The sequence below is a fragment of the Scatophagus argus genome, chromosome 15, assembly GCF_020382885.2.
Source record: "Scatophagus argus isolate fScaArg1 chromosome 15, fScaArg1.pri, whole genome shotgun sequence".
NCBI lineage: Eukaryota > Metazoa > Chordata > Actinopteri > Scatophagidae > Scatophagus > Scatophagus argus.
The window spans coordinates 6,404,680-6,473,984 of record NC_058507.1 but is presented as its reverse complement, the minus strand read 5'-3'; the positions used below and the strand labels follow the sequence as shown (position 1 = coordinate 6,473,984).

At 41.1% G+C, this 69,305-nt stretch overlaps 2 protein-coding genes across 4 annotated transcripts; one reads left to right on the top strand and one right to left on the bottom strand.

Annotated features, from left to right (window-relative positions):
• The first annotated feature begins 24,019 nt into the window (after positions 1-24,019).
• Positions 24,020-45,024, top strand: slc7a14a (solute carrier family 7 member 14a). 3 transcript variants are annotated; one of them, XM_046413071.1, is made up of 10 exons: positions 24,020-24,250; positions 36,874-37,466; positions 37,844-38,080; positions 39,783-40,000; positions 40,117-40,263; positions 41,052-41,260; positions 41,346-41,493; positions 41,856-42,351; positions 42,453-42,689; positions 43,849-45,024. In XM_046413071.1, the coding sequence occupies exons 2-10, from the start codon at positions 37,160-37,162 to the stop codon at positions 44,136-44,138; spliced, it is 2,289 nt and encodes a 762-aa protein (XP_046269027.1). In that variant the 5' UTR covers positions 24,020-24,250; positions 36,874-37,159; the 3' UTR covers positions 44,139-45,024. The 3 variants fall into 3 exon arrangements, with proteins under 3 accessions (XP_046269027.1, XP_046269029.1, XP_046269028.1); XM_046413073.1 differs by lacking the exon at positions 24,020-24,250 and adding an exon at positions 24,303-24,700; XM_046413072.1 differs by lacking the exon at positions 24,020-24,250 and adding an exon at positions 36,106-36,714.
• Positions 45,025-50,033: 5,009 nt separating this feature from the next.
• cldn11a (claudin 11a) lies at positions 50,034-54,463 on the bottom strand. The gene is made up of 3 exons (XM_046413075.1): positions 54,014-54,463; positions 53,658-53,822; positions 50,034-51,530 (listed from the first exon to the last, which is right to left on the bottom strand). Exons 1-3 carry the CDS (start codon positions 54,237-54,239, stop codon positions 51,265-51,267), a joined length of 657 nt encoding a protein of 218 aa, XP_046269031.1. The 5' UTR covers positions 54,240-54,463; the 3' UTR covers positions 50,034-51,264.
• Between the last annotated feature and the right edge of the window lie 14,842 nt (positions 54,464-69,305).

Here is a 69,305-nt window from a genome sequence, read left to right as displayed (position 1 = left end):
AGGTTGGATACATTTGGGTTCCTCACTGGCTTGGTGCTGGGCATGGCTGGCACCTGCTCGTGTCTTGAGTGGACAGTAACAGGAGCTGTGGTGCACAGTGGGAAATGGGCTATTAAACAGGAGTGAATTTAAAGATTGTATACATAATGGAAAGTAAAATCCATGGCAATAACACCACAAAATGTTTGTGGAGGTTTTTGCTTGTCAGAACTGGCATGAGATCTTGAACCTGTTTTGGATTGTTCTTATGGTCACTGACAGTGGTTACTGTGTATTCCTCCATACTCATCTGCATCACAATTCCCTGCAGGTGTTGCACTGTCATGTTTCCCCATCTGTGTTTTTTTGTTTTGTGTGTGCATATACAATGATGAGTGTGCCTAATATGTTTTAGTCTGTGTGTATAAGGGAGTCTTGGCTGTAGTCTGTGTGATAGCCTGGATTAGCCATAGAGCTGCTCTGAATCATTGTTTCCAAAGCCCGTTGCTGTGGCAGCGAGAGGACTGAGGGGTCTGACCAAAATACAAGCCCATAAATCTGCACTTAAAAGGAAACTGATCCATGCCCCATCTTTGTGTGTGAGTGTGTGCATGTGCACTGCACAAACCCGTCATAAAATGTAACATCTATCCTACCTGACTTTTAATTGGATTACTGATGCATTATTGATGAAGTGGAGATGGTTTGAGCATTGGTTGAAAGCATTATGAGAGATGTTTGACGCTCATATTTGGAGCACCGATTGACACCACAGAGGGGAAGGCTTGTTTATTGATCAGTACTGAAAATCAATACGAGCAATATCCTTTGTCTCTCCTCACCTCTCTTCTCCGTTAAATCATTTCCTCATGTCCTCGCCAGAGAACATAAACTTGACAACCATGAAAACAGAGAGGGAGAGAGACACAGGGAGGGGTAGGTACAGTCACTTGTCTTTAGGCCAGGGCATTGTTCTGTGGAAGGAAAGATTATTGATGACCAAGACCTGCTGCCTCTTTTGCTCCCTGTGTATGTGTGTATGTGTTTGCACACGACCGCAGTATGCTAATGCACAAAATTTCATAAGTCGGCATTTGCAATGGAAAAGGTGGAAGTAACACACTGAGTGGAACGCTGCTCTCTGCCCCCTTCTATTGTTGAGCTGCCAATCTCACTGCATCCAATAATAAACATCAGTTAGAGTGTGTGTCTCAGGGTGAACTGGAGGTCACGGCACAGCCTCTCCTTCTTTGTGCTCAACAACAAACACTAAGGAGGTTGTTTTAAGAATCGAAGACACTCACACAGTCACACATTCACGGGTCAGGCTTCTGATGAGGTCTTTACTGCTCGTGCCTTTTTCCCACAGTTCTGGAGGACTACAGATGTGGGAACCAGGCTGGAATCTCTAAACGAGATACACACACACACACACAAACACATCTAAAAACCAATGTATCTTAACAATTTGATACTGTATCTCCAGTGTCAGCGGTGTTGTTCCAGAACAGGTTGTCAAACAGTGATTTCAGACAGAGGTACAGTTAAAAGCAGATTTCTCATTTCTCTTTGCTTCTCAGCTTTGCTTGGAATGACGACTATCAGATATTATCAGCTGTAGTCAGCTAGCTCATTAACGTAATGTTGGCTTCATGAGGTGACTGAGAAAAAGAATCTTAGATATTCACGAGATGGTATATACGTAATATGATATCCTACTGAGGTTAAATCTGTTTATCCCAGTGCCCAAAAAGTCAGCATGAAGAAGGCATAGATTGTTCGCACTGCAGTGTAGAGATTTAGAGTTATTAGTCGTCAGCTTATATCCTTGGACTTAGATGAAATTTATGCTTTAGTGATTGCACTTGGGGTGCAGCCGTGGCCTAGAGGTTGGAGAAGCGGCTTGTGATTGGAAGGTCGCTGGTTCGATTCTCCCAAAAGAAAGAAACTGCCATTACAAAACTCATTATACTGTGTCCACAGCATTGCTCTTATTATGTCACATTTTATGCTGCTCTAACATGTGGGGAAATACAAAGCTTAACAGGCCTTTTGTGCCCAGTTAATTAAATGAGGGTTGATGCAATAACAATACTGTAAATCAAAATCAACCAAAAGCTTTGTCCTGGGCTACCTTTTCCGTTTTGTGTAGGAAGTAGTAGGAAAGGTCATTTTTTGAAAAATAAAATGCGTAAAATGAAAAAGACTGGCAATTCAGTGAGATAGAACAAGAAGTTCCCAGGAAAGTTAGTTAGCTGCAAAATTTCTCAATTCAAATTTGGAACAGTGCTGAAAGATGAATAACAGTTACTTTGTGATTACCCTATAGCTGCAGTTAATTTTATTATCTTCTGCTTCAATGGTGTTAAGTTCTCATGTCGCCCGAACAAAGGAAGCACTGAACTGAACTGAGAGATTGAGTGTGAGAGAAGACAGTGTTGGAGACAATGTAAGGGATTTATCAAAAGCAAGATAGTGTGAGTGTGAGGATGAAAAGGAGCACTGAGATGTGAGAGCGCAGCTGAAAAAGATGTCGAGGGGTTTTCTGGTGTGTGAGAGACCTAATTGAGTTATCAGACATGTCACAGCGGGACAGTTTTATACTGCTTACATCCTCCAAAGAAATATGGTTGTCCTCTTGGAATGCACCGCTTAATTATTTTTATTGGAATGTTGTATGTATGTTTTCATCTAACTGGAAAAGCAAAGTGTAAAAGTACAAAAGGGTACAAAATGGTTGCAAAATATGCTTCAGGGGAGGTTGTGCTTCACTGGAAAAGGATTTTCACCGTTTCTCAGATGACTACACTCCATCTGCTGTGGTTAAACTAGAGTCCAAGCCGTAACACAAACCGTATAACTCCATCTGGATCTGCCAAAAGAAGATGTGAAAAGGAAGTTAACTTTATAACATTCTGCTGATTGATAAGATGAGAACACACACACTTTGTCCCCTTGGGAATTTTGCCTTGGACATAATCGTGTCTGTCATGTAAAATCCTAACAAAACAGCAGTTAAAAATAGAAAGCATGTCTATCTTCATCAGAAAAAGTATAACATGTAACCCTGATCAACCCTGATAAGGAAGGCAGCTACAGGATGTATATTTCAGCCTAGGTGGTGTTAGGGGGTTTGGACATGGGGGCAAAGGAATGTTTTCAGTGGTGGTGTCTGATCGGAAAACCCTGTGCCGTGTGCCTGAGGGGAGGAGCTGATACTCAGGGTGGAGAACATGAGCTTCGGTCTGAGATGATTTTTTTGGGTGTAGTTTGTTGAAAAATAGCCTGTGGTCTGGGATGTTGAAATAAACCATAAAACACATTTCTACAGTCAGTACACGAGCAAACAGAAAAGTTACTCCATATTATGTCAGCGTGAACCACGTCTCAGTCTGTGAGGACTGAAAGGCCCTGTGGGAGAACAGCCGACTGGACTGCAACCGTGTGGGCACTGAGTGTAGATGGCCATATTAATATTAGTGCATGTTTCATTCGGTTGATTAAGTTTGATTCTAGTTTTGTTACTGTGGTGATAAATTTAGAAAGAGCTCAGTTATGGTTTGAGATCGGGGAACATCGATTTGAAAGACTGTTGACACTGGACTGTGTTGGATGCTGTTCTCTCCCTCTCTTCCAGTCATCTCTCTGCTGTCATTGTTCATTTAAAGGCATAAAACATAAATATGGTAATCTGCTTTTATGACTGGCTGCTATGAGACACAGAGTGGGCAGTGGTGTTAGGTTTATAGAGGGCAGTTCAACTTTGAGAGTGGCAGCAGTGCGGCAAAGAAATGATGGTTCAGAGGTCTTATTTTATGGATGGAGAGTGAAACACACACTCACACACACACATATATATTCCTCTAGCATTCTAAAGGTGTAATATGCACCTCTCTGGGATCACTCCAAACAAATAGAGGGCAGTATATCACCAAGGTAACCTTAAAGTATGCTTTAAGGCAGTTAAAATTGCTTTGGTTCTTGCTGGGGAAACTCCTGTATTCGTTGTTTGACCACTTAGAGACAGTGTAAAATGCTATCTAGTCCCTACCTTTGTTTGAGATTTATTTGCTGAAAACAGTTGCCCGTTATGTCTGACAAAAAAGGTGGTGACAGAGCACCAACATAGTAAAGGTTTGGGGCAAAACACCAAAACAATGAGCTAAAAGCTTCTAAAATGTTAAACAGAGCTGAGTGGAAGTAATTCTCTGTGAGTTTCAAGCAACACATGTAATCATTTGATGCTTTTTTTTTAAACATAAATATATGAATTAATGCAGAAATAAAAAAAAAGAATAATAGGCCAGAAGAGTGATTGATTATAGATCACCACGAAAATGGAAAACAGTTTGAAGAACATGATGTTGCACTGAGTCAGGGTTTGGACCTGAGAGATCATTCCATACAGAACGTCCACTGCAAGGATTTGTTTGTGGAGCAGGACTACCTCTCTTTGTCTGTGTGTGTTTGTGGAACAGGGTGTGCGTGTGTGTGTGTGTGTGTGTGTGTGTGTGTGTGTGCATGCCAGTGCTCTCTGTCCCACTCTCTCCCTTGTGCACCCAGTACACAGTAGTGAAAAACATGTTTTGGATTTGAGTGTTATGTTCAAAGTGAGCACATTGAGATAAGTGAGCACACACACACACACACACACACACACATGGTTGCTGGTTAGTTCAGAGAATCCACCAGTGGTCTTGCTTACTTTGGCCCCAGTGTCTCTGTCTTTGTTATCCTTCTCTCTATCCCTTCACTTTGTTAACCATCTCTCTGCCTATCCTCTCCCCTGACCCAACGGCTGGCCATCTTTTATACACGATCAAAGGCTGAACCCCTCCTTGTGAACACTCATCGTCATCATAGCATACAACAACAGAAGTACGTGCAGCATTCCCAACATCCCACCCTGCCTGTCCTGCACACACTGTATCCTGTATCCCACGCAGGCATGCAAACGCAGTTCTTTGGAAATATTTTTTAGGCTGATTTGCCGTGTTATTCAGGCGTTCACACAACACATATTTGCAGATGAACATATTCACAAACCATTTGTATGGTGAGTATGTTCTGAGGTGGATGGGTGGTGGATGGGTTTGGTCCAGATCAATATCTTGTTTTTAACCATCAGACTGAGTAATGGCTCACTGGAGACTGTGAAGACGGTCTACCATAATTTTCTTCAAATTCTTTCTCTCTTTCCTTCTTTTTTCGCTTCCTCACTTTCTCCTCTCAGTAGTTGGCTGTGCACTTAAACTCCTGGCTTGCTCTATGAAAACAAAACCTTTTGGCTTATCAAATCTTCACCATCTGTTCTGCAATCCCTTCAAACTTTCCAAACTTGCCATCTCTTGAAATCCCTGTTGCTCTCACTCAGTTATATAAGAACATATTGATTTTAAAACGTAGCTTACTACCCAAGCCCATGGCGGCTGTATTCATTTTAATTTGATATCTTGCAGTAGTGATAATGCTGATAAATATCTTTGCTGTGCTTCATGCCCATATGGAAAAATATATCAAGAAAATAACAACAAGGTCTAATTCAGAAAATCTGAGCAATTTTGGTCACATTTCCAAATTATGTAAGGTAATTGGGCGGCAGTTCTCCCTAATTTCTCGTGTTTACAGAAGGCTGCATACATAGGTTCCATTGTGTTATTTTGTACTGAGTTTTTCATTGTGACAAATGTATGCTGGCTTATTGTCCAGCTCTGCAGTTCCCATCACCACCTCTCAGCTTTTGTAGCCTCTTTCCACCTATTGCTTTGCCTGTTGTTTGTTTTCGTTCTGCATGCCATCTGCTCGGCACTAAATGGCAAACAGACAATGTTAGCAACTAACTGGTGAACACAGTGGAGCATTTATTTATTTATTGCGTATTGTTCATCAGTTTTCTATATTGAGTTCTTAGGGACCAAAAAAAAATGTAAAAGGAATGTCAATATTTGACTTTCATTCATCAGGTGCCCAGAAACATAAGTCAAAAGGAATGCTAATGTTGCTCTATACCTGCTGGATGTGTAAACAGGTAACTTTTTGTTAACACTTTTACATTCACTTCGCCTCAACTTAAAAGGTAATACAGCTGCTTTCTGCTGGCTCCAAAGGGCCAGTAAACGATTCCTTATATATATTAATAATGAATGATTGCAGGCTTAATGGTTTGAGGATCAAATTAATAGATCAAGAGTTAAATACAACTTATATTGGTCATTACTGCCCAAAAAATATTCTTGTTCCACTCTACTATAACTCCTGCAAAGATTAGTAGCTATGCTCTCATGAAAGTTCTCTTGTAGGATGCTGACTGTCACATTTGTCTCTCAAAAAAAGTGTTAACAAAAGCATCTTAATGAAAATAGCGTAATGTGTCATATGAATATAATGTTAAAATATTAAGAAAAAGGAGAAAATCTACTCTACAGTCATTAGGGAGGGTTTTTAGAAATGCACAGGAACGCTAAGCCACTTTGTGTGTGATTTTAACTCTAGCGCCCCCCACTGGTTATGCACACTGATACACTCCTCCTTAATCCAACTCAGGAATACTCAGATGACTTGGCTGAAAACTTTTTTTCTATTTTTCTTTCAAAGAACTTTTTTTTCTTTCCACAAATTTCCTTTCCCTGAAATGGGACACATTTACTGGCCAATAAATTTCCCACATACAGTATGTGTTATATATTATATATATTATGCATAACACTGTGTATATCCCTCTATGGTCCGGTATTCATCATGAGTATTTTTGGTAACTGCAGAAGTGTATTTTCTTCTTGGAGGAATACTACACTTCCTTCCCCAGTTTAAACAAACCAGCCACTTTCTAATCAGACAAGCAATCACAGTGCTGAGGCAGGCAGGTATGTGCACACTCAGCACTGAGTCTGAGAATACACGTGCACTCTCACAGAGAACGAACGTGTTCACATTTATGATCACTGCACACATGAATCTAATGCATTCACACACCTATGAAGATGAAAACAACTATACACACATGCCCTTTTTCCACCTGTAAAGACACTGTATTTATTGGTGTTAATTCCCTGGAGTCTAACCACAACCACCAGATGTCTAACCCCCTCCCTTATTCTAACTTTAATTATTCTAACCTTAACCCTAAACCGCCTGTCAACTTAAAAATCGATGGTTAACCTTATGGGGACACATTTTTACACATTTTTGTCCCTATAGCTGGACCACATCAATCACCTAAACATAAACTGTACATAAGACCACAGCTCTGACCTCCATCATCCAGTACGTGTCAGTGGTGTGGCTTTGTTCTGCAAGTTTCCTTTAAGGTTGCTTTTTGTGAAACCTGCTCCGAGTGAAAACAGAAATAGACCGTGCTTGATTCCCTTAGAAGGTCTAACAACAAAGGGAATAATTGAGTCAACAATTTTAACTTAATACAGTAAATTATACAGTGATCTTGATAAGTAATCTTGAGTTCCTGGCCTTTGCTGCAGTATTATAATGCTCCTTTGTCTGAGGAGTGTGTGTGTGTGAGGAATCTAGCACTCGGCAGCGGTGATAGCATCTGAAGTTGGCAGGCTTTACCCTATGCTTGCCCTCTGTGTGTGTGTGTTTATGTGTATCACTGGCATGCAAGTGTATGTTAATGTTAATGTTAATTTACATGAAGAAGAGTGAGTGAATGTGCATATCTTGAAAATACATTTTTTGGAGGGCCTATGGGTGTTAGTGTGCATTTGTTGGGTTTTTCTGTCATTTGTGTGCTCTTACAGTAAGGTTGTATGGTTCTAAGTGCATATGAAGTGTGTGTGGTTATATTGGCAGGATGTGTGTTGTGTCTAGTCCCAGTGGTTTTACGATTATATCAGGCAGCTGCTTGGTCCTGCGTCCAAAAGATCAGAATTGTGGCTGTTATTGTAGCAAAACGGTAACTGTGAGATACAGTTACACACATGTACACCCGCATACACACGTACAGCATATACACAAGTGCACTGTGCAAACTCACAGACAGACACACACACACACACACACACACACAGACAGTTGATTCTGTTCCCGGCTCTCTCGCTCTCCTAATGCATTCCTTTGTTTGTGTTGACCTTTCAACTGAAAAGTAAGATAACATCTTAAGGGATGTACTCTAACTTTTCCTTGAATTGTTTACTCAGAAACAGTAATTGGTCTGAATTAAACTTCAAGGAGGAATTTCACGGAAAGGTATTTCAAGGTATGTCAGATATTTCTGACTTGGAGGCTTGGGGGATTTCGCTCCTCAATATTTTTATTCGCCGTCTCAAGCTGCTCAAAGCAGGAATGTACATGCATGTATGAGCGCACACAATTATATTCCTGAAAATGTCCATGTGTTATGTGTGTGGACTGTGTTAGAAGTGTTAGGACCTAAGTCCTTTTGTTTGCTTTTACAGATAAATGTCAATCATAAAATAACCTTTCTTGCCTTCATTCCTGCAGGGGGATAAACTCCACAGATACTGCACTTTTCATCCAAAAACAGCAATATTTGTGTGCACAGAGAGAGAGAGAGAGAGAGAGATACACACATACAAGAACATGTACACACTCTGGGCTGCAAGTCATGTCTCAATCAATGTAAGCTGATCCTTGTCATCTGGTTTTGGTTTAGATAGAGCCCATTTCAAGACTGATTTGATCTAAGTTCACCGTGTGGTGTTTCTGTTCTTCTAAGGCCTTCATGACTCACTCACATACTGCTTTTCTAGCTGTATGTTACACACACAAACTCACATAGTCGTGCCGGTAGTGAGATAAAAAGAGATATTTCCTGCACACTCCTGTCACTTGACCCCTTGTTCCAATATGTTAATCATTTCCTGCTGTATAATCCAATGAAACGGTTGAAATCACCGACTTATTAGATTAGTTAGGCTGCAGCCCATTATGGGGAAGCAACAGCAGAAGTGGATCTGGAGTCAGTTCCTCCCTTACAAATTCGTACTCCTCATTTTTTTTTCAATTTATGAAACATAAGTAAATTATTTTCCAGAAAAGTTTGAATTTGGACTTTTAAAATTTTTTTTTAGCATGAGAGACTATTTTGTCGCATTTGGCCACTTGAGAAACTCAATGAGATGTCTCTAACAGGATTTGTCATAGAACATGACTGATCTAAAATAACATTAACCTCTCATGATCCCCATTGAAACAAGGCTCAGTAATGTTAGGCTCTGTGAGGCTGTGGTGCTTTTAGCTAAATGCTTCTGTTAGCAAGCTCATATGAAAATGCCAACATTCTGATCTTTAGCAGGTATAACATTTTTCATGTTCAGCTTCCTATAGCGTGTTAGCATGCTAACATTTGCTAATTTGTTAGAAGAAAAAAGTTCATGCAGCTAAGGCTGATGGGAATGTTATTAGTTTTGCAGGCATTTGGTCATAAACCAGAATATTGAGCAAATTTCAATTTTACCTGATGAAAGTGCTAGGGAAAAGGTTAAGGGATAACCAGTTTTATTACATACCTTTATGGGCACATAAATGTCTTGTGTCATCCCATGCTAAGTCTTTTGTTTTGTTTTTATTGAGACACCCCTACTGTTTCACGTTTTCAGGAGTAAGCAGAGAAATGTTCATCCATGCTGAGGAAGATCTTTGTCTCCCATGTTAATTTGTTTCTCATTTAACCTTTGACCCCCACAGTGCATTCTCTTGACCTGAGGGAGGTCCTGAATGTCTTCTTCCTGTCTACTTGGACTAAACAGTAATTGTGGCTCAAGTTCCTATGATGCCCTGAGGCTAAAGTTGAAAAAATGGATATGTGCTTCACAACATTAGGTGACACAGCTGTGGTGAGGAGCAGCTACCATGTTAGCATGCAGAGCCGAAACTTGGACACCCTGCTCAATATGAATGGACTAGTGGTAACAATAACTGGTAACAATGACTCAACAACGTTGGGTCAGTGAACACACACAATTCTTGTTTTCTCTGCAGTAAAGACTCCTTCTTTATTTTTCCCTCCAAGTTATATCGTTTCCCTTCAACTCCTCTCCTATTCCGGTTACACAACTCCACAGCATCTTTTATTAATGGCCTTTTTGCATCATTGAGATCCAATTGCGCCAGCTTTTCCTTTTTGGGCTGGATCGTCAAAGCTCCATTGGGTCTTCAAGGGTTGTGTGCATTAGCGCATTTAAGTGTTTCTATGTGTTGCTGTGTATTAGTGTCTATTTCTGTGTGTGTAAAGACAAATAGAGTTGAAATGGGTGAAACAGACATAAAATGTAAGATGAAAAAGAAACTGGAGGAAGAGATACTCAAGAATAGATGAAACAGAAAAGGAGAAAAAAATGGGTGTTTGGTATCTGTCTCTATTCTTTGTAATGTGATCCGATCAGCTCTTTGTTTGTCCTTCTGCACCTGGCTGGGGGTGGATGTAGGCCTGAGAGGCAAATGTTGAATGAGCTCTTCTCTTTGTGTCAAGGTGTGTCTGAGTGTGTTTGAATATATGTGCCTATGTGTATGCCTGTGTGTGTGCGAACCCATCTAACAGTGGATTTTCCTGTCCTTACATATTCACCATCAGTGGAGGACGAATCCAAGAGGGGACATTTTAGGTCTCCTCCTGAGGGGTCAATAAAGTTCTTTTCTTATCTTATCTCAACATACTTTAAATCATGATAAAATCATATTTAAAACCCTCTGTTGAACTTCTTGCCCTTTTGCCAGGAGGCTACTTGAAATTGTGTAAGTGTTTCAGTCCATACTCTGTCAGGCAGAGCAGTGATTTTAACCAGCCATTCACACGCATGACCAGTGGATTGTAAAATAGGTTGCATGGTCAAATCTGTCCCTGACTTTACACGTTTGATAAGAACCCCAGCCTGAAGAAATCTTCATGCCAATCCGGAGTCACAGTTGCTGAACCACCTACTTGCAACAGGAAATAAGCCTAGTGTATTTTTTTTGCACAAATTAAAACATTCACAATACATCACAATGCTTTTTATTTCAGAACATCCACTGAGCTATGACAAAGTTTACTTTAATTCAACATATGGTTAATTCAGGAGCGTGTTTCTCTATAATGAATCAAAATATGCAATCATCAATAAAACATCTACGTACACACATCTCATGCAAATGTTATGAATCTTGACAGACATTTTCAAATAGCGTTCAGCAGAGGATAGGAAAAGAAGAGATCTGAACTTCAGTTTATCAAATATATCAAATATGAATAGTTTTGTCAAAAAGTATAGCCGTTGCCTCTCTATGAGGCCTGTTAAATTACCAAGCAGAGTTTTGGTGCATATATAGATTTGAAATGATGGTTGGCTGACAGCAGGCTTTCAGTAGGGTAATAAGAGAAGTTAATCGACAGAGGATGTTAATTTGACATCAGTATGTGAACAGAGAGAATTCCTGACGCTCCCACTGCTGATATATTGTTTGTGTGGGATGTTCATGGCTGGGTGTTTTGGGATGCCGACTGAAATGTAAACTGAAATGTTCCTGGTTCCTGCCTGGATAGGGATGGTTGTTTTATGTGACCCAGGCAGTCCTCTGACCCACACCCCTCTGTCATCACTCTACACAATTTTATAACTTTAACTTCATCTAATAAAATTAAATAATAATAATAAAATAATAAAATGCTTAAAAATAGACCAAAAGTCTACGGCCATTCTAGGAGCTCTGTAAGGCAGCAGCTTTGAGCTAAACAGCATGCTAACAATGACAATGCTAGTATATTGCTGTTTAGCATGCTTGTTTAGCTGTTTAGTCCATGTTCACATATTTAGCATGTTAGTATGCTAACTTTTGCTAATTAGCACAAAACACAAGTACACCTGAGTCACAAGGTATCATTAGTTTCACAGGTATTTATTCAGAAACCAAAGTAAAGGATTCATTCACCCATTGAAGAACGTTAATACATCATCTGGCATGTTCATATATCACAATAATCCATCCATTAGGTCTAGTTGTTGAGAGATATCATACAAAACCTCAGACACAAGAGGAAAAGTGAAGCGATTGCCAGTGGTTAGGCTTCATACTCTGGGCAGACTGGACATCTGCTCAAAAGTTCATGGGTCTCCATCAAATAGTTGTTGAGATATTTCAGTCTGAACCTTTACACACCATCCCCATAGAGCCATATTCTGGTAGCATGGATTAAAAATGGTTTTACTGGCTGGTGCATAAATCAAACACACCCTTTGCTTTAAGGTGGGCTAATTAAGGCAATGCCCAGCCCACTGTAGGTATTGTGTACTGGTGCTGAACAAGGCTCCTTTCTTTTGTGCTTTAACAAATGCTGCTACTGATACTTTCCTGCTGGTTTGAGGAAATCTACACACTTGGCCAGTGCTGTTCCTTTGGGATGGATTAAGAGGGGTTTGGGTAGCACACTGGCTAAATTTAGCAACTCTGCTGGTCATATTAGGTGTAGGCCTCAAGCACACTCTCCAAGCCTGAAGTTTGAAGAGTTCCCATGTGTCGGGGACCACAAAGAAGCTTCAGAAAACGTTCACCAGGAAGTCGGACATCTCTGCTTCACTTCATCAAAGCTAAGTGCCTGCTTTTTGTTTTTGCTGAGCTGTTTGTGTTCTTGTGTTGGAAAGTCATGAGTGTGGTGCCTGCTGGTTGATATGCTCTCATGTTGCTGCTGCCACATTTGCACTGGCATTGTTTGTTTCAGTCATTTCTTGGAGCTGCTGAACTTGTGTTCATTTGATGCTTGGCCTGTATATTGTGATGCTTTAATACTGCTGTATGGTGCTGAAATGTGGATATGAATGTTTGAGGCCTTGAGTTGAGGCCTAAACTGATTTTGAACATATTTTCCTTTTGAAATTGCTGGTGTTTCATTTCTGCCAATTGCAAATGCTTATTGTATGATGAATGTCAGCAAGAGAGTTTTCATGTCTTTCGTCACTTGAAAATGGTTCATTCGTTTTTCTTACGCTTTATGTTAAGCTAAGCACATTGAGAGAATTTGCTTTACTGTGATTGAATCTTATTATGGGTTGCATTCATACTCCGTTTATGCCAAATGTCTTGTTCATACTGACAGTCGTGTGCTGCTTATCAACAATACATTCACGCTATTGATTCTTGTGAAGTTACTGTGTGAGTAAGTAGTTGCCTGCTGCTGTGAGGATTTGATGTGCTGCTGCTTATCAGTTGGATTGTTTGGTTCAGATGTCTCCATATCATGATTCTCACTACCTACCGGCTTTGTTTGGAAATGCCCTCATATAGTAGCCTTTATAGCTCTGTATCTTGTGATCTTGGTGTTTGTTTGTGGACAATGACTGCATTACATCCTAGAAAACAAACCATCCTTCTGTGCTTTACTGTTTTGAAATGACTTCACCTCGAGCCTTCATCACACTAACATGGTGGACAGGGCAAATATTGGTGCTTTGAGCACTTTTGTTGAGCCAACTGGGTTGTTTAGAAGTATGATGATGCTGCAATGTAGAGACAAAGATGGATGATTTATAGGATTTGTTGTCTTAAAACTTTTTCCCTCCTCTCTGAACCCTTGCAAAACCTGTCTAGTGAACACTGGATGATTCTTCCTCTTTGTTTCCTTCTCCTGCTCCTTCTCCCTTCTTTCTCTGCCTTTCCTCATCATCACATGTCAGTTCCTGCATCCGAGTGTGTTGATGTTGCACTTGTTGATTCAACAAAAGCAATTTGGTTACATATCAGTTGTATTTACCAGCTAGAATTTCACTATATAACAATAATTCAAATAAACAGGCAGTAATAAAAAATCAGTCCAATATATGTTGTGCATCACTACTTATCTGGTAATCAAAATTATTTTATTTCTTTTTTCAATAGTGGAGCTTTGTTACATATTGGTGAGAGGCTATGCGCTCACGAGGAGGTTTCCACACTTAATGCATGTAAGAGCACTGGGATATGGATAGAGACTACACAGTTTTTGCTTTGGGGACTTCTGTGTTGCACCCCTGGACACTCCTGAGTGTAGTCCGCCTCTCGACAAGTGGCCTCTGCTCGCTTTCCTCAGTTTTGTTCACTTTATGTTGGACTGATTGTTTTAACTACTCTACAGATGACTTAAGATCTTAGATTTTGTATTAAGGCCTTTTTTCAAATCATAGATTTAATTGTAAAGAGGAATTACTATAATTCACATTATTGTTTCAGTAATTCTTGTTTGGTTTTTAATATTCTTTCCTCCCCTGCCTATTGGATTTTTTAAAAATATTTAAATAAGTTTTGTTTTAATGTGAAAACACCTCTGCCCTGTCATTAATGAGTCTGTCCCTTACCATCAGTTTTAAAAACCTTTTGCGTTTTGTCCATTTTCACTCATCACTTAAGCACTGGCTCCAGCTTCTTGCATATATTAATTATCTTTGGATTTTGGACATCAACAAATTGCAGACATCACTTTTGATGTCTAGAAAAGACTACACATTTGTTACAAATTGAATTTCCTATTGATTAAACAAAAATAATTAGCAGATTAAATGATAATGGAACTGGTATTGGCTTGAGCCTCCCATAACACAATGACAAGCAGTTATGGACAAAAACGTTACTCCCAGATCTGGGTTATTGATGTTAAAATTTGTACTACACATCAGGCATTGAATCATGGTTCAGTGGGGAGGTGGAGGAAAGGAGCAGCCCTCAGTCTTTCTCTCTGTTGTAGATCCTCTCTGTTTATCTCCCTCCATCTTTGGTTTCTCTTTGTGCCACCCTCCTGATCATTTTGATTTCTGTGTACTTTCATCACACTTGTGGGGAAATCTTGTTTCTGTGTAACTGACCTTACTTAGTCAAACGATGAATACTCCTCATTGGTACTTGGAGCAGCAGACACAAGTTTGTTTGTTTTTTTTGTAAGTAGGAAGTACTGAAACATCCAGCCGTACCTAAACCTGAATAGTACTGATGAATTTAAGTTCATCAGAGCTTCCTTTTATGCACCATGGAGATCTGCACACACAATCAAGATGTTTGGCTCATTGTCTGTAGCTGTTGTTTGGACAGCTGCCCAATCCCTGCTGTGTAAACCACACTGTGCATTTCACTCTCTGAAGCATCTTTCGGTGCTGGTGGCTTGGGCTTGAGGTCCAGGTTCCAAGTTTGGTGGCTGTGATTTGATGTGCATGAGACCTTTTGGTCTGCTTGGGAATGGCGTGCAGAGTTGTTTGATATGGTGAATTGATGTGAATAGTGTTCTACTTCTCTGGTGTACAGCATTTACTAGAGTAAATAAAATATCTGAGTGTTGCCCTTTTTTTTCATTTGGGGGATGACAACAACAACAACAACGACAACAGCTAACTACTCCCTCCTTGTTTTTGCTGAGCTGCCCGAGTTGATGTCTGTTTGTGTTCTTGTGTTGGAAAGTCATGAGTGTGGTGCCTGCTGGTTGATATGCTCTCGTGTTGCTGCTGCCACATTTGCACTGGCATTGTTTGTTTCAGTCATTTCTTGGAGCTGCTGAACTTGTGTTCATTTGATGCCTGGCATGTATATTGTGATGCTTTAATACTGCTGTATGGTGCTGAAATGTGGATATGAATGTTGGAGGCCTTGAGTTGAGGCCTAAACTGATTTTGAACATATTTTCCTTTTGAAATTGCTGGTGTTTCATTTCTGCCAATTGAAAATGCTTATTGTATGGTGAATGTTTGATGAGAGTTTTCATGTCTTTTGTCACTTGAAAATGGTACATTCATTTTTCTTACGCTTTATAGTGAGCTAAGCACATTGAGAGAATTTGCTTTACTGTGATTGAATCTTATTATGGGTTGCGTTTATATTTACTTTATGCCAAATCTCTTGCGCCAACCTCCACCCACCTTTGGTAACTGCACAAACAAAAAACATTTTCTCAAGCTCTGACAAAGATACTTGACAAAGAGAACATTCAATAGGTGGCAGGTATAAGGTTATTTTATTTTAATCCATACACTCACCAAAGCATTAGCACTTTTTTATCAACTTGACCTCACAAGAACGTGACTGCAAACAAATGTTCTGTAGGCACATACTGAGAGTAAGTCTAGCAGTTGTGTTCCCAACAGGATATGAGACAAAGACACACAGCCTTCATGCATGGATGCACGCTATCGTGCACGCTAACTGCACCACTATTCCACGCAGGATATGAAACCAACTGTTATAACCTGAATAAGCAGATAAGGTAGAATTGATGCTAGGGGTGAAAACGGACTGTGGCTTCTCAAACAAATGTGATACGTTTTCATCACTGTTTTAATGTCACACACATGAATTTAAAAGGACATCATAACCAAAACCTGCCTGAAATCAATTCTTACAACTAGTAAAATGTGTACAGTAACTTATCTGTTCATCTGATCAACCTAAGCCACAAAGGAGTGTCCATGGTGTTATGAAATCTAGAAATCTGACTGCTTTATTTTAGGTCTGAAAGGTAGACCTTTCACAAGCTGCAATTTTCTTACCATCCCTCTCTTTAGCCACAAGAAAAACATACAGCCAGTGCTGGCACAAACCAAAAATAGAAATGTATTTAAAATGACCCTTGATGATGATCCCTTTACCATCCTCCTCTAAGTAAATGAAAAGAAGTGCATATGTGTTTGTGTGTGCACATGGTGGATTCAGAGGACATTATGTCATCACCCAGGGTAAACGCTGAGTGAGTCACAGCCGGCCTTGGGTGGATTTCATTAACTGGGGAACAGCGTCTATCTTTATCTCAATAATCTTAGAAAGAAATGAAGAGACAGACACAGCACAGGACGGATGAACAGCAAGAGACTTACTGATAATTTCAGATATGGTGATCTGGCACCCAGAAGTTGTGCAGAGAGAGTTATGAAGATAGTATAAAACAAGGTTAAAGAGGGAGAGATGAGATAATGAAGACAAGAAGATGGGAAAGTGTCAGTGCTGTTGTCGTCTGCATTTTCACAAAGCGGAGCTCAGGCCCTCCCTCCACCTTCCATCTCCATGGTGATGTGTGTGTGTGTGAGAGAGAAAGAGACGAGGGGCAGACAGAGGAGAGAGAGCGCACAAAAGTGAGGGGAAAATATTAAGGGAAAAGATGGAGTGCATGAGAGCAGAGATTTCCCCAAGGCAGAGGTGGTAAGTCATTGGTTTCCCTTCTCTGACAGTGCTCTTTGATTGCAGTGGATATGCACATTATCACAAAGAGACACACATGCTGAAGCACAGACCCCTCATCCTCTGTGGTTTTATTTAATTACAGAAAGCTCTACATAAATATTAAGATGCTGGGATGAAACTCATTTTGCATTTGTTTTCCTTTTCCCCTCTATTTCTTTCTCTTTGTCGCCCTCATATTACTAATAAGCCGCCTGTAGATTAATTACTTTGCTATGAAGAAACTGCAGTCTAGTCTCAGCCAGAGTAAATGCGATGCTTGACAGTACATGGATAAAACACGCCCACATCACACACATACATGTGCTTGTATTTTTTCCAGGCAGCCACACTTACAGTCATGCTCCCATGTACATTCACAAGCATGTAAAGGAGTCAAATAAATGTTGAAATGTTATGTCTCCTGAACCTGAATGGTGATCTGCTAAATGTAAGTTAGTTGCAGTCAGAGCAAACCTAAACCCAAAGGAAGCAGTGAGGCTAGTCTTATTTGAGCATATTTAGTGTGTGTTTGTGTGTGGGGTTGAGAGTAGGAAAGTGGTTTATGCGGCAAGAACATCAGGTCCTCACACCTAAATGATGCATGCTGTTGGTGTTTTCAGCAGTGTCTGATCTGCTGCCATTTCGGGTAATACATTAACATAGGTAACTGTGGTTATGGTTAAGGGAAACTACTTTTTCATGCTGTGTGACAATATCACATACCTTCTCTTCATTCAAGCAACATGAATTTACATTCAATACAGTATGTAGATCCCTGACAGAATTTGCATGTACAGCAGCATTATGTCAAACGGTCAGTTCCTCTAGAGAGACGTGAGTACTGGCTATAATTTAACATAGATTTCTCCTGTTTTGAGCAATGCTTTATAATCATTTCTCTTCTTTGTTTCCCACTATGAGTGTTGAGATTCATGGCAATGTAATGAGCAAGATGATTCGGTTCAGGAAGGAGTAAAATCATGTCAAACCAAATGATTTTTTTTCCAGATGGACAAGTCTGTCACCTGATTTCTGTTTTTAAAAACTGCAGGGCTGTAAATACTCCCAACTTCAAAATGTTTTTCTTGAATTCTGGCTGCTAGCTGTTGTGCTATCTTTTTAGCTGTCTTTTTCAATTTTTATGCAACCATTACTCCTGCAGTTTCTGGAGTAAGGGTGCCAAGCCTCAAAACTGGAGAGTTGATGATTATAATGTTATCTTTTTATTTTTTATTTTTTTAAGAAAACACTCACATATACGTGCAGTTGCCATAGTTACTGCCTCAGGATGTTCTGTAGATGTCTGCAGGTATTACACATCATCTGCATTTCAGGATGCTGATGGCAACTAGAAGGACCTGCACGTACTCCAGTAGCCAGTACAATTGGCCCTAAAATTCAAGAACTCATCAGCATTTGCCAGAAAATTAGGCCAGCGTTCTCACCTCTTAAAAAGCTGACTTCTTCAGCACGTGAGTTTAGTTTAGAGATTCACACCCACACACACACACACTTCATCTGTCTGAGCTGCATTTGTAGCTGAACCCAGAGTATGAGAATAGATCTGAGAGTTCTTCATTTGGAAGATGTACAAAGAATATGGATGTGTGTGTGTGTGTGTGTGTGTGTGTATGAGAGAGAGAGAGAGAGAGAGAGACAGGGACAGGGAAGTGAGAGGAATGTGAAACAGGCAAGCTGAAATAGAAAAGAGTCACTTCACCCAGTGCACATACTGTGCTGTGGATAATATCAGGTGTGTGTAGTGTGTACATGAGCATGTGTGCTTGTATTTGCAGAAGAGAGAGATATTGCTGATCCTTATTTTATCCATCTTTCAATACGAAACAAATTAACAAGTAAGAAATTTTAAGATGTTCCATAATGCTCCATATTATGTTCCATTTTTAAATCTTCATTCGTCCGTCCCTCAGTCCATTCTGTCTTTCTAACATTTTGACGACTGAACAGCCTTGGCAGTCTCCCTTTGGCTGAATTATGTCCATATGGGGAGGCATTTGTCAAACTAAAATGCAGTGTTGAAGCCAGCTCCTTAGGTAGAAGTGCAGTATGCTATTAATCATACTCCCCACATAAACACACTCGTAAACACACAATCATACAGACACACAGATCAATACACATTCACAGTTGTGAATCTAAATTGTGCATACACACACTATTAGGCTGTTTTGGGCACAGCTGCACTGAGCTGTTTGTCTGTTCCTGCTGTGCTGCAGAGGCTGTTTATTGGATGTGTGTGTGTGCGCGTGCACGTGCAACGGCTGTTACAAAGCACCAATGGAGGTCTTCACTAATGACCTTATCTGTGAAGCAAACACCTGAGGGAATGGCCAACCTCAAAGGAGCTGCAGAGGATCATGGGACGGGACCCACCATGCCTCAAAGAGACTCCAGAAATGATGGCATTAGCTTGCAGCACTGCCAATTAGCAGTGTGAATGTCTCAAGATTTTTGCCTTTTGCAGACAAAGTAAGGGTCAGATTGTACACATTGCACAGGCAAAGATTTATTTTAGCTTGTTTATGTATCATTTGAAAAGGGCTTGGCTAGGGAAACTGAGAAACAAAGTGTAAAAAAAAAAAACAAAAAAAAACATGCAAAAGCTATTTTTGAGAGATCTTGTATTCAATGGCAGGATATTTGAATTCAGTCAAATCTACAGTTTAACTCTGAGCGTTATTTTCTCATGAACAAGTGTACTGTTGTGTGTTAAAAGGAAATGTACTTATTTGTTTTATTACCAGGAGTTAAATGCCATTTGTGTATTTGTTCAGGTAATGAAGCTGGAGTTGGAAGGTGATTAGCTTAGCTTACCGTGACGACTAAAAGCAGCTATCCTGGCTTTCTTCAAAGGGATATCACAGTATTTTTACACTCCCATACTTGACACAAAGACAGAGTGGTATCAATCTATTGAAGTGTCTGTGTGCTGGAAAGCAACGCATGTCCCTGAATATTAAAATATTCCTTTAAGGGCTCTTCAATTACATCTCACAAAAAGCAGAGCTAAAAAAAGTTTGCAATAAGTGTCTGTAAACAAGCATGGACAGTGCAATAATCTGTAACATAACCTGCCGAAAGTGCCCACAATGGGTATGTGAGCATCAGTACTGGATCACGCAGCAATGGTAGAAGGTGGCCTGATCTGTTCAATCGTGCTTTCTCTTCCATCGTGTGGACGGCTGGGTGCAAGTGTATCACTTACCTGGGGAAGACAAGCAAGCCAGTGGAGGTATGTGATACTTTGGGCAATGTGCTTCTGGTAAACCCTGGGTTCTGCCATTCATGTGAATGTTACTTTGATAGGTACCACCTACCTAAACATTGTTGCTGATCCAGTACACCGTTCATGGAAATGGTATTCCCTGATGACTGTGGCCTCTTTCAGCAGGATAAATAACCCTGCCATGCTGCAAAAATGGCTCAAGAATGGTTTGATTAATGTAACAAAGCGTTCAAGGTGTTGACTTGGCTTCCAAGTTCCCCAGATCTCAATCCAATCGAGCATCTGTGCGATCTGCTGGAAAAATGAATCTGATCCATAGAGACCCCACCTGCAAACTTGCAAAACTTAAAGGATCTGCTACTGACAGCTCGGTGTCACATACCTTGAGAGGTCTATTGGAGTCCATGCCTTAACTCAATATTAGGCGGGTGGTCTTAATGCTACAGCTGATCGGCATAGTTTACTGTTTCAGGAAATGGGACATTGGTCTGACTTTATCTTTGCCAACATAATAAAGAATTTCCTCAACACTTAAAGTACTTAAGTAGTTAGGCAATTTCTATCTAACATCAGATCATTAAGCTTTTTTACTGTTACTCCTGGACTTCTCAGGCTTGTGAAACATCAGTGGTTTAATAATGGCATTTTATCTAACAAATGTTCTTTGAGAACTACTTTGAGCTCCTCTTTGCAGCCTTTTAAGATGTAGGGCTAAATTTGTTTCACCGTAGGATCAAGGATGCTGCAGTGCTGCCTGAATGTATGTAGTTTCTGCCACTGAGGGTCTCTCCAAAAAAAACAAAAAAACAAAAACAAAAAATATGGAAGCAGTGTTGGATCATGGGAGTTTTCCTCCTCATTGGTAAGCAGTCACCACTGCTGATTTAAAAATAAATAAAAAGAATTACCAAATGTGACTCAGGCAGAAATGTTAATGGATGAGGAAGTTTCATCAATGTTACTGTCAAGTTCGCCAGCTGAGAACATGAGATGCTCCTGTAACTTGAATAGAATTACGTATTTCTCTGAGCTTAAACATTGTGAGAAATGCTTGGGATAATTTCTCCATCCTGTTTTATTGTTCTGTTGTTCTATTAACTCATCGCCTTCTCACTTCTTTCACTTTATCTTTTCATCAGGCCTTTGCTCTGTTTTTTTTTGTTTGTTTGTTTTTTTTTATCTCCTCCTTCAAAATCTCCCCTTGTCTCCATCCTCCCTCCTCTGTTGTCTCCTCCCAGCGATGTGGCAGAGAGGGAGGAAGGCAACTTTCAGGAGAATGTGTTGAATAATACATGTCTCTTAGAGTGGAGCCGAGGAGGCTGACGTGGATGAAGGAGAGACCATTGAGCTGGATATAGAGTTTTGATAGCGTGTGAATATGGAGAATTTATTATGTTGAGATATGAACAGGCAGGTTACTTACAGAGTGGAAATATGACATTTGATAAATCTATTCTGATCCATGCACACAGAAGGCAAAGGTGTAGCAGCACATATTTGTTTTTGGATGCATGCATTCATAAAAGTGCAGGAAAACACATTTCTCAACACGTCAACAGTAAGTGCATTATATTGATGGTTAAACATTGTTTACATGTTGGCTTTGTGGTAAAGAATGTGTCTGTGAGTCCACTCCTGCAGGTTCAGATCTGACAGATATTAGGAGTCACTCCTGCCCTGTAGCCCAGTGACCTCATCAGACACTGCTGAATTGTGGGTAGTGACACTCGGGTCTCACTGCTGTCTCTCTGCTTAGGGCACAGTGAAAGTGAGTCATCCCTCTCTTGCTTGCACACATACATACACACACTCTCACAGAAACTCCCACACTTTACACAACAGCTGGACTGCAGGGTAGCTGACATTTTGCCGTGAAGAAAAAAACAATGAGTGTTAGCATGAAAAAAAGACAACAGTGCTGCAGCCATGATGGTATCAAACATGTCAGCGTGCCGCATTGTGGAAGCGCAGCAGGCAGAAGACAAACTTGCATTTACGCTGTACAAATTGCGCTTGTCCGTCTGCCGTGTCTCCTCGCTGCAACGAATTGACTTAAGGATAACAGTGGCCTAGTTAACAGGTCCTTGACTTCAGACAGTGGCAGACCAAACAGGCTTTTCATTTCTAGATGGTTGATTTTGTTGACTGAAATGACAAGTCTCCCTGTCATATTCAGCTCTAGCCAGCAAGGGAATTAATCAAATATTAGTTCCATGAATTGTCTGAAAATGACCTCTCTGGGTGACTTCTGGGAAAATCTTGGTTGCATTGACTTGCTACATAACATGATAAAAGACTGGCTGGAGCTGCATGCCAATAAGCAGAAAGTCAACATCCTGATGAACCATGTGGAAGACACACATTACACTTTGTAATGCAGTGTTCAGCGCTTAAGTTTCAGTATTACATAAGTAAAAATGTTATAATCAGGCTGTCATACCATTCTTACATAATGTTTTTTGGCTGCTTGGCTTATTATGCTCTACTTGTTTTGTGAGAAAAGACTGAATTTGATTAAGATGTCTTTTAATTGTGTAGCAGAGGGTATGCTTGTAGCTGAGACATGTCCTTTTATAGCCTGACGTAAAGGCAGATTCTCTCAGGTAGAAATATACTTTAGTTTTTCTGTGATGGATGAAGCGGTAAAACAAATTCACAGATGAAAACTGCAGTTGGGCCTCAAATATTAAGCCCAGTATTAAATTTATTTGTGTTTGAATCATCGCTTATGCACCGGTTATGCTAATGGTGCAAATGCAGAAACACACACGTCTTCTCTCTGTCGCACAACACAGCCGACATACATAGGCTATCTATGGCAAATAACATGGCCATCTGCTGAATATTTGATCAGAGACCAGCACAAGTTAATAATTTAGTAATGGGCCTTCAAATGACTCTCGGAGCCTCTGCCTTTGGAAATGCAGGGACGTATGCCCTCATGACATTAAGGACCAGTGTTTTGCTCCAAGACCCCCTCAAGTCATTGTCTGTGTGTAAAATGCCACATGTGTCGAAACTGTCCAATAGCAGTCTGAATTGTACATCATTATATCTGACAGACATGTCCTGTGTGACCGATGCCCTTCACTTTGCCCCAGTTAGGATGATTTCCTGCTGCAGCTCTGCGTGGCAATTTTGCAACCTATTGATTTTTCTTCTTTTTGTCACGACGTTAAAGCAATTGCCTTTGCACATTACAATGTTAAGTAGGAGACTAATGCTTCAAGTGTAATGGCAGAAGAACAAGCTGCGGTCCTTCATTTACTTGAGCCACTTTGTGAAGTCAAATGTTTTCTGGAGTTTGTAACATTGACTTTCATCAACTTTCATTTTTTTAAAATAAAAATTAAACTGTTTTAACTTTCTTCCATGTTTAAAAGTGCTACCTCTTGTAAAATATTGGCATTATGAATTCTAAATCACCTGCTGAGTATTTTACTTAATGTTACACATGACAACAAAACACAAAATAAAGCATTAATAAAACAAACCCTGCTGTTCAAAACAAGATTGATGCAGTCTGTGTAAAGAATATAAATTGCTGGGATATTGTGGGCATATTGTGGTGATAATCCCTGTGTCACGGCTATAAATCACTGGGGGGGGGGGTTGGCTGAAACGACGACATCCGGTCAGCTCTGTGTCCCCTGGCCGCGTCGAAGGCCATCAGGAAACAAACCGGATGAATAATACACCGTGTCGACGGTCACGTGTCGTGCAGCGGGCTCCTGAATAATTTAACGCTTTTTACATCATCAGCCTCACCCTCCCACCCGTCCCTTCCCTCCCTCCCTCCCGCGCTGGCTCCCGCTGATGCACCGCGCAGCCCGGAGATGCTGCTGCTGATGCTGTTGAGCGACTGCAGCATCCGACATGGGCATCCTTTAATCCGGCCGTGCCACAGTGAGTGTTTTTCCACCACTTTTCTCTTCCTCTCATATCCTCTCGTTATCTCCAACTGGATCACCCCTCCACCCCTATCCCACAGTAACATCCACCTCACTCCTCCTCCTCTTCCTCCTCGCTTTTTTGTTCTCTTCCTTTGTGCAGTTTTTTTTCCATGAGCGATGGCGCATAACGCGACAGAAACCTCGTAGATGTGATGTTTGGTGAGTGGACGGAAATGTCGGTAATTGGTCCCTTCCTGCATGTGCACCTCACCTCAGCGGTAAACGCCTTTGCGTGAGAAACAGAAAGAAAGGGAGAGTTTAGGGCGGGTGCTGTCGCTTCTCCCACCGGACTAGAGCTGCAGCAGGCTACGTTTGGAGGGTCGAGAAGAGTACAGGAAGAGACAGAGAGGCGGCGGGGACTCGACTGAAAGAGAGTGGGACGTGTAATTAAGTGTTTTTACAGGTAGGAGCACGTGTAGTTATTGCCTGTATGGGCTGCCTTTAGGTGTGTCAGGGCTGGAAGGGAGCAACAAAGGTGCCATAATAAAACTTACTGTCTCTATGCGTATGGGGGGGGGCTTCACTGTTGTCAGTGCTCACTCTAAATTGGAATTTGTATGATGAATGATCATATGCTGAAATAAGCTTTTTTGTTTGTTTGTTTTGCAAAGAATGAACACAAAGATTAATTTTTCACAAACCTTTTTTTATGGCACACAACCTGCTCTGTCAAGCAAAAACGTCTGTCTGTCTATCTATCTATCTGTCTATCTATCCATCTATACATCGCCCCACATAAACGTGCTGTGGCGCTAGATGTGTGTGTTTGTCTATGTGGGGACGAGAGCACTCAGACACTGAAAGCCTCAAGCTGTGGAACTGGGCTAATCCCTAATGACATGGCCAGATCACCATCACTCCCTCTCTCTATCTGCCACAAGGTCTCATCTCTTTTTTTTCCCTCTCTTTCTCTCCTTAATTCTTTTATTTTTCCCCTCCTCCTTCGTACTCCTTTGTGATGGTGTGCTGTCCGTGGTGCTGAAAACAGCCGTCAGCAGGTCAGCCTGCTAATGTGTTCAAGTTTGATGGCCCTGTCAGTGCTCAACAGGTGCCTGTTACTTACTGTGAGAGACAGCTGCACAGAGAGCCGATTTCAGTTTTAATTCAATTACTTTTACATGAATGTTGTGTTGGTATGATAAAGCAAAAATGAACGAATGAAATGGCATGTTCACTACACACGAAGTGATTAAATTGACAAAATAGAATTATTGTTGGCATATTATTAAAACATCATAGGCAATTTATGACCTTAGCTAAAACATTAAGCCACTTTTTCATGCTGGGTCCACTTTGCATTTTAATATAATTTGTTTAGTGTAGATAACAAGAAATACAAAGAGGTGAATGCTGCTTTAGTTTTGAAAAAAACAAGCATTTGGTAGAGGTTAAATTCTAGTCATCCCTCAATATAGCATTATGAAACAAACCAGGCATAGGTCCTACAGTTTAATGAAGAGATCAGCGAGAAGGCAAAACGGGAAGAAGAAAAACATGATGATGATGATGGGGTGAGTGAAAACAACAACAACAAGAAGTCAAACCAGAAGATTATATAACTGACGAATATAGCAACTGCAGTTTGTCTTCCTGCATATTCCTCACACATACTCACAGCCCTGAAGACATCCAGGTCTCACATCCGAGGATTCAGTCACATGTCAGGGCACAACACAAACAGCCTGAGGTGTGGTGACTTAGGCAGCGTTTGCTTTCTTTTTCGTTTCTCTTTTTTTACATCTGTAGAATATAGATTGTGGACAGCCAACAGGAAGTAAGGGAGAAAGATTCAACAGAGGTCCTTAGCCGAATTTGAACCAGTGAATGGTCAGTGTCATAACCCCTAAGCCCTGGTGGCATCCCTGAAGAACACAATCTTGAATATTCAGGCTTTTTTTTATTTTGCACACACATATACAAACTAAAAATGCTCCTTCAAAGTAGGATTACTAAGATGTTTTAATGCTTTGAGACTACTTAAACATGCAGTATTGCTTGTTTGTTTGTTTGGTTTTTGTTTTTCGGCAACATGACAACAGCTGAAACAAATTTTGAAGACAATGATGACAGTAATTTAAACTGTTGAGGTGAGCTTGTTGGCACCAAGTTCACCAGCTCCTGAGGAAAATGCTTGGCTCTTTAGCTGCTAAAAGCTCCACTGTTGTCATCAGCTCACGTGTAGCTGTGTCTTTGTGCTGCGTGGTGCCAAGCAGGTGGTGTGCAGTGGATTTTCTTATTATAAAAATATTGATTGCTTAAAGTCACAAGCCATAATAGTGAAGAAAAGGCTCAAATCCACAGAGTAGCTGTAAATTCTGGGTTTTATGATAATGCTACTTCTCTCACATTCATCTTTATTAGAGTTAATGGATGCTGAGAAAAAGCTTTTGTGTGTGTGTGTGTTAACACAAGACTGATGCTAGAGAAATAAATGGTCATGTTTATGCCTGTTTGGAATAATCACAGAAGAATTATTACTTTATGGCAACTTTACATTCATTGATGTCATTATTAAACTACTGCGTGTGTATGACTCATGCAAGAAAAAAAATGTACACACCAACATAAAACCATGAGCCTTTATAGTTATGAATGACTGACTGCCCCCTGCCACCCCTTCTCCATTGGATGATGCTCAGCACTGACGTCAGTGAACCTCCCTGTTGCAAAAGGTTAATATAATCAGAACCTCACACACATGCACACATTGTCTTCTTGTTTGTCTCTGTCTGTCTGCAGCACAGACACACACACACACACTCCTCTGGTTACTGGCTCAACATGCACTAAAGCGGGAGAAAACAGAATTCTTTTTAAAGAGCAGTTGATTACCACGCATGGGTCAGCTAATACCTGTAATGTTTCTTCTCTTGCCTGTTAAGCATGAAAAGCCATTGATGTCACTAACAAAACCAACATGTTCAGCTGTAGGTTTGCTTTAGTTTTCAAAACTCAAAGGCTTCCATTGTTCAAAGGAACCGTTACACTAGCTGACAAAGAGATTCTGTTGCAATGAGAAGCACGGTCAGTCATTTTGCAGATGAACAATTTAGTTCCATTCTGTAAAACTGTAAAGAAATCATTGCTTGCCTTAAAGGCTTTGCCCCAATTATCCTCCATAAGAGGCCTCTTTCTTCTCCTCTCACTGTTGCCCCCTGAAAAAGACATCAGGACAGTGGAAGCTTGCACAAACCTTCTCGGCATGCAGAATTTAACATGATGTATTATTTTTGTCAAGGCACCACTGGACTGTGTGTGCAAAAACTGGTGGAAGGCAACAAACCTTATGAAATTAAACCACATAAATAGTCATCAGTGTGACAGGAGAGGATGAAATCAAACTGCTATCATCATGTCTATGAGATCACTGTGAAACCTGACCAAAGGCACATAAAATCGTATTTTCGTATGCTTTCACTGAGACAAAATGCATTTGTCTGGTGCTGGTTTCTGCACCACTTTGATGTATTTAAAAGCAGTGAACCCACTTTAAGATTTGTTATCGTGAGAATATGAGGGCAGATGGAAAACACAGTTCAATCTTACAAACCTGCAGCTTTTACATGTAATCGACAATAGATACTATGAGGTTCTCCGCTTTTCACAAAACAAGGTAACTAGGACGCCACTTTTTAACTCTTACTAATATAAAGGTACATAGGAGATTTGAGAATGACTCCTAGATTGGCAACTGAGTTCAAATATTAAAGAAAAAGACTCTGAATAGGCACAAAGTGAACTTGAGATAACACTTCATTTATCAGTGTCAGTCTGAATATCAGACTACAATATATGCCTGCATTACAGACAACTCAATCCACTTAAAGACTATGAGAAATGCCCACCGAACGGCCATTAGCACCTCACCATTAACTCTCACACCCTATGAGACAAAGGAAAAAGAAAAGCACAGGCTCTTATGATGCTGATGGTGTTTTTGGTCTTCTTGGTGATGCTAGGCTTTAAAGTCAAAGTTGGACTGAAAAACTTGTTGGTGGACGAACACCAACATGAGTTCAGGCAGTTTTATCCATTTGGTTGCCATGATAAAACACGCCACGGCCAGCCTCTCAGAAGAGACAGAGAAAAAAGAAAACACGGAAACAAAGCCAGTCAGAGAGCAAAGGGGAGGAAATACACTTGAGAGTGTAGAGAGGGTAACGGGTGAAAGTGGAATCGATGAAGTAAAAAGGACCATCAACTGTCAGCAGACTGTTTGAACATAGTGAGTAGTTCACACAACAGTTGCCTGCGCTGTAGGAGAAAGACAGGGAGGATAAGCTGGGAGAAACAAGAGCAGAAATGCAGAGGTTAGACAAAGTGACAGCAATGAAATAGATTGTACGTGTAATGGTGGATGACAAATACATTTTTCTCAAGTCTGTGTAAACCCAAGACTCATGGGTAGTGATTCCTCTATCATCAAAGGCCAGAAAAGATATATTTTTGTCCAATGATACTATATAAAACTCTCATAGATACTACAGGACAACACTGCCCAGGAGCTGAGGATGGGGATTAGCAAATCAGACTGATGATGACAATATTGTGGGAGGAAAATATCTTTAGGCAACCACTGGCAATATTTCCCTTCTCCATTATCTCCAATCACCAATATTTCATGAAAGTGGAGTTACTCATCAAAGGATTAGCAGGGTATGCCTGAAGTCTGCAACCAGGATCAAAGAGCCATCCTTGTTTTATTTTTACATGGGTTTTGTACACCGGCATCATGTGAGTCTACAACTGAGATCTAGTCTCCGGTGTGTGGAATGACCCTGTTGTTTTTCAGAGCTTCAGGCCACGTAGACAGAGATGTCAGTGATATGGCTGGTTAGCCAGGGAGCCAGAGGGAGTGACACCATTGCTTTTATTTATCTTGCAGTCCAGAGCCAGACTGCTTTAAGCTTCAGGCTCCCACTGTGCTGCATTAGGGCAAGATAGATGGGGATGAGGCAGGCCAAATACGGAGAGAACCAAGATTGCTGACAGGTCAATCATGCAGAGTAACTTGTCTGCGGCCTGGCACCAGTGCCAGCAGTTTCCACCTTAGAAACATTTGACAGATAAGAATGACGCAACTCAAGCAGAGAGAAAACTGCAACATGTCTGTTTACTCTATGTTTGAGCTTAATGGTCAAAATCTAAAGTGAATCAGAATCATCAGCAAGCCAGAATATGGGCCAATCCATCAGTAAATGAGCAAACTGGTCAGACAGCCAGCTGAGTGAAGCAGATCCAGGGACATCCCTGTTTGTGTTTGTCAAGTAGCAGTTCCAATAATGGCGATCAACACATTACACTAAATGGTTTGGAATTTAAAGCATGCTGAATAGTATGCAAGCAGTTAATCAGTTAAAATAATAATAATAACGAATATTATCTGCTGGCAGATGATTTATGATTATTTGCACATTCACCCATCAGCCACAACATTTGCACCACCACCATTAGCATCAGTACCACCTGCTTGATATTTTGTAGACCACCTTTGTGCTGATCTGTCATAGGACGGGACACAGGACCTCTGGGGGTATTTTGGTGGTCATCAGCATTGGAATGTTGGATCCTTTGGGTCCTGTGCGTTGAAGGTGGATTCGGCTTATATACCAGCTTATCCCGCAGATTTTTGATCAGGTGGAGATCTGGGGAGTCTGCGGGCTGTTGTTGTGGTCCTTGAGACATTCCTGAGGGGTGGGGGGGGGCTGCTGCTGACAGGCAAGCAAGAACACAACCATAACACAGTCCAACTGTAATAAATGGCTCTAACTTCTGGCTATTAACTTCTGTGAGAACAGAATATACTATAGCTATACAATATGTGATAACAGTGTAAACCAAATATAAATATGTGTTTAACTGGCTGAAACACTGTAAATAAAAGTTATACCAAGTCATAATTTCCTGGTCTAATGGCACCTTGCAAGGCCATTGCTTTACAACTTCCTGGTTTACTCTTTAACGGATGGCTGCATGTTTGTCCCCACCAGCCTCATCATTCAACAATGTTAAGGCGAGCAGAAAATTGACATGTGTACATGTGAATCCGACAGTCATGGTCGGATTAGGACCTTCACCCACCCCAAGGGATTACATCCCAAAGAGCCCACAATAGGGTTCTTTGCTTGTGTGGACCAGTGTGTTTCATTTACTCTACTGTCCGTGGTTACAATAGCATACATATTTTAGAACAATTTTTAAAAATTCCATGTGCAGTCATTTTCACAAAAGAAAGATGAGTGCTGAAGTTGAATCTATGTAATATACACCTTTTATCTACTCTTTATGAAGCTCCTATCGGTCAATAAACCGATCATGGCTCTCCAGAGGGAGCATGTGTCGATCAATTAGTGTAATCAGTGTTTTCTTTCCCTTTGCACAGGAGGAGGGCATACTGGCATGCTGGGCATATAGGAGACACTCTGTTGGTTGGTTCAGCCATATAGATATTCTGACGTTGGTACATTCAACAAATAATCCATCAGCAAATCAGTCAGGCAGCCTGCTCAGTGAAACTGATGGGAACATCACAGTTCTTATTTAAACAGTTGAGACAGACAAGGATAGGTGAAGTGTGACTGATGAGTCCGGTGATGAAAGCTAAGTGACGGGCGGCAATTTCTCTTTTGTGTCAAATGAGGAATCGGACTGATTAGGCTTGTCAGATCAAGATACTGTGGCCAGTCAGCCAAGGCACCAAATCAGCCAGCCAGTCAGTCACCGAAGTCAGTCAAGCATAAGAAAATGACTTAAGGACCCTACACTGTATATCCAATTACTGCTGATATCTGTAAGACTCCTCAACAGTATCTCACTCATGTTTGGTTTTCTGCGTCGTACATTTGTTGTTCTGGAAGAAATGACAAAAGCCTAAAAGATCTAATCAAGTTGGTTTCATACAGAACAGTACTACCTTTAACAATAAGGCCTAACAAAATGGAAGTAGCTGTAATTAAATGGGCATTCATATATTACCAGTCATATTGATTGATGGCAATACATTAGAGTGTTCAAGAAATTAGACTGTAGACTGCATGGTGCTCTAAGCACTGCTTTGTAACCCTCCATAGAGGCTTGCCTCATAAATCTCAACACTGAGAGGCACTGAAGTAGAGCCGTGCACACAAACATGAATTATGCACATTCTTGCTCTCTTTTCTATCCGTCTGTCTGTGTCTGTCTGTCCGTCTGTGCCTTAAATGAACTTTTCGTTGACAAAACGGAATGATGCGTTTGCAAGTGTTAGGGACAGAGTGAGACTGAGGCCAAACCAAGAAAACAAATTGGCAAAGCAAGATAGATTTCCCTTACTCAGGTATTCCACTGAACGATGATGAGTTAGCTCCTTCCTGTTCTGTCTGTGGGCCATGAGAATGGGATCAGGGCCACATGCCAGATTTGGATTATGTAGGGGGCCCGGGCCATGGAAAACGCAGGCCAGTTGCCAGTTTGGTTTTGAGTGAGTCGGAGAAGCTCTCAGCCTTATTAAGCCAGTGCAGCTCTTACTGTAAAGGCAAAGAGAGCTCAATCAGGTTATTCATCTAGTATTTCAGACGCAGGCAGGGGCGGACACAGAGACAGGCTTAGTCACGGCTGATTAAACACAAGGATGGATGTTCTGACAGCTCTCTTATCTGGAGAGGAAACACAGTAATGTTAAGATGCTAGAGGTGTCGGTGATAATTATAATGATGGGGATTCTGCTATTGATCTTTAAACAGCAGCACTCTTAGTCAGAGCAGATAATGTGTGTTTGTATCGTGGAATAATACTGGAGATGATCTGTTTCGAAATTGTATTGCACTGCTTGTCGGTGTGAAACAGGGCTGCTGTAAACACAACAGCAGTGCAACGCACACACGCTGGGAAATGACAGTAATTTTGCAAACCTTTTCCTTGCTCGCAGCTTTGCTTTATTTCGTGTATTTTTCTCGCTCTGTGCTGTTTCGTTCACATAAACACGTATAATTCCATTCTCATCTAATGATATGGCAAAAGCATGTTTTTTAAAAAAAACAAAACAAAGATCTAAAATTTATTGCCTGCACCCACACTACATTAAATAATTCAGTAGCTAGCGTCCTCACTGGTTTTTTGGTCTGTCCTTTGTATAAAAGCTCAGACTAACACTGCTGCTGTTCCTGCCATCCTCTCAGAGTCTAGTCATGGTGCATCAGGCAGATGATTTTTGTTTTTTTGGTTTAATTTTTTAGTATTGCATATATTAACCCTACAGATTAATGTGTGTGCATTTTGGGAAGTTAAGAGTTTGCGGTAACAAAAAGCTTTAAGAAATATTTTTGACATTTTGGGAAATACGCTCACTTGCTTTCTTGCAGAGTTAGATGAGAATATGAGAACTAATTTGTTATGGGGCTGAAGCCAGAGGCTAATTATTCAGTCCAAACAGCAATATGAAAATCGACGGACATTTGGCAAACTTATCAGGAAGACCTACGAGCATCTTTTGTTGTGGCTCTGACTGACTGCTGTCAGCTAACACTTGCTGTGAGCCAGTGTTAAATATTAGCCCATAAAGGGTAGCATAGCCTGTTAAACAAAGCTGGAATAACAAAACCATATCAATTTGTTTTGCTGTATTTTATTGAATAGTTGCCAAGCACAATAACTTAACTGAGTCTCTGCTGATCATCTGGAGAGGGGACAGTGATTAAACGACTCAAGAACCTTGGACAGAGCCAACAAAGCTGTTTACCCCCTGCTTCCAGTCTTTATGGAGCGCTAAGCTAATTGCCTCCATGCTTCAACTCCATGGTGGTATTGATCCTGTAATATAACTCTCAACAAGACAGCAAAGCGTATTCTCCAAAATGTCCAAGTGTAATTAAAGAGCTATCTGCTCTCTCTGCACTGCAATAGTACTGTGAACTGGAGAGCATGCAAATGAATGAAATGTTCTACCTTAATTATCTAATCTGGGATCAATTCATATCGCCGCAGCTCTATGCTGCTACTTTGTCCATGCTGTCACATAAGCCTCAGTTTCTACAAAGATTAAATGCTCTTAGACAAACCTTTATTACAGGGAGGTCTGTTAACTCTGCAGACTGCAGTCAGCTTTCAGCACCGAGCTGTTGGACACCTGCTGCCATGGTGCTTTGTGCAGCTTAGTTTTGTTGATCTGCGACTGTTCAAATACCTTAAACTCGATACGGGGCAGGTGGTGGTCACTGTCAAGGAAACCGTCTAGAGAAAATGAAATTATTATTAACGTGTAACATGTAACAGCGATTTGATTTGTGATATGTAGTAATGGAAGGCTTTTTGCATGTGTGTTTCTGTGTGTGTGTGTGTAGAAGTTAATACATATACATCCCATAAACACAGCAATCTCAAACAGGACCTATTTTGACCCAAGATGGTGCTTGTTTGAGCAAATGTTTGAGTTTTGCTGAGTGTGATTGGATACGTGCATAGATAACAAGGTCTCCAATTAAAACTGTTTGGGTCTGTCTGCCCATATACACACACACACACACACACACACACACACACACGAACTCACACACACACGAACACACACACACACACACGAACTCACACACACACGAACTCACACACACACACACTCACACACACACACAGACACACACATACAAATTTACTGGCAAAGCCCAACCAGAAAATTGAAATTTGGTGATCTAATGAAAACAGATTTGCTGTTTCTCAGTCTGCTCATCCTTTAATCCTTATCGGTTCTTTTCCTGTCTTCCTCACCACACATGCATTTTTGTCTTGTTAGTTTTTAGAAGAGATAGTCGATTTCTTATTAAAGGTCAATATCAGGGTCATTTGAAGTCGTGCACAGCACAACAAGCTGTCATGAGAGACACAAGTCAACTGTGTAATTATCTATGATGTGCTATGTGTTTCGTGTCAGTAGTTCTGATCAGAATCCGAATCAGAATTCCTTTATTTATCCCCGAGGGGAAAATGTTTTAAGCGGTGAACTAAAGAACTAACTAACAACCCACTGTATAATTTAACTTATAATTTAATTTCCTTTCAGATTAATATGTGAAAACATCGAATTATGCTGCTAAATTAAACAGAAGCAGACTCCCTAGTATCGACTGAATGAATAAAACGCTCTTTTTTTTGGTTGTTTGCAGCAGTTAATCTAACTGGCCTTCTTGATGAAGCGCATCGTCGACATGCTGCGTTTTAATTTGAAAGACATTTTGACTCGTGAAAAGCAGGAAAAGCACAGGTGGAACTCGTAATGCTAATGATGGACGCATTCCATTTTTGTCAGCCAGTTCACAGACTCATGTATTATGCATGCTCACTTGCTGAAGTGCCTCACAGGGACACTTAATGGAATGGAGCCCTTGTTAATGTTGTCATATACACCTGTGCTCTTCCAGCTTTGAACAACAAAATGTCATAGAAAGACTCTGTAATTTGGAAGGAGAATCATGAGTCTTATGTGAATCAATTTTTTCCCCTGCTCCTTACTTTTGATGAAGCTTTATATTTTGACCTATTGTGACCCTATAGCCAATTGGACCAACTCTGTTACGTCCATGCAGCTGAGTGGACAACACATCCTCTGCCATACATGTGAATTACAGTTTGTATCCATTTTGAGTCTTCTCCAGCTTCCCTTCTACTAGTACATTGTAGCTTGATTTCATTACAGTATAACCATGATACCTTTGAGTTGGCCTTGTGATAGGTTAAGCACCTGACGCTCCCCATCACACACACACACACAAAATCACCTTTTTTGTCCCCCTCCACATGCTCGTACTCCCACTAAGTGCAGCGGCAGCAGCAGCTCCAACCTACTCTGGTTAAACAGCTGGGTAATTGCAGCCATCATTTGTGCGAGTGGCTCATATTATAGCTGAGAGGTATTGTGAGTGTGTGTTTGTTCAGTAACTTGTGCTTGTTGTTCAAAGTGGATGAATGGTTAAGTGTTGGTTCACTGCTGTTAGAGGGAGAGAGAAAGAGAAGTAGAGGGAGGTGGACTGTGCTACAATGGATGCCTATAACAGCTCTCTTTTCAACAGCGTCTCCTGTTGCACTGTTACTCCTATGACATCAGAGACATTGTTGAAAAGCTTTAGAAATTCTAATAAAGTCTCCGCTGTTTCAGTGCGTTCTGTTGTTGTTAAAACACAATACATAATTGCTTGCGCTGTAATTGTTCTCCCCTAAAAATGACCACATTTTAATTTAACTGCCCGCTTAAATTCGTCCTCAGCAACGTTTGTTTGCCAGAAATGTGTTGCTTGCACATTTTTGACACACAAGGCATTTTCAGTTTAATTTTCTATAATTTGAAGGTGACAAGATCTTTTCCGAACACACACAAACATTTAATTGCCTTGCGTTGTAGCTACAGCAGAATTATACACAAGCATGGAAGAATTATTCAGATCCTTTATTTAAATAAAAGCAGCAAAACAATAATGCATTCAAAATCTTTTAGTAAAGTAAAAGCACAGTAGTGTTAGCAGCACCTAAATTATCAGAACAAATAGTTGGCATTGCTCAGATTACTAATGGATAACTTATACTGATTATACTATTAATTCTTAATTATACTAATGCTACTACTATACTTAGTAGTGTGTACTTTGGTAACTCATTAAAACTGAGCTACTTTGAATGATGTCTTCTATGGTGTAATGTATAATTATGTGTGAGTTTTGGGTGAATTTAAGGCCCGAAAGTTTAATTAAAATTACATAAATATTTAAAATAACATCCGAGTAAAATTTCTGACTTCAAGTTCAGTCTTTATCTGGTTCACTGAAGTTATTCCCTGGCTATTTAACATTTTATTTACATATTTTTACAGTGACTTTTTCCCCCCCCCACACCAATTAGTTGCAAGCTTGTTTTAGTGATAGGGAAATTACCAGGTCATTGAACGCTAATTGGTTGTCATTTTCTTTTTAGATGGACAAACTATGCTCTAATTATTGTGTAATTTCCAAAGAAACTAGTAATTATGGTTGTCAGTAAGTGCAGTGACGAACAGAGCTTAATATTTCTCTCTGAAAAGCAATGGGGAAAAAAAGGCAGGAAGGAGCAGAAAATGGATAAACTAAAAGTAAATGACAAGTACCTTGAACATACAGAGCATAACTGGGCCACTGATTCTTCTTTCTTCATCTGTTAGGTGAGCAGGACATGAATTGTGATAATTAATCACATTTTAATGCTAACAGCTCTGTTAACATGACAGCATGACAGCTCTGTTTGAGTCTGTATAGGAAGTTTACTCAGTTTGGTGTAGGGGTTCAGTGGAGTCACATGAGCATGTGCGTATGATTACTCGTTTTGCTTTCTCTCATGTTAGCTTCCACTGCTGTCACTAATGAGCTTGGCTACTATAGCAACGGTGCTGCAGGGAGAGGCCTGCTAATTGGCTTCCTCATTCAGGTACGCTTCATTTGTGGACAAATGTGTAAAGAATCTCCACCGCTGGGCTCCTGTGTCTTGGAGAGCGTACTGGAAAATAAGCATTGTGTCAAAAGAATGAGAGGAGGCAATGTGCTGTGATATGCTGCAAAAATAAATCATTCCACCTTTGTTTTTCAGATAACTTTCTCTCTCACCATGTGGGGAAAAAACAAGTTGGCATTTTGCTAAACCAGGACAAGAGAGTTGAGCTAACAGAGGCAAAGGCACCAAGACAAAATCAGATCTTCTGAATCTTCTCACATTTTTTGGATAAGGATTAATTCCTCTTTCAAAGTGCTGTACATGATTGTTTTCATCAGAAACCAGTAACTGCACTAAGGACAACATATCAAAGAAAGAACTTCTCACTCTTCTTTCTGAAACTCTTCCCTTTGACTCTGAGCTTTGACCTTTAGCTCTCAGTATGAGCAGTCTGGTAGGGAAGCTGGACCCTCGAAGGGTTCAGTGGGCCTCGACATGGAACACCTTTGCCTCCCGCGTCCTGAGAACCAAGCCGGTGGAATCCATGTTGGATTCTGCCATGTCGGGCACCAGCTCACATGGGACCAGGCTGGCGCGGGTTTTATCTACAGTGGATCTGGTATCGCTGGGTGTGGGAAGCTGCGTCGGGACAGGGATGTATGTGGTCTCAGGGCTGGTCGCCAAGGAGATGGCTGGTCCAGGGGTCATTGTGTCCTTCATTATCGCCGCTGTGGCCTCCATACTGTCAGGTGAGACTGGAGCAAAGACACATACACACATACATTTTTTTTCCTGCTCCTACTGTCTCTTTAACACACACACACACACACACACACACATTGGGCTTACTATATCATAATGGCCACAGTATAAGGGTTTTTGACACTCATCACCATTACGCTGATGTGATTTATATGAAAAGCCTTTTAATAATCATGCAACTAGAACAAGGGCAAAGACATTACGCGGGTGAAGCTATAATCTAAAAGGCAGTAAAGGGATGCCTTTTATGTCCTTAATGTTAATACCAGTACCTTCATTTCAGCCCTTCACTTGGATAATAATGCAGTCATGTCTCTGATATGTGTGTATGAACGTCTGAATCTCTGTTGGTCTCTGTAAACAGGTGTGTGTTATGCAGAATTTGGTGTGCGCGTGCCTAAAACCACTGGTTCGGCCTACACGTACAGCTACGTGACTGTGGGCGAGTGCGTGGCGTTTTTCATCGGCTGGAACTTAATTCTGGAGTACCTGATTGGGACCGCGGCGGGGGCATCAGCTCTCAGCAGCATGGCGGACTCACTGGCCAATCACAGCATCAGCAACTTTATGATTTCACACATCGGAACGCTCAATGGCCTGGGTGAGTGGGCAAGGACAGCTGTAGTTTTATTATGGTTATTGCACATTTTACTTTCAGAATTTGGATTTAAGTGAAGATTGTAATTTGTATGCATTTCTGGAGTCGGTGATACATTAGAGGTAGTTGAGAAGCTCTGCTGATAGAAAGTGAAGTGAGTAAAACAACTAAGAAAATGTAATATTTGCTTTGTTTTTCATGCTGGGAGTAGAAAAAGCTAATCCATAACAAATACAATAAATGGGCAATAGTTTAGAGCTAACATGATGCGTTTCTTTTTACTTGTTTTACATGTTTTTGAGGGTAATTGGAGTCTTTTTACCCCATTTTTACAGTCTACAGCTCATATCAGATAAGGTCTATCATCAGTATCTCAGTGAACTGTCAAACAAGGATTGCTTTAAAAACTAAAGACATATTCATATCCTTTTTTCTGCAAGAGGGTTAACTTTGAATCACCTCTGTTCTTACATTTGTGGTTTAACTTTCAATTTCTCCCGCTGTACCGGCTTGCACATATGCTATGACAGCTGTGCCAATCTGTTGAGCCAAAGAAGCAGATTTACTTATTTTTGCTGTCATTCATGACGCTTTCAATAATGTTTGTCCCCAGCGTCATGAATTCTCCTCCTTCTTCTCAATATGTAACAGAAACACAATATCATCTGAATCCCAGGAGAGATTTTGAACAATGCTGGCTCGATGGGCTGATGTATTTGAATCAGAGTACATAATTAAAAACAAAAAACTAACATGATGTGGGAAATCTATTTGCTATTTTGTTGCTTATCTTTGAAATCATGTCAGCAACTTGTACTTCTGAATGATTCATGCGGCACAGTTTTCCAGCTCATAAAGCGTACCATGAGGAGATTGCCTGCTAATCTGGTGTAATAGTATAGCCGCCGTGTGTGCCAGCTGTGTCTATCTGGGTGACACCGCCCTGACAGTCTCTTCCTGTTAGACACCGACAAAGCGGTGGTCACGGTCACATGATAAGCAGCATGACCAGCTGTTCCACGACATAATGGAAAGTTAATGTTTCCTTTTCCTGTTGGGGAAAAACAGCTGTTTCTTCACACCGGGAAAGTGTGGAATTTAGCTCAAAAATAACTCTCATTAGTTTCTGTGTGTGGCCAGTGTGTATTTATAAAGACTGAGTACCTGTACATGAATTTACCTGACAAATATTTTTGTAAATATAAATGTATTTCCAATTCTTAGAAAATCCCTTTTGGTGTTTGAGCAGATTTTGTTTCAGATGGCCTGATGATTAACTTTTAAATATCAAACTTTGTTATCATCAATGTGTCCTTGATAGAATTGATTAATGGTCTACTTAGATGAGCTTGAAAGACCTTTCTTAACTTTGGAAAAACTTTCAAAACATGGTCTAACTTTGTTGTGTCTGAAGCTTTCACTGCCTTCCCCAGAATTTGCTCAAACACCTAAATCTTCTCTTTGATAACTGAGCAGTTACATTTCCTGAGGAAAGCCACAAAATGTTGTTGACAGCAATGGAAACAAACGAGTTAGAACGTCTGTTGAGGTTCCTTTTGTTCTATTTTGAACCTCAACTACAGATCAATGGCCAGCTTAGGCTTTTGAAAGAACATTTGCATCACCCACCATCAACACCAAGGTGCTTGGATGCCAACTGTAACGTGTGTGTGAATGTACACTAATCCTAACCCTCACCTTTCAGGTAAAGGGGAGCAGTCGTACCCGGACCTGCTGGCGCTGCTGATAGCACTGCTGGTGACAGTGATAGTGGCTTTGGGAGTGAAGAACTCTGTGGGCTTCAACAATGTGCTGAATGTCATCAACCTCATAGTTTGGGTGTTCATGATGATCGCCGGGCTGTTTTTCGTCAATGGAGAGAACTGGGACGAGGGGAGGTTCCTGCCCTTTGGCTGGTCAGGGGTATGCACACACATGCTAAATTACAAATAAGCAAATTTAAAAAACAGTTGAAAAGCAAACGTGCTGGTAGATTAATACTCTCTCTACTTCTGTTCTTTTGTTTCTTCTCACTCCAGGTGATGCAGGGAGCAGCCACCTGTTTCTACGCCTTCATTGGATTTGACATCATCGCAACAACAGGAGAGGAGGCCAAGAGTCCAAACACGTCCATCCCGTACGCCATCACTGCCTCGCTCATCACCTGCCTCACTGCATACGTCTCCGTGAGTTACCCTGACCGTTTTCGTGAACACTACATGTTTCATTTGTTTCGCTTCATTGGCATTTCAAAGGTGATGGCATTCAAGAATTCAAAACATTTCATCATAAGATGTCAGGACAGCAACTAAGCAATTTTCAGAATGGATTTAGTAATGAGGGAAGCCTACAAAATAAATGCTTTATTTCACACATAAATATGATCACGCTGATTGTGGGAAGATTGTAGACTATAATTAATAATTAAAACATTTAGAAACGAAGGGGCAAAAAGTAATTCAATGTGATCATTGAGCAAAACGTTCAGTTCATGTGTTGGCCATTTTGTTTGCACTATTTTGTGACATGATCCTTTTTTTATGCTGCATCCACTTGATTTTTTAGGATTATTTACCTTCACGTGCTGCCTTGAGCTTTACTTTCGAGTTCTTCTCAGGGTATTTGTCTTATAGAATGATGGAAAGAAATATCAAGATTCTTCTCCCTGCACTCCAGCTGCGTGGGTGTGTGTCTAATCTCTGATCTTTAGCTTGCACAGCCAACCAGATTTCTGACTTTGACACTTTTATACTGGATGGTTGTTGCTATGTGTGTTGTGTAACAGCAGCCTATAGGGAAGGAGAATTTTTGTTGGCATCACCGTGTGACCTAAGATTGCATCAACTTCAAAACTTTGAAGTTTCTCCACATCACTTCTGTCTGGTGCTACAAAGCCTGATTTCTAAACCTCTTTTAATTTCTGTTTTTCATTGATTGTACTCCCTCTGTTTTTATCCAACTTTCTCCCATCCAGGTTTCTGTGATCCTGACCCTGATGGTACCGTACAATGAGATCGATGCAGATGCCCCACTCATGGAGATGTTTGCCATGCATGGCTGTATGTTTGCGAAGTATATTGTGGCTGTGGGTTCCATAGCAGGACTCACTGTATCTCTCCTGGGGTCCCTGTTCCCCATGCCCAGGGTCATTTATGCCATGGCAGGGGACGGTCTGCTGTTTAAGTAAGTTCACACAGCTATTTAGTATTCTCAATTCAAATGACCTGCATAACCGCGTCTAATTCTGCTCATTGTCGTGTGTGTTTAGGTTCTTGGCCAATGTGTCTTCCTACACCGAGACCCCTGCTGTGGCCTGTGTGGTGTCTGGTTTTCTGGCTGCCCTGCTGTCCCTCCTAGTCAGCCTGAGAGACCTCATAGAGATGATGTCCATAGGTACCCTGTTGGCCTATACCCTGGTGAGTGGTGGATAATGATGATGGCAACTATATCCCTTGACCTTAAGAACACTTGAATGTAACTGGCTCACTATATTTAGCTCGCTGTGTGACAAAGATTGCCACGGTGTAGAGCATATACAATAGAAACAAACACATCCAACTGTGATGTCATTAAATGAACACAGAAAAATGTGATTTCACAGTGGACTGAGCACAAACGATAATGACTTTATGTCACTAGTGCTCTACAGTCTTTTCTGATAGAATCTAATTGCTGATGGGTATTTGTGATTAGTAGAAGACAAGCACCTTTTGTAAAAATGGGGTCAAGTTTTTCTGCATTTTAAAATAAACAAATTGTTTTCCTTCCTGGTCTGCAGGTAAGCCTGTGTGTGCTCCTTTTGCGTTACCAACCAGAGGGCGACATCCACGGCTTTGTGAACTTCCTCTCTGAGGAACAGAACAACAAGAGGAAGGAAGGTGTTCTGGCTGAGTGTGAGAAAGACGCCTGCTCACCAACCAGTGAAGCTGATGAGTATGGAGGTCCGCCCACAAACACCTGTGGAGCCAAAAACCTGCCGTCACTGGGTGACAACGAGATGCTGATAGGCAAACCAGATAAAAACGCTTACACTGCAAGCCACCCAAATTATGGTACAGTGGACATGACCACCGGCATTGAAGCAGAAGAGTCAGAGGGTGGGATGTCCCGGCGGTTGAAGAAACTCATTGGACCACGCTACTACACCTTAAGGATCAGATTGGGCCTCCCAGGGAAGATGGACAGGCCAACTCCTGCCACAGGGAAGACAGTCACTGTGTGTGTGCTGCTCCTCTTTATCTTCCTCTTCGCTTTCTGCTCCTTCATCATTTTTGGTGAGAACACATTGAACAAAAAGTTAGATGGGAATTTGTAGTTTAGTATAACTATTGATTAACTGTGTCTGTCCTTCTCTCTCGTTTTCATCTCTACCCAGGATCGAGCTGTATTGCAGAGGGTCACTGGTGGGCTTTGCTCCTGTTAGTCTTCTTCATTATACTCATTGCCCTGCTTATCATCATCATCCTCCAGCAGCCAGAGAACCCCAAGCGGCTGCCCTACATGGCACCCTGTGTGCCCTTCGTACCTGCTTCAGCCATGCTAGTCAACATCTACCTCATGCTTAAACTGTCTGCCATTACCTGGATACGGTTTTCAATCTGGTGCTTCGTGGGTAAGTAGCCGCTTCGATGAATGATAGTTTGTCTTGCATTTAGGCTTTGCGTCTTTTATTGACAGATTTTAAGATAGGATTTATGTCATTTGTCATCCTGGACAGATGGGAACTGACAATGTTTTGACAAACAATAGAGTGATAAATTTCAGTTTTCTTGAGATGACTCATTTTTCATTGGCTCAGTGAGCCAGTATAATCTGGAGCATGTCTCACTTACTCGCTTTGCTTGTTTTTTTAAGGATGAGCAAGGAAGTCTCATCTCACTTGTATTTCCTGCCTCAGTTGTATCTGTCTGCCCATCTGTATCTGGATGTCTATTGTGTGTATGTCTGAAATGCTCTTACCATGTACTTCCAGTCACCGTTTTTGCAGTTTTTAGTGTTAAGACAGAAATAAGGCAGACTGGCATCCAACAGAGCTGTCTTTGTTGGTATACAACACGGGTGGACATCTGTGTATTTTTTTACAGCATGAGTAGGATTACTGTACTCTTCTGACTCACCCAGAGTGGGATGACTAGTTTTTAAGGTGTTAGAGAGTTTACCATACTCTCTGTACTTTTTAAATTTGTTATTAAGCTCTTAAAATAGTGCTGTAAGCTGCAACAGTATATACATGCACTATGTGGGCAAAAAAATTGGGACACCTGACAATTGCACCAAAGGGACTTTAATGACATCACATTCTGAATACACAGACAGTTTTGCCGCTATAACAGCTTCCACGCCTCTCAGGAGGCTTTCCACAACACTTTGGAGTGTTTCTGTGGGAACTGTTGCCTATTCATGCAGCAGGGCATTTGTGAGGTCAGACACTGACGAAAAGGCCTGGCTTGCTATCTGCATTCCAATTCATCCCAAAGGTGTTGGATCAGGCTGAGGTCAGGGCTCTGTGTGGGCCAGTCAAGTTCTTCCACACCAGACTCATCCAACCATGTCTTTATGGAGCTTTGCTTTGTGCACTGGGGCACAGTCATGCTGGAATAGAAAAGGGCCTTCAACAAACTGTTACCTCAAAGTTGGAAGCATAGCATTGTTCAAAATGTCTTGGTATGCTTGGTATACCACACCTGAGTTCAATAATAACTGTGTCCCAATACGTTTGTCTGTATAGTGTATGTGTACAAATATTGACATTTGTCCGTTTGTCTCTTCAGGTGTGCTCATCTACTTTGGCTATGGCATGTGGAATAGCACCCTGGAGATCACAGCCAGAGAGAACGAGGTGCACGCGTCCACCTACCAGCGCTACGATCAAGGTGTGGACGAAGGTTTCTGCGGCTTCGACGATGATTTCTACCCACCTACCACTGACCCCTGGGGTGCGTCGTCGGGGCTCACCCCGCCCCCTGATGCAAAACCTGAGAGTGGCGGGTCCCCATCAAAAGGTGGAGGCAGGACCATTGCCAATCACGGCCTGGCAGAGGAGGATCCCATGGATTTCTGAAGGGACTGATTTCTGTTATCCTGAATGTACTGCCTTGTCTGCTGCCTGGGGAGAGGGAGGGGAACAGTAAAGTGAGTGCATGAATGTATGTGTGAGTGTGTGTGCATGCCTGCATGTGTGTGTGTTTTGATTTGTGTGTCTAACCCTTGGGCTAGAGAGTTTCTTGGCAGAGGAACGGCTCTTCATTCACCATTCACCTAACCATGCTTGGCTCCTCGGCTCGCAGCAGCAAATGTGTGTCAAGGTCACAAGTGTCTTGTCACAGTCACTTGTTATTCACTTACTGGAATCCACATCCCACAAACGAAAGGTAGGATAGGAAAGTGCGGACGTAGCAAAAGATAAAAAAAATAATGTGACTTACTGACACATTCTGTACCGAACAATCAGTTAGCTGTTAATATGTGAGAATTTACGGGATACAGGAGAGGAGAGGGTGATGAGTGAAGGACAGATGAATCAGCACCTCTCTTCCTGTTTCAGCATAGGCTGTCAGGAAATTTAGATGACAACATGCCAAACCCAGGCTATTTCCTATGTACAGGTCTAACTTTCGTTACTGGCTTTATGTTCAGTTAAAAGGAAAACAGTTACCAATGCTATCAAAAACACAAAAAAGAAGTTCTTAAAAAGATGCTTTCTGTCTAACTTTAAATCTTTTCCCCTGACACTTAATATCTAGCCCAAGGGATTCAGGACAGGACTGGGAAGAGGGCGTCGATGTTTTCTGTCACAAATAGTACTTGGACTTTGCTTGCAATAGTGCCTTCACCTACTGTCTACTGTATGTGTACGTGCGTTTCTGATTATGTTTGTTTTTCTACTTTAATTTTGCCTGTGTATGTGTGAGGGTGTATGTGCAATCAAACTTCACCTTTTACCTTGATTCTCGTGTCTGTGTGTGTAGATATGAGCTGTGTGCTTCAGGTTGTTTGACTCTCTCTGTGTGTGTGTGTGTGTGAGTATTTGTTTCGTTTTGTTCTTCCCACTCCTTTCCCCGTCATGAAGCTTAAAATCAATCCACTAGCAACAAAGCAGTTCATGGTGCGTTATAACACATGCTTGTCAGCTCATCAGTGTACCCACCAAGAGGAGAGAGTAGACGACATAACAGAAAAAGGGAACAGATTGAATCCTAATTGAAAACCTGCATGGTCTATTGTGATGAATGTCATATTTTGTGCTCAGTCTTTTCTGTGCGCTTGTGTCTGTCGATGCAGTTCTTGATGGTTACTGGGGTTAGGAAGGAATACATTTTCAGTTCATTCATCTCAGGAAATGGGTTTACCTTATAATTTGTATCTTTTCTCCTTGAGAAGAAAACAGAGAGGAGCTGGGCCAAAAAGGCCGAAGGCTTGTTTTTTTTTTGTTTTTTTTGTATTTTGAATTCAAGATGCCTCTTTCAGCCATTAATGATGAATAGAGTTGTCCCAATACTGTCACGTGATTCTCACATAAGTCAACCTAAAGGTCCAAATGACATATCAATGTGAACACTGTGGAGGATCATTTTTAAAGAGAGAAACATGTTGCAACCTCCCTCCCTCTTATGATAGTTTTCATCCAGTCTCTGACTGGAAAGGATTGTAAATACATTTGAGTTTTACGTCGAGTGAACTGAAACTTAATCCCTCGTCTTCTATCTCTCACCATTTCCTTTCCTTTTTCTCTCCTGTCCTCCTTTCCTCTCTACATCTTTTTTTTTTATCTGCAGCTTCGCCCGACTCTTCCTTCATCTGTCTGCCACCTCACCCTGTTCTTGATATTCATCAGACTATGTGGCACTGTCGCAAGCGATAGAGCTGGGGTTGGTTTTCAGTCTGGATTTGAAACGACAATCTGTTCAATCTGACGATCCATTAGCTCCTATTTCACCTCAGTGTGTGTGCTATCGCTCCTCTGATCTGTCACCAGAGTATTTAGTCCACTCCCTGTGTTTCTGCTCTAAAATAGGCCCAAACTGTTTTCCTACCTCTTCAGTTGTTTTCTGCATGTAGCTAGTGTTGAGCTGTCACTCTTTACATGTTACTTGCTGCACCCTGAAGAGATATTGTGAAAATCAATCAAATCATGGTCCTGTAGAGCTCAGTGTATATAGGACATGTAAGCTAATGCTGCCAAGGTTCGGGGTTTGATTCCATACAAACAAAGTACGCGCTCATGGTACTGGAAAGGAGTTTGGCATACACCAAATAGCATACAGTTATGTTACTATGTTGAGGGTGGGGTCACTTCTACAATAGCTGCTGCTGTATGCACACTTTGTCCTCCTTCTACCTTTTCCTCTTGCCCCCTGTTGCTGCATCTGCCCCTTCCAGGGAAGCCTTATTTGTCTAATGCACTAAATCTATGGATGCCACGCTAAACCCCCACCCTACCTCTGCTCCTCCCACATCTTTCCACACTAAAAAAGAAACCCCTTCCATTGTGTCATAATAGGCCCTTTGCTTTGTGTGATACCCATCAGAAAACACAGCCCAGTATACCAATAAATTCCACACATATTGAGCAATTCTGCAGCTTTCCAATGCACGTAGTAGTGTGCCCTTTCTGAAATGAAGAGGAACATAAGGATGTTGGGGCTGGTGGATGCGGCACATCCAACTTTCCCGCAGAGGCTGGAGTGGCCATCAGATATAACACTGAGGTCACATCCTCTGATTTATTTTTTTTTTAGAATTTGAGGCGATAATAGTGATCAAAAGAGAGTTTTCATTCTACAATGTCAAAATTGCACATTGTCTGTATTTTACAAGCTGATTTCCAACCTCAGTATATTTAAGTTTGTCTCGTATTAACCCAGGAGAAAGCTTTGAAACAAACAAAATCTGCAGAATTGTCCAATATCACAAATGGTGCATCCTGAAACATTTGCAAACCACATCTCACACACATCAGAAACACATATTCCACTGTATTACATTTTAGTCAACACACCCTCCCCATTCAGATCACCTCCCAGCTCAGCCAAAAGAATTCAGCCGCTTTGCATTCATAGCTCAGCCAAAACGAGATGGTGAATTCAGGCCTTGTCATGCCTCTGACACTGGACTGTACAGTCAACTTACTCTATAATCTGCTCTGTGTGTGTGTGAGTGCATGAGTAGTATGTGTGTATGTAAGCGTGTTTGTGGTCTACGCCTGCGCCTCAATGTGACCGTCTGGTGAATGTGTAGCATGCTCTCATGCACGAGGCCCAGACTGTAAGTGTTGTGCTTGCATGTGGCGACGGATCGCAACGAGACATAATAGAACAGTAAAACCAAACCAAACGCCAGCTGAGTTCTTGTACCTGGAAACATTGGCCTCTGTGCTTTGCGAGGATTTGACAGGTGTGTCACAACTGAATCGGCTTCAGAGTATCATTGTTAAGGATCCTTACCAGTGAAGTGAGGTGAAAGGTATGATGCACACTTCTGTCTTTTCTGTTCAGATTCAAACCCTAACCTTTCATTTCTTTTAGAACTCATTATTATGTTAAATGTGAATGAATTCTGTGAACTGAAAGATTATTTGCCAGTTTCAGTTCTCTACAGACTGCAGTAATCTCCTCCCCAGGTATATGAACTAGGGCTCCGTTTGAAAAGGAATTAGAACATGTAGCAAATTCACCAGTGTGGGGATGATCCCCCCCCCGGACCACTTACAGTATGCCTACTTCCTGTATATCCCTCCTCTCAGCCACAACCTCTGCAAGCCAAAGTCTGCAATGTTTGTTTACTTTTCACATACAGGAGATCGTAGATTCTACACTTAAGATACAACAGAGCTAACAGTTTTTTCTGGGGGGCCTGCTAATAAGCTACTAATATCCGTCTATCACAAGAGGTCAGATTTTTTGTTTTATTGTTGTTGTTGTTGTTTTTCGGGAGATTTTTTCCCCTCACAGTGACTTCCACCATGCAAAGTTAATTTTTAAAATCCTAGTCGCTAAGTATTTAATTTAACGATAGAAACGATGAAAGTATTAGTCTTGGCTCCACTAACTACAGCAGATCCGTTTGTCCAAGTTGGATAAGACGCAATGAAAAAGTACAACAGTGAAGGAGGAGTGAACTTAAAGAAAAGTATTTTTCTACAGCTGTCTCCCATCCACAGGTCCTTTTCGGGTAGGCGTGCACAAAAGAGCTGGGTGGAGTTATCAGCCTTCACTTTCTGTGTTTTGTTTAATCACAAGGAGGCCTGGGAGAAACTGCTAAAAATATATTTTTAAGATCCGTAGTCTCTCTAGAATGATGAAGCTCGTTTATAAACCTTAGTCCTTTCCTTTGAAGGGATTTTGAAGTTGTTGCTCTTGACGTCATTGGGACCATAGAAGGTTTAGGTGTAAGAGTACTACAGAAAACACGCAGAAACTATTTTAATACAATTCTATATAGAGTGACCTACAAGCATCAACAAATATTGCCACTATTGCTTTTAAAGTCAGCTACTATTTGTTTATTTTGTCTCGGAGAAAGCGTGTCATGTTCTACCTGTGCTCTGTGTTTGCTGTGGCCAAGTGTCCAGTCGGTGTGTGTCGGACTTGTTGAGATTGGCTTCTCTCGCAACAACTAGATATTCTTTTTCTCTTCTGTATATTTTGGCACAAGGCTGTATAATGTAGTTGTTTTTTTATGTTAATTTTTAAAAATGGTTTCTTCCATATGTGTGGTTATTTTGCTCCTGGGTGCACTGTTTTTGCTGAGTTGTTGATATTGCTTCCATGCAACAATGAAAGTTGTTTATTGCAAATACCAAACACAGGTTTGCTCATTTTTTATGAAAGTTTTCTGCTCCTACTATTATAATGAATACTGTACAATTGGCTCAGTCACATTTACATTGGTGTTTACAGCTAAATTTCAATGGTATTGCTGCAATCAAAAGATCCGCTTACAGGGAAAGTAGTTCATTACATCAACTTAAGTGAATTTTTGACGTGTTAACTTACACACTTAACACAAGAAAAGTAAAACAAATACCAAAAACTAATTGCTGGAAAAGGTAGAATATCACAGAGTGATGGTGTTGGTGTGTAATGAAGTCTAAGAGCAGAATTTCTCTTAAAAAATTCCATCCTCTATTCAAACTTCCTTAGTCAACAATGAAGTTTTAGATAGCATATCATCACACTGCCAGTCTCTTTCAACAATACAAGACAGCTTGGTTGCCCACTACCCTCCCACTGGCCTCCTGTGGACTGGATGGCTCTGTGCCGGGAACCGCATCACATTTCAGGGAATACACACAGCAACTTGATCCACACAAGTATGCCAGGAAAGACGCGTACAGATACTGTACAACAGCAGAATGTGTAGAAATACAGTAAATCAGGCCCCAGTATTACATCAGTATGCGTCAGGGACAGATGGTTGTGTGTGTGGGCGTTTGAAGATAAGTCGAGGACGCTGAGATAGCACATATTGTCTCAAAGGTATCAGTATAGTATGTATCATCTATGATGTGACTCGGTGACCTTGATATGGACAGAGGAGGACGCGTGTTTGGTACAGTGTGTGTGTGTGTGTGTGTGCGCGCGCATGTCTTGGGGACATGCTCTCCTTTGCTGACTCGAGGTTACTGAGTCACATTACAGATAAGATACATCAGTAACAATTCATGTTTTCTCGTTTTCCTCAGCTTATGATCACACAAATACACACAAAGCGACTCGCTCATAGTCAGTCTTTAACACCAACCTACAACAGTGTCGCAGTTTGCTTACTCCAGGGTAGTGATTACTGTCCGTCTCTCACACACACACACACACACACACACAGTTGGATGCCGTAGTATGTCCACTTGCTGTCTGCTGTGTCAAATTTTAACATACCACCCAGCTATAAGAATAAAGTGGCGTGTGGGCTAAAAACAGCTCATCAGCTCAGTGCAATAGACTTGAGACAAAGGCACTTTAAATTCTTTTGTCTTTATTATAGAAAATTGAACAACAGTACATCAGTGAAACAATAAATAACCAATATAAAATAGCCAATACTGCTTTTGTACAGAGCTGATTTGGAAATATCAGGTTCCACCTGTGTTCAGAGCACTTTAGAGATACTGAGTATTCATCACAAGTCAAGTCATCACATTCCCTCCAGAGAAGCTAATCTACAGAAAACTGATTTTTATTTTATTTATATTTTTTTTTAATGCAGACTAATGAAACATACCTACAGCTGCAGTCTTTTCAAAGAGTTATTTTATGTGAGGAGGTTTAAAGATGTTTAAGCTGCTTTTTTTGTCACTCATTCATATTTAAAACAGAAGCAAGTTAGTCACATAAAGGTGCGTAAGATAACTTTGGATAATGAATAATGACTGTCGGATGAGACGGTGATGGATGAAAAATTAATGTTTCGTAATCTGTAGTAAACTTTTTTTGCCAAGTCCGTGCACAGACCGTAATACAGACAGTAACACTGCTAGTTAAAGTTCTTTTGTGAAATTTATGTTCCCTTCATTTTACAAGACATCCTGCAGTGGCTAGGAAAAACAGTGCTACCTTTTTCAATCAAGTCTATCATTTAAGAGGCAAATTCACAAGAGAGTTTCTTAATACTGCCAAAGAAATATCGATGTAGATAATACTGCCATACCCTGTTCTTATAAAAACAAAAACAAAATAACAAAACAGATCATGATACTATGGTTTAAAAAAATCAAATAAAGACACTCCCAAGATTTCACCTCTAGGAGCATCTAAATAGAAAAATACAAGTAATGTGGAGGATCAATATCTCATTCCACAAGGCCTTGAGTGGTTGGGCCTGTGTAGGCAGCTTGTGCGATTATGTAACGGTGAGGAGAGTCCACACCACGCCCAACATACAAAAACAATCCATCTGCAAAGAGAAAAGAGCTCCAACAGAAACAGTCCTTGTGTGTTTGCACGTGTGAATGTCTCTTTTATGTATGTTTGTGTGCTCATTCAAGAACTTGTGGTTTTTCTTGACAAACCAACATGAATGATTGAATTTATGTGTCTTTCTCTTCCAGTATAGGCTTGCATGTAGCTGGTTGAATGTATACATGTGTGTTGGCGTGTGTGTGTGTGTGTGTGTGTGTGCTTGTGTATATGTCTCTATATACAAGCTACAGTCCCCCATGCATCCAGCTGGGAGTCAGATTCTCTCCCATCTCAGACGTGGGCGCTCTTGGCGTGATTGGTGGAGGGGGCTGCTGGCGGGTTGCCACCTCCTTGTTTGGAGTAGTAGAAACGATTGTTGTCCTGGTAGGAGCGAGATGAGGAGGACTCTGAGGAGCAACAAGTAAGAATCGAGCCACCCAACAGGGAGAAGATGGTGCCCACCCATCCAGTGTAGAGGGAGAAACCAAACGACATGAGGCCATGTTGCTGGTGAGCACCAATGGGAAACCAGACCGTAGACACCATACCACACAGTGCTGTGGAGAAACAAAGAGAAAAGATGTTACACTTGGTGATATAAAATTGAGCATCTCAATGCAACGCATCCATGCATTTAAGTTACTTTGAAAAGAACGGACTGATTCAAAGTGTCATTAAACTGGGAATGCATAATGAAGCTGCTAATTATTAAAAAAAACAAACAAAAAAAAAACACAATTTGTTGTACCATACAGCACTAGATTAGAATAGAAATGAAAAGTAAAACTAGGGATGGTGCAAATGAAAGTAAATGTTACACGTACAGGAAAAGTACGTGGAATAAGTTCTATGAAAACTGACAGAAAGTCGACTAATTTGGGAATGCAAAACCGCAATGCTGCATTTAATTAATGCAGATGAGCATCTTGTACTATCATGACAATATACATAGCAGTACTGGAAATGCAAAATGGTGCAAATGTACACAAAAGTTAAATTAAACTTTAAATTAGTGTAATTACTTAACCAGGGAAGCAAAATGGTGCGTGTGGTTCCTGCCTACACACATAAAAGAAATCAATACACTGGTGTGGCAGAGGCTGAATCACAGACATAAAAATGTAATTAAACTTGGGATGCAAAATGGTGCAGCTGAAGAACAAGTTTTGAAAGAGCATGACACATGAGACTGTGGTGGATAAATGGTTGTATGCTGGTGTAAGTTTACACTACTGCTCTTAGCTTGTCTGTAACTGTATAATAGTGAAATATATTACAAGTTCTATGTCCCCTGGCATGACAGGATTTCCCTCGAATATTTACAGTCTTCTCAAAGAAAGTTACAGTGATTTATTGAGACAGAGACTCTTACTCTATGACCCTAAACATGCATTAGTTGTGCAAACCCAGACCCAAAATACAGATGGTAAAAATATTTTGCATTTGATGTTTGTGCTACACAATATTTCACAATCTCTTTCCAAAGTAGAGCAAGAATAGGTGAAGCAATTCAAAAATAGAGCTATTGCAATTTGATCTTTTGTTCCTCATAAAAGACAAAAGGGAACAACAGACTGAAGAATGTGTACAATAATATTAGTTAGCAGCAAGACTTCAGGGTGTTATGTAAGCTTTGCCTTGAACTACAGAAGAGGGGTCTGATCTAAGCCTTATACAAACACTGAAATCCCTGTACAGCTGACGGGGCCACATCTAATATATGTTGGAGTTATGCCAATATGAACCTGGGACTAACACAGGGCAAATGTATGAAATCCTTTTACTGCCTTACAGTTGTGTGAAATTTGAATATACTGCACTAGAATGGGCCCAAAGCCATAACGGAATCCATAAACAACATGGGGACTGGAGGGGTTCCCAACCAATGCCTTAGAGGACACAATTTATAGAAGTGATTAAAGCTGGACTCAAACTAATTGTTGCTGAGACAATTTTGTTGCCAGTATACAGGCAACCATAGGGAATACGGCGAGTGAATTTATATTCTGCAGTTCCACCAGCATGCAAACACACAAACATATCCTCCCTGATGTAAAAGCACCACCAGTCCCCCCAACAGAATATGTAAGTCAGTGTAGTAACTTTTTTGTTCTGTATGGATTTAATGATGATGTATGTGAGACAGGGATACGAGGCACATGTTAGAAATAATTTGCTATGAAAGGCAAGAGCAGTGGAAAAGTCAAACGATGGCTGCAGGTGTTAAAAATTCATTTAAGGGATGCAGCCACTGGAAAATACTGCAGCACCAGTCAAATATTTATAGACACAGTATAAACTGGGCAATTCAGGGAGTGAGTTTCCATGTGGCTCAGGACAAAGGCAGGGTGTGGATGAGAGTAGGTGGAGGAGAGGAATGTGATCGGATTCGGGGAAAGGATTCAATGGAACAAGAACGTATGAGTGTGTGTGTGTGTGTGTGTGTGTGTGCATATGTGTGCACCTTTGGGAGGAAGACAGTCATATTCAACATCCTCTGCTCTCAGCAGCTCGCAAGCGTTTGACAAGGGGTTAAAAGAGGTCAGAGAGGTTGGAAGGGATCTCACTGTGTTCACGTGAGCGTAAAGCAATGCGGCTTGTTCTGATTTACTATATATTTTGTCTGACCATGACATTCAGTCTTTGTCCACTAATTAATTTGAATTGTGTGAATAGTCTCTTACCGACTATGAGTATAAGCACTCCTCCCAGGATGGTGCGTTTGCTTTTGGAGCTCTGGGGTTCATTGCCAAGGCTGATGCAGGGCATGGACATGAAGAGGATTCCCACTGCTGGGAGACCCAGTATTGAACCTGTGATCATCAGGGCACGAGTGGTCTGGATGTAGGCTACAAAAACATATACAAAACAAGGATGATATTAATGTCCATGAAAGGAATTATACTGAGAGGAAATGGTGGAAATAACACATTGAAAATAAGCACCATAACATCAGGTGAGAAAACAAACTAATCCCAAATGTGTCTAAAATGAAACAACCACATTGCTGTCGCAGGGATGTACACAGAACAGTATCTACCTGGCAGATCCAGGATCTGCGTCAGGGAGACGCAGTGGTAGAGTCCCGTGGAGATGACACAGTCCGCCCAGGGTCCCCTGGCTTCCAGCTCATCCATCTTCTTGCAGGTGTTCAGGCCGTATTTACACATATTCACCCAGTCATTGGTAGATGTCGCGATTATGATGCCCAGCCAGCCGAGGCAGCTGATGAGAAAGCCGCTCAGTTGAAGACAAGAGTTCGCCATGGCGCAAACGGTGCGTAATGGGCACTTGTCTCAGGTTAAGAAACTGATAGAAACGTTCAAATTAAACTTCAGCGTGACTGACAAAATCGGACAAAATGTGGAATAGCACAGCTCTAAATTTAGAATCGATACTCCACCATACAAGTTAATCCAGTGTCAAAGTTTACTTCGCAATTCAACCCATCAGTTGAGCTGCGTTGCGCGCTTCGTAAGAATGAAGCTTTCGTATCATCATAGGTTTTATAGGGGAAAGTTCAGTTAGGGAAAAAAAACTACTGACAACCAATCAGATACGTAGGTACGGACAAAAATTTGTCTTTTTTTTTTTTTTAAAAAAGGGACCGCAACCCAACTTTTATTGCGTCTCCAAAAAGTTGGTGTGCACTGCCCCTTTCATCCATCCCATGATAAAATATACTCTGTACTGCATTGACACCATCATTTAATAAAATGTCTGCTGCCACCTACTGGCCATATTGCATTCTTTACTACTGCTGTTAAACAATAGTCTTGCAACAACATAAGCCTGTCGATCCCCATACAAGCAGTTCCGTATGAAGTGCATACTCCATAAAGTAAAGCAGAGATGAGAATTATTCTAAATATATTGTTATGTTATAGTTAATCTACAAAAATGCTCCACAATTTCTGAAATAATCATATTTTGGGGTTTTTTTTGTGTAAACCACACACATTAACAAGGCCTACTAACTAAACTACAGCTGTCCGATAAAAATAGTAGAAGGAAAGAAGAACAGTATTTTCCCAAAAAATGTAGAGCAGAGGTAAAAAGCAGCAAAAATTGGAAACTCCCAGTATCAAAAATTGTACTTCATGTAAGTAGTTTACGTGATTAAATTTTCATGTTTCCCATCCACTGCTGTCTGAATATATCTGACAAAATTCAAACTCAATTTACTTGCACAGAGCTATGTATTCTGCACATGGGTATTGTCCAGTGATCAAGGTAAGGTAAGGTTGCATATCAACCATAAATAATATTTACTGTTACTGGGTTACTGTACAACCCACTTGCCATATGTCAGCAGTTCCCATAATCTTAGACGTCACAGGATAATAAACTGGAGGGGAAACCTGACAATACACAAATCTATGTGTCATATCATTCTTTAAATTTAATTGGACAATTTAGTTAAAGAAAACACGGGGAAAAAATTACTTCCTGATTGAGCTGTCCACACAGAGAAGACACAAATTGAGGAGACGACTTTTAAGGGGTCACAAAGCCTTGGTGCAGTAGTTGCACCTACCCAGATTCAGTCTATATTTAATTGATGAACCCAGAGAGAAACAATTATACAGTTTCTACATGTGCACATATGGCAGCTGCTGCTGTTCCTCTGCTGGTCCTTCAATCTAAATTCTGGCGCCACTGCTCTGTACTCTGAATTACCAACAGAGGGCGGTGTAGCACAGCGGTGGGCTGCAGTTGACATTCAGGTGTTGTACATGTAGGACATAGTCTTTCCTTCCATGTGTCCTTGCTGAATGGAGTTAACTAAGTCCTCCATCACTCACATCAGTCCAGTGACGTGGCGGCAGCAGCATAGCAATCAGTCTAAGAGGAAGAGAGAGACAGAGACAGACTGAGACGCTTCAGATAGTTCCACAAGGTTACTGGCTGTAATGGCACGTTGGCCCACTTCTTCTTCTTCTCATGCCCGTTCCTCTTCTGTCCTTTTCTGTGTCTGGCCATATCTAATCAATGGTGACGCTGCCTGGTAAAAGTGACAGTTTTATTTCACTTCCGATTGCATGTGATTCAGATCAGGTATGTGTTATATACAAAAAAACACCACATAATCTGTTGTGCCTTGTTTTGTTATGTGGACAAAAACCAATCTGGATGAAAACTGGAGATCTAGAGAGGCAATATTCATCTGAACCCATCTATCAGAATTTCAGGTCACCGCAATTTGCTGGGAGTTTGTGCAATTTTTCACTTCAGTGGTGTTTTCTGACAGCATTGCCTTGCCTTACCTATCAAAATCTAATGTGGACTGCATTTTTTTTTTTTAATTTAACCAGCTGCTCTGTGTAGGGAAAAAAGCAAGGAAAAGACTATAATGTATGAGCGGGAAAATAAGCTGCTGAAAAACAAGAGTAGAAGCCAGCAGTTCTGTACTAATGGCACATGTATCTTGTTAATACATGCTCAGTATTTTCTGCAGCTGCTTCAGAGTGAAAATCTTCCACTGGAGATAATCACTTATGGCTTTTTGTGTGGATCCTTTGCAGGAGGTATTGAGTCTTTCAGTTTAGCTTTAGAAAAGACTACAGTACATGTTGTTCTAAATCAATCTTTATGCCTTGTTCTTTTTTTTTTGACAGCAGATGAGTTTTGCTTGAATTATCTTCTCTGAGAGCTGAAGGCACTTACTGGGGTTTAGGCAATTAGAAAGCTCTATCACACAATCTGCAAGCCTCTGACTCTGCTCTGGTCAACCCCTGGTCAACCATACAAGCCCCAGCTGACAAATCAGCATGGATGATTGCAATCATTTTTACTGAGGGTTAGGACTGGGTCTACATTTTATTCATGCATGTATGCGGAGTATGTTGAGTGTCAACAAAATAAAAATCAGAAATATATGGGAGGAAACAAAATGACAACTTTGCAGCCTTAGCCCCATAGTGAGAGATTGAGTGTGTGTGTGTGTTTGTGTATGTCACATCTAAGGTAAAAGTGGCAAGATACAAACATATTATAGATCATTGGGATAAGTGGTTTGAGCCACTCAGCCAAGTGAAAAGCCAGCGTTCCACTTCATCTGTCCCACCATTACCTCTCACTCACCCCTGTAACTGAGCTGTCTGCACAGATAGAGAGAGAGAGAGCGATGGATAGATAGATAGATAGATAGATAGATAGATATGGCATTAAGTGAGAGAGAGGGAGTGAATAAGTGAGTGTACGTGAGACTGGGACAGAAAATCGCAAGAAGTAGTCTGGGCATGATCAGGGCATATCCCACGATGATTCCCAGAGCAGTTTGTCTGATACTGGAGGAGTGAGGCAGCAAGGGAATGGGAATATTATGCTAATGGGACGAGGACTGCAACAGTGACACTGACATAGAGGGATGATGGGATTTAAGCCCTCCTGGGGAGGGAAAGAAGGGACAGCGTTGCATGTAGACTGTATGGTGTGTGTATGTGTGGGTGGGTGGATGGAGCATCTTAACGCAGCAGGAAGTTTAAAGCATAGTGGAGCAGGAGGGAGAAACTCCTTTCCTACCTTTCATGCTGTCAGAGCTGTCAGTCAGTCGGCTGAAAGAGATGAGTAGCAGCAACACACTCTTTGTCTGAGCAAAGCAAGACCAGCGATTCAGTTCAGAGGTGGGGTTGCAGTCGAAGAGAATGAGTTATGAGCGGGGAGGTGAAGAGGGAGCAATGATTAAGTGATTGGAGGAAGAAGGAACCTTTTTAGGCCAGCCCACTGTGATGGAGTGGCAGCCATACTGGATGAGTCATCCTGGCCGAGGGGGGAATGATGGGTGCTTTTTCAAATAGTTGTCAAGTCACATTCTGTGATTAACAGAAGGCAGAAGCTGAGGAAAGGAGGATCAGTTTATGCTACAGCGCAACAGTGTCGTGACTCAAACTGATGAGGTTTCTGTCAAAACACTTCACAGTTGATCTGTTGAGAAAAAACAATATATTCATCGTTTAATTTTGAAATACACAGAACTCGAGCTGGTCTGTAAAATTGTTGTCAAGCAGGTAGAATATCAATTGGTCTTTTTGATACCGGGGTCTCATTAAGGAGGAACACTCAAAAATGTTTACCTATAATTTCTCTATAATTCCAAAGAAGAAAATCAATTCAATTTGCAGTTTCCAATTCTTCTTTCCACAGAGATTGTCTCTGTTGGGCTTTTGTGTATCTAGTGGTAATTTAAAAGCATAAAGTTTGTGTAGAAATAAGTAAGTTCATAATAAATTAAGTCAAAGTTCTGCTGGGTAAAACTGAAGTCTAAACAGGCATTTTTGTGCAGTTTGTGCTGACAATTTTAGTGTGAGGCATTGCCACACATTAAAGTAAAAGTCTAAGTGAGTGTAAACAAAATCTTTTTTTTTTGGAAATACGCTTTAGCTCACAGCTTCCATCAACTTAAAGCTGCTTCTTCTGGTGGAAATAATTTTCTGTCCCTGGCTCTGTGCCTGATGTTAACTTGCATCTCTTGTCTGGATTTAGCAAAAGACACGATTAAAAGGGATTACATTGTCTTCTTCTGTCTCGCAATATGCATGTCCATAATTCACATCACTTCCTGTCATAATGTTGCTGTCTGAGCTGCCTACCACCTGTTTGACTTGCATGATGAACTTTTCTGGTTGATTTTTGTATATGAATGTTCAGACAGTATCTTGATTTTATTTTTTTGTTTTCTTTTACGTTTCTAACTGCTAGTGCAAAGTTCATTAAAACAGATAACAGGGCTAACAGCCAAATGTTAACTTCAGTCATTGTCATATTTAGTTTTCAGGTTGTCAAAACTGTAGATGTAAAGACTGGAACCAAACTCTCCAGCGGCCGAAGTGCAGCTTTTATGGTCCCACCCGTCCTTTTTGTTTCAGACTCCATTTTAGATGACAGGACAGACGGAGGTGGTTGCTGCAGTGGGAGCCGAGTCGCAAACTTGATTTGTGTCTAATCCTCCAGTGTGTCTGCAGTGTAGCAGCCATCACTCACCGCTAACTGTGTTAGCCATTAGTATCAATTAATCTCAACAAACACTGTTGGCCATTACGCCCATATATCACCACAAGCTCTGCTAAGTATATACCACACAGCACATAACAGCTCCACACAGCTCTATCGCACTGTGGGAGAAGATGAGAGATACATGTGTCATTCCCCATATGGCTACGTGGGAGAGAAAGAGAGTTACAACTGAGAACAGCGGAGGAGACAGAGGCAGGAGAGAGAAGAGTGGAAAAAGAAGGTGATATATAACTCTTACTGGCCCTCTGGGACTGTGGGGTGCAGCCTCTGTCAACACAGTAAATATACTCTCGGTATTTGTCGTAATAGTTCATTAGTGCTGGGAAGAGATTTACGTAGGGAGCAGGGGTGAGGAGAGTGGATTAGAAAAGGGGCATTTTGTTTTCCAAAATACGTGTTCTAAAAGATATTTTAAAACTACCCGACAGTTGGCATCGCACCACATAAACTTATTTCCATTAAGCCTTAACCCTCTCCCTGCTTCCCTCTCTCTATCCCTCTCTTTCTCTCTACAGCATTTTCAAACTGCCTGAATTAGCCTCCTCATCATTTTGCTCTTTATAATCCTCCTCTCCTCCCCTTTCTCCTCTGTTGTCACCAGCAATAGAATAATCTATGGCTCTTTGCATGATGGGCTGTGCATTATCTAATGCAGGAGATGGGAATGTGTTGGGCAGTGAAACAGAGAGAGAGAAAGAGAGGGAGACATCTCATAACTTGTGCTGTATATCATCTTGATGAGAGACTCTGCGGTGCTGGACTGAGTTGAAGTTGAGCCATGTGTGGACCATAGGATTACATTATTTAAATGGATATTACAACATTTTGGGAAATACCCTGACTGTCTTTCTTTATTATCATGTGATTTATTATCATATTGAGCAGGAGTCAGTGGACATCTCTTGGAAACTGGGAGGGTAAACAGTTAGCCTTGGTCTACTGAAAAAGAAAAAAAAAATAAAGAATATACACCCAAAACTATAAAGCTGATTGAGATGATGCACCTTCTTTTCTTAAGCCATATATACGCAGAAAGATAAAAACAACAATTTATGATTATAGGGGGACTTTGCACTGTTGTGTAACTTTGGGTTGCCCGTTACGGTGAGCAAAAGTTTTGGCTATAGTCTCTGTACAAGCAGGATGGTGCCAAACCTGGCAACTTAGCTGTGCCAGCAAAACTTTGAGAAGCTGTGCAGTCACCGCACAGAGCTGTTATTTGCCAAGAAGTAGTTCCGGCACATTTCTCCAAAAATCCCTAATAATATATCGACTGTCTGTATAAAGGTTAAATAAATTAGATAAAACAATTTGTCAGTTTTAGAGGGCACTTTGTGCAGAGAGTGATTCGCTCCTCCCTCCCACTGAGCTAAGCTTAATATGCACTCCAGCCACCCATTAATGCATATGACATCTCATTTCAGAAAGCAATGAGTGTTTCCTCAAATGTTTGAATTCTTTAAAGCTGCACTGCAACGGTCAAGTGACTTTGTAATGTGAAACAGATCACTCCTAGTAATGAACTTACAAAAAAATTATCATCCGACTCTACAGTTATTCTCAGCTCTAAGAAGCATTTCAGAATCTTGCAGCTCATTGGTTTAATGGTCTGCAACTTCACTGTTGGATTCAATCTCACTTCTCTAATTGATCTTATTTTAAGTTGCAGCAAGATGCTACTTTCAGCAGTAAAAGCTTTGATAAAGCTACTGTGCTCGACTTGTCCTGTGCAAAACGAGAGACAGACACAGTTAGCAACTAACTGGGGAAGAGAGTGGAGAATTTAGCAGCTAAAAAGTTAGATATTTCCAAAAGTAGTTGGTGGTGACCAAAATAGAGCTAGAAGGAAAGTAAATTAGACTTAAATCAGTCAGACATGCATTAGTGAAAAACATGATAACCTTCAATAGGCAGCTCTTTGCTAGCAAGTTCAAGATATCAACTTTACAGATGGGGATTATGATGTTATTCTACACCCTCACCCTCCACCCCACCCCTACCCCAGTGGGGTAAAATTAGATTAATATTACCTTAAAGACACAGGAAGGCTGACAGACAGGTTCCTTGCTCATTCCGGCACTTAAAGCAGCTGTGCCTGGTCTGTGGGAATCAGCTGGCTTTTGCTGGCTTTTAAGAAGGCAGCAATCGACACTTCTTAGTATGAGTGCTGACACATTGGCATGAGTGCTGATCCGCTCCAGGATCGCCTCGTAGGTGAGCTTCATTATTTATTTTTCAGATAAGATTAACTGTAATAGATGGGGGTCAATGACCCAAGACGATCATTACTTATCCACTGACTCAGGCATCTGCCTATACCTTGCTATTCCTCAATTACCCGCTGACAGACAGGCCCGTGGAAACAGGGTCATGCCGAAGCCCCAGCCTCCCCACGTATATTAGGCTAAATCTCCTCCTTCTCACCCCTCTACCCCTCTCTGAGACTCTCCAGGGATCGTGGAGATTGAGTGCTCCATTGTTTCTGCTAATGCGGTTTAGCTGCCCATCAAAGAGGCAGTTGGGAACTGCTCCAGTCCTCAGCATCAGCTTGTCTGTCACTGTGTAGGTATGTTTGTGCGTGTACCTGCTTGTGTATCCGTGTTTCATGTTGCACTATGTGTACATGAATCATGTGCATTTCTGATTGTTTGCATGCTGTTTCTGTATTTCATTTACCACCTTCTTAATGCTTTCTTGTGGTGGCTTTTCCATATGTCCCCCTGCCTCTTTCATCCTGCTTCTATCCTTAAAAACTTGCATTTATTGGTTCCTCTAAGTTACGCCCAACCCATTCCATATGTATGCTTAACCATACAAATGCATTTAAATGTGTTTACCCCCTATCTGCCTTTGCTCCCTGACTGCCAACCCCGTTTCCCCCCTCTTAAATAAACCAATTTAATCATGGAGACTTCTCTGCCCTTGTGCTTTTCTGTGTGTGTGTGTGTGTGTGTGTGTGTGTGTGTGTGTGTGTGTTTGCTTGCTTGTGAGTAGAAGTGACTGTGTGTTTCTATATGTGTGCAATAGAGAGAGAGAGAGAGAGGGAGAGAGAGAAAAGAATCCCCACAGGCTTGTGTGTGTGTGTGTGTGTGTGTGTTTGCAAGTGTGCACGTGAATCCTCCACTTCCCCTGTCAGTGTTGGGTTCAGTGATGCCCAGCATATTCATCCGAAATCTGTGTGACCTTGCCAGTCAGCGAGTCAGTCAGCCATGGCAGGGCATCTAGTATACCTGCCCTCTCCACTCCGTTTGTGTGCATGCTTGTGTGTGTGTGCATAGAGTATGCGCAATGCTTGGATGATTTTTGCTCCTCCTTCCTGTCTTATTTGTGTGGCTTCAACTGTAACTGGCAAACAAGACCCCATTTTGTCCCCCAAGATCAGTTGATTAGCATCTGATTGGGCCTTTAATCCTAATGACTTTTTCCACCACACGCTTTAAGATCAGAATGGCTTTGTCACCCAGTTGCAGCCAATAAACCTCGCTCCCTTCATTCTGTCCCGAAGTGACCAAAATGATTGCATAATGTCACATTTTGAATGTAGCTGAATTTGGAAATCCACTGTCTGAGATGGAAAGACAAGGTATCCAGGCAGCCCTAAATGAAAAATTAAGTGCTCTCCTTTGTTGCACCCACTGGTATCAAAATGTGTATCAGTTGCTTATTCCCTATATGTTTTAATAAAAATGTTCAGCAGCTGACAGTTTGGAACTCTAATGATGTAGATATGGATGTTTGTAACTTGCTATATAAATGTGAAGCAGAGTGTAACTGCAAAAAGAGCCTAAGTGCTGAGCAAACGTTCTCTGGATAAATAGAGATTAGAAATACATACACACACTGTCACACACAGCCAGGTCTTACGTGAACTAGACCAGACTGAAGGCAATGCCAAACAATACAGCACGGAGCTGCTATATTCTAATTTGAGGACAGGCCTGGGTAATTCTGCCACAGGAAATCCTGTTGATGCATCTCATCAATCATTTCTGTGTGAACGGCAGCACCTGTGTGTGTTTTGTTCTCATTCTGTTCAGTTCTGTAAACTTCCTGTCTCCTGTGGGGGGACATTGAGCTTAATTCATTTCTCCAAAGCAGCAATCTGGCTTTGGGCCCTTCAGTGGAAAACCAGAGCAGGGTCTCCATCATCCTAATATTAAAATGGCCTGCATCCCTTCCCTCTGCCCCCTCATCTGCCCTGCCTGGAACGCCCCTGGGCCGTTTGTCATACAAACAACATCTCATATGAGAGTGGAGTTGACATCAGCCCGCCAGGAAAGACAGATGACACATTTCACTACACCTTTAAACAACTGCAGAGGCTTGTACCTCCAACTCCTGTGGAGAGGAGCGGGAGAAAACCCAGCGGGTTAAGGCAGGAACGGGAAGCATGTTGGCTCTGATTCTTCATTTTTCCTTTTTCTCTTTACCTCACTCAGCTGCCACCTTTCATCCTCTCTTCATTCTGTAACCGGGTAATGCAATCAGTTCAACGTTGTAAGACATCAGAGTTTGGATTTAGTCATTTTCTTGTCCTGGAAAATGTGATACTGAAATGCACTTAACAAACTAAACTGATCACCACTGATGTCTTGATCAAATTTACAGGCTTTTCAAAAACTACAGATCCTTACCTTTTAGGACCAGCAATATCTTGTCTTTGCTAACAAAAATGTGACTCATTTATGCAGCACATCAGTGCAGCTGCAATTACACATCTCATTCAACGCTGCTTTTCCTTAGAATTCACCTGTGTGAAATTGTTAATTAATTATAGAAAAGTATAGTTTGCGCTTTTCCAGCCTCTTATGTGATTGCAGGACCAAGTGCACAGTGTGGAAATATGAAGAATTTAAAATCAGTCACTAGTCTACATTTACACTGAAATTCTGTTCCTCCTTTTGTTTCCCTCCTCCCTTTCTCCTGCACACCGAGGTAACTGTTGGAGGTGATTAAATAGCAGAAGAGCTGGTGAGGTGGAAGGTAAAGGAATAGAGGGGGAGTTGTCTAAAGGGGAGTAATAGATGGACGGGCAGGGATTGCAAGGGGACACAGGAGGGCTGCAGAGCTGACAGTGAATCGTCTGAATCAGGGTTTCTCAAGGACTTTTGTAAATTCGCTGTTTGATCTTGGCTTGGGGGGGGGGGGGATTCCAGGAAGACAAATGGGAGGAGAGGTGAAGGAAAGTAAAGGAAGGAAGTGGAGGAAAAGAAGTAGGGAGGGAAGGGCTCTCACAGGGGCTGAAGAGACTACAAGCTGGTGTTTTAGGAAGGGGAGATGGATTGGTTTCTGATACAGTGCAACTATGATGAAAAATAGGCCCTGTTGTTTTCCAGGAGAACAGAAAGCAGCTTGGGTGATTGTGTATGTGTGTGTGTGATGGCCAGTGCTGACAATTAATGAAACTGTGGGGACTGTCCAACACAAAAGATTTATGTTGGATATTCAAGCTAGCAGTGGATAAAACAAGCCTCAAGCTGGCAGTTTTGAACCTCGTAAATTACTGAATGGCAGTGGAATGCACTATTCAGTTAAAAACAGCTCAGTTGTTACTTGGCACACCTGTTAAAAAAGCACTCGTGGAAGTGACTGCAGTGACAACAAGTGACCTATTGTCATACTAATTCAATAGCGTTCTCTGTTTTAAATGTGCTGCTGCAACTTTATTGATTGTAAAACAACAAAGCACTAATTGTCTCTTCACTTTGCAGTGTATTTAAGTCTTGAGAGGATCGCGTCCTTATCAGTGCCGAGCCAGGCACCAGGAAACCGCGCTGGAGACTCGCACAAAGGCACACTCCAGTGGATGTATATGCACATATGAACACACACATGCAAACACAAGCATGCTTATATGCTCACACAAGCCAATGCACACATGTGCCTGCATGGAAACACACATGAACACACACACAGCCCAACCTGAGTGGGCCACCCCAGAGGTTGTTTGATCTGTCCAGACATGCATGGATGTGTGTGTGTGTGTGTGAGAGAGAGAGAGAGTGTGTACCTCAAAGACTCGTGCCGTAGCCACATCGCCACGCCGCTCACTCTGCCGCCCTAAGCTGCGAGAGGCAGGAGAAAAAGGATTTGCTAGTTCACCAATGGCCGCTGAAATGACTGCGATGCTTTGCCGAGTTCCACTTATGTGGGATTTAAGTGGCTGAGAAATTCGAGCACAGTTTTTACTCCTCTGATTCAATCCACTGACTGATTGGCAAATTTAATACACGAATGTAAGATTTAAAACCCCAGGGCCGAAAGAAGCTCTTGACTGCTTCCTTTTCTATGGGTTGTAATATCAAGTGTTGCTGTGAGGGAAACTAGTCCCTATAGCCTATGAGCTTTCTTATAATGTATATATGTATATAAGAAACTGTGCATACGCAGCTGATCCACAGACTCACATCGCAAATATTTCACACTGTGTGTTTACGAGGCAACTATACAATACATTGTGAAATAGCAAAGTTAATCATTTATGGTTGCAGAAATTCAACATTACATTTTTTCCTAAATCTATCCAAAGTGTCAGTTCCAGTGGTTTCCTTTTGCTTATCCTTAAGCCAGGACCGGCTTAGACTGATAAGAGGAGCTAGCCGAGGGTCATCAGCTGCTTAGCCTGTATAGGCCCGTGTGTGTCTGTGTGTGTGTGTGTGTGTGTATGTGTTCATACATGTGCATCCTTGCATTTCATTACATTTGATACAGTATGTGCCTGTTTGATTGATGCATGTGCACGTATGTGAGCTGATATTCGTTATATGCCAGCATATGCACAAGCATTGTGTGTTCTGCCAGCACTGCTGATGTGAATGTGCAGAGGTATTCAGAGAGGTTGGGGATCTGCTTTATCTCAGCCCTCATTGCTGTATAAGAAATCCTTCCCTGACCACATTCGAGGGCCAAGCCTATAAATTGTACCTGAGATATGGTCATCCAGGTGAATGATGTTATGGCTGTTTAAGTATGCTGAAATGTACTGCTATGTGCATTCCTCCATATTAATGTAATTGCACTCTGTGCTTTATGGCCCTATTTAACTGAATTTAACTTTTATTTTGATTATCCCACTACCCTGTATAGGTTAAGCAGCAACAGATAATGGATGGATAATAACTTTTAATTTTACTTGCTCTAATTTTCCTTAGTCTACTTGTGTTTTTCTGTCCATATCCAGCTCTCCTGTATTCTTTTCTATTTGGCTCTAAATGTCCACAGTACTATTCATTCTTATTTCAGCCCATTCACCAGAAAATAAAATGGCATTGTATGTTTCTGCAAACCATGATTCATGTGTTAGACTTGCATTTAAATTTCTATTTTTTGTTTTAAGGTCAGGAAAAAAAATCCTGCTTTGGCTCCAAATACCTGACACAAACACGGACAAAGGAGCCTGCCCAATGCGCCTCTGTGTTGTTAAAATATTAAGTATTATTATAATAATATTATACGGCTTTGTTGACACAAAAATGGCTGCAAAATGTTCCGATGCCCCTTTAAAAACAACATCTCAAAGTGGAGTCTTGCTTGGCTCGTGTTCTCTGCTGCACCTGACATGAAAGTCAGCTTATGTGCATGTAATCTGACCCCAATATGACATGTTTTGTGTAACTTGATATGTTAGGTATGAAATGCACAAATTTAACATATCAGTGGTTTGCAGAAACACGCAATGCCAACATTTTTATTTTGGCAACTGTGTTGGGTACTTCGCTCTGCTCTGTTTCCCTTTTATCTTCCTCCAAGTTTCTCAGCCTGCCACAATTCAATTATTGGCTAACAAGATGATGAAGATGACATGAAAACTGTGAACAAGTGGTGAAAAAATGTAACAAGATGTGCAGCAATCGAGATCAAATGCAGGGCACAGGTTTTGCTAGTGAGGAGGCACCATTTCTTTTGGATTTTGTTTAGTTTGGAAAGGTCAGGATAAAGTAAGAATATTAGTTAGAAAAGGGCAAAGTCACAGTAGGCTGTCTTGGTTCCACACCATCAGCTTTAGGGTTGTTGTATAAACCTTGTTTGTATCCAATCAGATGTTCAGTATAACTAGCCATTAGAGCTGCCTCCAGCGATACTCCAGTGACTCACACAGAATGGCTGCACCAGGCTTAATTGATATTTTAAGCCTCAATCACAATTAATTCTTATAATTAATGTCAAGAAACATCTTGAAAGTTTCCAATCTGCATAATCAGCCTGTGATGACGGATGTAAGCACAGCAAATCGTTCTTAAAAGGGGTGAAGATACAAATCTTCTGTGATCTTTCCATTTTACTTTACTCTGTTAAATGTGGTAAAAAATGAAAAAATGAAAGACTTTAACTTGATCAAAATGTCGTTTTCCTTTTTTTCTTCCCTTTCACTTTTACAAATTGTTGTGTCCTATACAGAGTTTTAAATCATGGCACAGGGCAGATCAGTGCGATGAGTTTTTTTTTTTTGTACTGACGGTAAATGAAATAATCTCATGTCTCATCTCAAGTTAAGCACATTTTTCTGTCACTTACGTCCCATACCTATGGACAGGGATAGGCTAGCTCAGCCTTTGTGCAAAGTTAAGCTTAGATAAGCTAATGACACTGGGCCTTCTCGTCTTCTCATCTGACTCGCTGCAAGAAAGCTTATTTCTCAAAATGTCAAACATCACAAGGAGAACAAACAACAGTTTGGAACTGCTAGAGGAGAGGAGAGGTCCTCATAATCTAATGGGGAGCAGGGACTGCAGGAGAAAGAGATGCACCAATGGCTGTAATGAAATTATGTGGCTTTTAGATGATTTAGAGTTTTCCTTTTATGGTATTTCAGGACAATCAGATCTTGTGTAAAAGTTGTTTACAGCACACTTGTAAATCTCGGTCCTTGTATTTTCCGACTATTTACTGTGCAAATTTATGTCTCTAGTGTCATTATTCTGGGAGGGTTATTATTCAAGGTGTTACGAGGTCTAAACTAACTTCTCTGTTGGTTGAACTGTAGCTAAATCTGTCTTATATTGCATGCGGTATGGTAACACCTGGCATAAATTACATCTGGTGAAGCTCCAGAGAACACAGCAGCGTTAAGCAAAGCATAGTTTAATGGAGCAATGGGAATCATTAGATATGAGAGTTTAATTTTGGAAATTTATGTCTGTGCTTAATAAACCATGTCTCAAAGTGGCTGTAACTATTTCTGAGCCGAAGGAATTAATTGGATTGCTGCAAAATAGTTAAAGTATATGTCAGCCAGATATCTACTTTATATTCTTTACAGTTAAGAGAAATTTCTGTCTTTGATGTCAGCATTTCTATGGCAGGATTATCGATTCCCTTTAACTCCAGCTGTGAATCGGGTCAAACACGGAGGAAGATTCATGAATGAAATACGAAGAATTTTCGAAAGCATACAACTCAATCTCCTTATCAGTTATATTACATATCTCCACATGTTTATCTTTATGCCTCTCAGTTCTATACAGATGACAAACAGGGTTTCCAAATGGGATTTACTGGGATGAAATCACGTTTCTCATTAGAAGAAACTTTCATCCATTGGAATCCTTATTTTCCTGTCTGTCTGACTGAGTTCACACCAGCAGATCAATATTTGGCTGTGGTTATAATTTGGAACAAACACACACTGCAGGCCGTTATTCTGTCTCTCAGTGTGATAGTAAACATGCATCATAAACATCTTCCAACTGGCCTGATGCCTGGAAATCAATTACGGCTTTATTGATACCCACTGTAGCATGTCATAACAACGGTAATGATATGAGACTTATTAGGCCACTGACAACACAATCTTCCATCTTGTTTCAAAATGTTGACCTTGACTTAAATGCAGACAGTAGAAAACAGTAGATCACAGATAAAATAAGTCATTGTATTGATCTCAGAAATAAGCATGAAGCATTTGTGCCGGTCATGTGTGGAAAGGGTTTGCCCAGTTTTCCTCCTGTGAGATCAATATTCATTACTTGTCAGTTTAGAGCTTAATTATGAATGGTTATAATTAATGCTTTGCTTGTATGATGAATGGTTATCATTGTGTGGGGTGGCGCCTCGTGCCGGAGGCTACAGAGGTTTACAATATCATTTCTCCTTCGAGCCTTTGGCTAGTTCATATGCTGTGACCCAGTGTTCCTGATGCATTTTCTGCCTCTGTAGACTGCTAATCAATGATCTAAATTGTCTTATACATAAGAAATGATGCAGCAGTGCCTGAAGGTGATGCATCATGAGAGGAGTCTTGTCAATGGAAACTGATGCAAGTCCTTTTTTTTTTTTTCTCCCATGATTTTTTAAAGTTGCAAAGTTTGATGAGTTGG

What these genes read in the sequence shown, in the direction of transcription:
- slc7a14a (XM_046413071.1), top strand. Translation starts at nt 37,160, where the DNA reads ATGAGCAGTCTGGTAGGGAAGCTGGACCCTCGAAGGGTTCAGTGGGCC. An exon ending in CGGAACGCTCAATGGCCTGG is followed by an intron (nt 38,081 to 39,782) that starts GTGAGTGGGCAA and finishes CTCACCTTTCAG; the next exon opens with GTAAAGGGGAGCAGTCGTAC. An exon ending in TTCAATCTGGTGCTTCGTGG is followed by an intron (nt 42,690 to 43,848) that starts GTAAGTAGCCGC and finishes TTGTCTCTTCAG; the next exon opens with GTGTGCTCATCTACTTTGGC.
- cldn11a (XM_046413075.1), bottom strand. Translation starts at nt 54,239, where the DNA reads ATGGCGAACTCTTGTCTTCAACTGAGCGGCTTTCTCATCAGCTGCCTC. An exon ending in GCAGATCCTGGATCTGCCAG is followed by an intron (nt 53,823 to 54,013) that starts GTAGATACTGTT and finishes ATGTTTTTGTAG; the next exon opens with CCTACATCCAGACCACTCGT. An exon ending in AGTGCTTATACTCATAGTCG is followed by an intron (nt 51,531 to 53,657) that starts GTAAGAGACTAT and finishes GTTTCTCCACAG; the next exon opens with CACTGTGTGGTATGGTGTCT.